General features: G+C 37.1%; 2 protein-coding genes across 2 annotated transcripts; both read left to right on the top strand.

Moving 5' to 3' along the window:
• Window positions 1-38,897: 38,897 nt before the first annotated feature.
• On the top strand, window positions 38,898-45,217 carry LOC111019529 (calcium-transporting ATPase 1, endoplasmic reticulum-type). The gene is made up of 9 exons (XM_022295922.2): window positions 38,898-39,054; window positions 39,504-40,972; window positions 41,525-41,597; window positions 41,687-41,808; window positions 42,220-42,504; window positions 42,640-43,023; window positions 43,396-43,505; window positions 44,066-44,294; window positions 44,399-45,217. Exons 2-9 carry the CDS (start codon window positions 39,563-39,565, stop codon window positions 44,981-44,983), a joined length of 3,198 nt encoding a protein of 1,065 aa, XP_022151614.1. The 5' UTR covers window positions 38,898-39,054; window positions 39,504-39,562; the 3' UTR covers window positions 44,984-45,217.
• A 13,712-nt stretch (window positions 45,218-58,929) lies between these two features.
• Window positions 58,930-59,991, top strand: LOC148212365 (uncharacterized). Its single transcript, XM_088122199.1, has one exon. The coding sequence runs from the start codon at window positions 58,930-58,932 to the stop codon at window positions 59,989-59,991; it is 1,062 nt and encodes a 353-aa protein (XP_087978325.1).
• Window positions 59,992-72,089: the final 12,098 nt, after the last annotated feature.

Below are 72,089 nucleotides of genomic sequence, written 5' to 3'. Positions count from 1 at the left end.
TTGTTTTTTAAAAACAAAAAACTAGAAATAGTTTCCAAACATGTTTTGGTTTTTTGTTTTTTAAAAACAAAAAAATAGAAATAGTTTCCAAACATGTATTGGTTTTTTGTTTTTTAAAAACAAAAAACAAAAAATGGTTATCAAAGATATTTGGTTTTTGTTTTTTAAAAACAGAAAACCAAAAACTAAAAACAACAAAAATCAAAAACCAAAAACTAAAATGATTATCAAACGGGCTAAAATGACCCTTAAGTACTCAAGATTGAATGAAATACTAGTTCTATATGCCAAAAACTTTCAAATCCCAACTACCTATCTAGAGCATAAGCTAATTCTCTCTACTTATTAAGAAACTAATATCCCTATTTAATTATTCTATTGACGGAAATATCAATGCCAACATAAATTTGGGAAGAATTTTGAAAATTGTTTGAATTTTGAAATTAAACTTTATTTGTTGCTTAAATAGACTATAATTGACCATTTTTAATTATCATATCTAAATATATACGTAATATTTATACGTAATATTTATATTGAAATGTCGATGTCAACAAAAAAAAATATATAGAAAATTTATGGAAATAGATGGAAATGGTTCAAATTGGTTATTAGGAATTTGGTTGTAACTTAATTAGATTATTTATATTTATTCTATCTAAATATTTTATTATGAAATATATATACATATATGAAAAAAAAAAGAAAAAAAATAGAATGCATAGAGTTTTAATTAAAATATATAAATAAATAATTTATGACTTGTGTTTTTATTGTGTGCAAGTGTGTGGTTGTGACTATCTATGAGATAGGTTGAAATAGAGAATGTCAACCTCATCCTAACTCTTCGTTAAAACATGTATCAGGGTATAGCGACAAAACCGAAAAATCGAACTGAAATCGAGTGAATTTTCGGTTTGGCAATTTAGCGGTTCAGTTCAGTTAAACAGAAAAACAGAATCGAAAAAATCAGTTCGATTTCGGTTTTCATGAGCAAAACTGCCTAAGAAACCGAATCGAATATATTATTTTATTGTGTGTGTGTCAAAATCGAAAAACCGAACTGAAACTGAGCCGAATTTTTGATTTAGCGGTTTAGCAGTTCGATTTTCAGGAGCAAAACCGCCTAAGAAACCGAACTGAACCATTTTATTGTGTGCACGCACTAAAAAAATAACCTGCAGGTGCAGGCCGCGGCAGCCATGGTTTAAAATATCGATCGATGAAAGATAAATCCTGCGGAGCAATTCTAAAGCCAAGAGAAACTGAGTAACCGTCGTAGCTGCAAGGAGTGAGTGCGGATTTGGATTTCTCGATTGTTTTGGTTCTTGAGGTGATAGAGGGTAAGGTAATTGAAATTCTTCCATGGTAGTTGAAGGGAAGGCAGTAATAGAGAGTGTGATCGAGGAAGAAGACAAAGTGGAAAGAAGAAGGAAGATGGGAAACTGAAAGGAAATTGGAAGAAACTCCATAGATTTGGATTTGGATGTTGTTTATGCAAAGGTCTGTACAACGATACTTCACGAACCAAGCTCGAACCCGGTCTCCGGTCTCAACCTGAACACTAGAGTGGACCTGTACAAGAGGGTAAACAGTCTGACGTTCAAGTCAGTATAGGTCGGATTCCATATTTTGTTGGAGGTGAGATTCCATACCTGAGCGTGAAATGAGACCCTCTATTTATAGGTGGGGGATCCGACAGCACTCACGACCGGTGGTTACATGTTCTTTCCCATATCGAACCTGTCGGGTTCCGAGTAGGTCGGTCCTCCCTCACATTAGACTTCGGCATATACACAGCCTTTTCCCCATGGGTGAACCTGACCTCCTTGGCAGGTTCGAGGTGGAGCTGGGAAATTTTAATTCTTAAACACCAATAAGCGTCCTCCACGTGTCTTAGCTAGTTTTACCCCGGAAGAGATGTTATGTTCAGTTGTTAATGGAAGCAGAGAAAATGGTGATAGCGTGACTGCTGTAATCCACCAAGTTAGAATTGTATGCCACGTGACCTATCTTCATAAATAATATTGAGATTTTATATTTCTTATCTTCCATTTTTACAAATACTTTGAATTTATCCTTCATTTCAATTTTGTCGTTATGTGAGGTGAGAATTCAATTTTTCAAATAAGGATAAAAATATATTTTTACTTATGTTTAAAATTAAATCAAACATAAATACAGATTATGAATGTTAAAAGAGTTATTTAGCTTTAGAATGGGAGATTAAATTTTCTATTGGAAATAAAATAATGGGGTGTCAATTTTTTTTTTCAAATTATGTTGCCATGATTCTCTCAAATCTCATCTATTTCCTATCATTCTCTCTTCCATATAACTAAAAACTACTCTCAAATAATTCAATTCCAATTTCAAGCTTGAATTTTAATTTAGTATTTTATTTGATAATATTTCTTTTATTTTATAGTAGTTTTAATTTTTCTAAATTAAGAAAAGTAAGCAAATAAATTGTAAATCAAATCTATATCAAATAAATATATAAAAAAAATCTATATCAAATAAAACTTTCACAAGGCAAGACAAATATAAATATTAATTGAACTTATTTAATAGTATAAAATTCATAAAAGTAAGGGGCAACTTGAGCTATGGCAAAAAAAGTTAAGGAAAATAAGTAAAATAGCAACAAAATTTGAGTTTTTCAACTATAGCATTGTTTTTGCAAAAAAACGGAGACACACGTTCTAAATTACAAGTATACCCTGCAGGCCCGAACCAACAATAAATTACTTCGATTGACTTCTGATACACTAATGATTGACAGATATACTCCTGATACATATGTGATATATGTTTGATATACATATGGTATGAAATTGATTTACTTCTGATGTAACTATGATATCTACTATTATAGGTGACATAGTATTGATTGACTTCTAATATACTATTGATTTACTTATGATATAACTATAATTGACAGACATACTCCTGATATATATGTGATATATGTTTGATATACATATGATATGAAATTGATTTATTTCTGATATAACTATGGTATCTACTACTATAGGTGATATAGAACTTATTGACTTCTGATATATTATTGATTATTTCTGATATATTATTGATTACTTCTGATATAACTATGATTGACAGATATACTCTATATATATGTAATATATGTTTGATATACATATGATGTGAAATTGATTTACTTCTGATTTAACTATGATATCTACCAATTATTTCGAACATATTACCTCTAATATATGTTTTCTGATATACTACTAATAAATGAAATAATTTTTTTCAGATAAAAGCAATGGTACAAACACGAAAAATGAAATCAAAAAATATCGTCGAAAATATTGATGTCGTTCGTCCCAAAAGACAACATAAACCAACGCCAAAAGTGTTGTCTATGGAAAAACGAAAAGTTTCAAAGATATTATCTCCGAAGACACGACAATCAACAAGAACGAAGATTGATGTCCCAAGCTTTTACCTAAAGATTATACAAAAATGAAACTTACGTTTTTCTAGACTGTTGGAACTTATGCTTCTTCATTTATAGAATTTTCAGAATGATATTATTAGTCTACTTTTGGTTTATGCTACTGGTTCGTTTTGATGTTGAAACCTTTAAGTTTTTTGTTGAAGGACTTTGTTATTGATTTGATGTTGATGTTGATGTTGATACCCAAGAATGATGTTTAAACCTTTTAAGAATGACATTGTTGCTGATTTCGTTTTGATCTTTAAAACTTTAAATAAAACTTAATTTTACTATTGATACATGTACGATGTATACTTGATATATCACTGATATATTATTGATATGCAGAAAAACCCTAAGTTTCTATTTACCTCTAATTTCTAATTGATTTCTCATTCACAGTAATTTCGAAAATCACCAGTGACGTTCACATTCACGTTCCTTTCAAGTTTTCTTTCTCATTTTCAATAAGTATCAAATTTTTTTCTGATTTTCCATGCATGCCAATACCTACTAATTTCTAATTGATCAAAAAAAAATATAAGACAAAGGGTTAAAGCAAGTAAAATAGTGATTTAATATTATAAAACTGATAGAACTGATTGACTTCTGATATACTAATGTTGTTAGATATACTCCTGATATATATGTGATATATGTTTGATATATAATAACGAAACGATAACTGAAAAGGGTAATTTGGAAATACTGAAAATTTTAAAATCAGGATTTTCAAAAAAATGCTATATCTGAAAATATCAAAAAGGCATGCTATTTTGTTAAATATAGAAAACTTATATGCTACCCATTACAAATCCCCTAAAAGTAATTAATAAATAAGTGTTAATATGCATTTAGTTTAAGTTGATTGATTTCTCTCCTCAAAATTATAATATTATACCCTAAAGAAAATACAATATTTAAATATATATAAATATTATGTCCATATTTTATTAGTAACATATAATATTTATCAAATAATTTCCATTAATTTTCATAATTTTGTTTCGACATTTTCACCGCGAGGACATTTCCAAAATATATTAATTGTATATTTAGATTTGATAGGTAAAAGTGATAAATTATAGCTTAATTAAGATTCAATGGAAGTTTTATTTATTGATTCAAAAAATTTGCATCAATATCCACAAATTTCGTGCTTTTTTCTGAAAATCCATCAACATCGACATGTCGTAAAATCTGGACCTCGACATTTCCATTGACATCGACATTTCGAACCTTGGTGGCAGCCGACTTGTGGCTGACTGGGCTGGTAGTGCACATTGCCAAATTCAGTGCTTTAGTGCATGCCAGCCCCACATCCCATTTTTTTAACCTTTTTAAAATTTAAATAATATTTCAAATTGATTTCTTTGTATTTGTTTCTTCCTTTTTTATATTAATAATATTTTATTTAAATTTTATATTTTTACAAAATGAAAATGTGAACCACTAAAACTAAGGTTTGAACTTTGAAACTCTTTCCTCTCCCATTCTCTTCCACTCTTCATCTTCCATTATTTATCTTCCTCTCTTCCTCCTTCATTCTTTTCCAAACTTTTCTTTCTCCATTCCATTTTCATCGCTTGGCACCATCCACCCATGCCACTGCTTCGTCTGACTGTCGATGCTACTATCTCTACTCTTTCGACATTGGTCAGAGCACTTCAACATCAAGTAAGGTAAAATCAATCTCGTGTGATTCTGACTTTAAGTAATAATTATATTACTACTAATCTTTAATCTCACATATTTATCATAACAAATTTATTTTTATTTATAGGCACCATGAGCGATTCAACCACAACTAGAAAGAATACGGATATTGAGAAATCTGATATGCCCCCCCCACCGTCACCGCCACCAGCACCGTTCCAAACTCCTACTACTGACTGTAATACAGTTTCAGCGGCAAGGAAGATGAAACATACGTCTATGGTATGGGATCATTTTACTAAATTCTCTTATTCTAAATATAGTGATGATGATCCACATGCTAGATGTAATTATTGTGGTATGGTATATGCATGTCACACTAGGAGAAATGGGACAAGGAAAATGAAAGTGCAAATTAACTACTATTGCAAAAAAAAGAAAAAGAAAAATCCTTATCAAAGTAAGAAAAATAGGGTAGATGCAACTCAAACCAAATTGGTATTTAAGAATAAAGATACTTCAAGTTCAAGGGAGCATTCCAATTCAAAGCTTATTTGTGAGATGTTCACTATTGAGAATGCTCGAAGACTAATTGCTGAGATGATTATAATTGATGAATTGTCTTTTAAATTTGTGGAGAGTGAAGGATTTAGGAGGTTTGTGCAAGGGACTTTGTACTTGGTAGAACCAAATTTTGTTCTTCCTTCTTGAACTACCATTGCTAGGGATATTTTTAGGTATGTATGCTAGTATGAAACGAAGTTTGAAGGACACTTTTGTGGAACAAGGATATAAGTCGGGACACTTTTGTGGAACAAGGATATAAGTCTCACTTACGACCGATACTTAGAAATCAATTTAGAATATTAATTATATGATTCTGACTGCACACTTCACTGATAATAATTGGAAGTTGCATAAAAGAATTATTAATTTTTCTCAAATTGAGAATCATGAAGGGGAGACTATATGAAGGGAAGTTGAGAAATGTTTGAAACAATGGGAGATTGAAAAGGTTTTGACATTGACAATTAATAACGCTTCACCAAATGATACTATCATTGCATATCTAGTTAAACGTTTAATCATGGGTTGGTGTTGAAGGGTGACTTCTTACATGTAAGGTGTTGTTCAGATATTTTGAATTTGATTGAATGTGATGGAATAAAAAGTGTATTGAAGAGGAGAACATAACTAGTAAGAGTTTGTTATGTTTCTATGTTCCAACTCAATGGAACTCTACATATTTGATGCTTGATGCAACAGAAAAGTTTGAAAAGACATTTGAGAGGTTAGAATACTATGACACAGCATACACGAGTGAGGATAAACTGGCTAAAAAGGATTGGGAGGTTGCTCGAATATTTATCAAATTCTTATATGTATTTTATGAAGTGACTTGTAGGCTTTCAGGGTCTCTTTATGTTACTTCCAATATTGTCTTCCATGAGATTAGTATTGTTCAAAATTACATAAAACAGTATTCACGTGAGAGTGGAAATGAAAATGCACTTCTTCGTGAAATGGCAGCAAAAATTCAAAGGAAATACGATAATTATTGGGGAAGTAGTGAAAAATCAAATAACTTATTGTATGTTGCTTTTGTTTTAGGCCCTAGTTATAAGATGAAATCTTTGGTTTACTGTTTGAATCAATTAGTAGAGGGTCATGTGGCAAGTGTCATAGTGTAGAAGGTGGAAGATGTTTTGAGAGGATTATTTAATGAATATAGCTTGTCTGCTTCATGCAGCAGTTCATCATCTTTTTTGTTTGCTTCAAGGAGTAGTTCGTCATGTTTGTCTACTTTAGATCTTTTTTGTTGTATTGATGATATGGATGATGACACACAAACTGCAGATACAGAGGTGGATATTTATTTATTGAATGCTCATGTAAAATGTGAGGAGAATTTTAATATCTCCGATTGGTGGAAGGGCAATTCTTCTAGATACAAGATTTTTAGTAAAATTGCATGAGATATTTTAGCAAGTCCAATGTTGGATGCTATTCATCCCTTAATCACACGTCATCAATATATAAAATCACTACAAGCTTGAGCAAATATCGAACTCGGCACACGACAAGCTCAGTAGGGGCTGTTACTTAGAATTGTTGAGGTAACCAATTTCCCTGATCGTGTGTAATACTTTCTATAATTAGGGGGGAAGAGAAATCGTCAATTTGAATTTGAAAGGAAACCGCCCCCACACAAAGGTAACGGTCAGTTTGAAATCTATTATAAGGATCCCAAATAAGAGAAATGGGGATATGCAAATTTTATTATTAAGATTCAACATTTTTTACTATTTTACTTAAACTGACAAAAGCTTTGGAGTGCTAACTCCCCTTTTGCAGGTATCTTATCATCTTGGGGTACTCTCAAAGATCCATTGTGATTATCGATATCAATCGCTAAGAACAATTGGCTCGGTCTGTGGGAAACATAAAGTTTCTATTTATTTAAATTTTGAAAAAAGAACCCGGTGAAGTCCAACCAGGCAATGGCGGATGATAATATGTCTCAACGATCCGTCACAAGCAGTAGAACTCGGGCTTTAGTTCGTACACCAACCCGAGGGTAGGAAAGACCACTTTTGATGCGCGACGGAGGATTAGGGAGAAATACTCAACGACCAAGTACCTCGAATAGTGTCAAGCGAATGGGCAGGAGTTGATTGACTTACGAACGGAGTTGAACGAGGTTCGTTCCGAACTCAGAGGTGTCGCCCATTTGCGTGCTGAGATCGCTGAACTAACAGCGGCCCTACGCTGAAATCAAATCCCATAAGAGATTCCTAAACCATCGATCAGGGTCCAAGAGAGAGATATAGGTGAAGATGTGTCTGTAGATTCACCGATTCCACGAGATCCAATACGAGGAAAGGCACCGATGCAATCAGGAGAAGATAGTACAAGGAATTTACGATCGCGAGTCCTAGTGCGTGAACGACTAAATTTAGGATCCCGAAGGACTGCAACCCTTGATCCTCGGGATGGCATTTGTGTCCATGTCACCACAGAGGTACCAGATTTGCGACAAACCATGTCAGGACAGAATAGAGGTCGACAAACAGGGCAACAGACCCCTCTGACACCGAACCTAGGATCAACTCCTACAACGACAAGAGTACAGTCGAATGTCCGTGAACAAGGGCAAACGACCACACAAGCGATTACGTCTACCCACCAAGAAACAATAGACGTACTTGAGGTCCCAAACCCAATGGAGCTGGAAGTGATAAGCAAACTTCAGAATGATTTTTAAGCCCTCCGACTGAGTTGCAATCCGGACGATACAACTTGAGTGGAGTTCAGCGAAAGAGAGGATCCACCTTTCACCGTGCCAATCATGGCGTATCCTCTACCACCAAAGATGAAGAAACCGGATATGAAGCCTTATGACAATTTCGCCAACCCAATTGACCATATAGAATTGTATGAGGGATTGATGGAACTTAGTGCCATGGGGGACAAAATGAAATGTCGGGCTTTCTCGGTGACTTTAAAAGGTCGAGCAAGATCTTGGTATCGGCAGCTAAAATCGAAATCCATAGCCTTATGGATACAATTGAGGAAAGTCTTTATTAATCAGTTCTCGGCTCAGCATGACCGGAAGAAGTCGGATACCCATCTGTTGACCATCTTCCAAGAGGAAGGTGAGTCGCTACATGAGTTTGTAGGAAGGTTTGTGACGGAAAAGATAAAAGTTTTGGATTGTTCGAATGATGTGGCCAGAATGACATTCATGTCCATCATAAACACTCCCAACTTAATTCAGTCCTACGCATTACAACCGAAGCGTACTTATACTGAAGCCATTCAACGAGCTCGGAAGTATATGCATGCTGAAGATGTGCTTAAATATAAACAGCTCCAGCACCAGACCACAACTTCAAAGCATGTACGAGCTCGGGGCCAAAGTTCCCAGTCTAAAAAGAGCCATTCGGGTAGGGATGACCGAAGGAAGGCGAATTTTGATAGCCGACCACGACAAGAGTGTACCATACCAGTATATGATCGATGACTTCTCAAGTTCGACCATTACACGCCACTTAACGTGTTGTTATTAGAGATCTTGACAAATATAGAGAATAGTGACATGCACAAAATGCTAGAGAGGACGGAAAAATGAAACTCAGTCCTGAGAAGAGGAATCAGAATAAATATTGTCGATTTCATAGAGACCATGGCCATGATACCTCGTAGTGTTTTTATCTTAGGGACCAGATTGAGAACTTGATTCAAAGGGGCAATTTTAAAAAGTACGTGGAAAAAAAACGCATGTTCATCTCAAGGAAAGAGGAAATATGACCGTACCGACAGAGATGACAAAGATCAATCACCCCTCGCCTAAAAAGAGGGCAGCTGAAGGGAAAAGACAAACGATCATAAATACCATTTTTGGTGGTCCAAGTGGAGGTCATTCAGGCAATAAAAGGAAGGGTTTAATTCGCGAAGCCCAACACAAGGTAAATACCTCTTACACCATGCCCACCGTTGCACTGACATTCTATACGGAGGATTTAGAAAGAATTCATTTACCGCACAACGACGCTTTGGTCATTGCATCGGTGATTGATAATGTAAATGTAAAAAGAGTACTAATTCATTTACCCAACTCCTTTAGTGGGTTTCTCATGGGAGTCAGTTGCAGCCGAAGGTTGTATCAATTTGCCAGTTCTCATCGGAGAGGGAAAAGATGAAGTTCGAAAAATTATCGAGTTCGTCGTAATTGACGGTACTTCGGCTTATAACGCAATACTTGGGAGACCTTATATCCACGATCTCCAAGTTGTGCCATCAACCTACCATCAAATGATGAAGTACCCCACCGCTGAAGGGATAGAGGTGGTCAAAAGAGAACAAAAAGCTTTGTGGCAATGTTATGCTACTGTATTAAAAGGAGTCCGAACTTATGCTGTGTTCAAGAAGGATCTCCAATTCCGAACTTAACAAATGATGGAGCTCTTCCAGATGAACGGGTTAAGGCAACCAAAAGTTGGGGCACTTCCAAAGAAGAATTAGAGCAAGTACGACTGGGATCAGCTGAAAAGAAAGTCAGCATCCGGGTGGGGATGTCAGCCGCACTACGAAGCGAAATTATTAGTTTTTTGCAAGAAAATTCAAACGTATTTGCTTGGTTCCATGATGATATGCCAGAGATTGATCCTAGTGTTATTGTTCCCAAGCTAAACATAGACCCGGATTATAAGTCGGTTAAGTAGAAATGTCGACTTGTGGACGCTGCTTGAAGCATTGTAATTTCTGAGGAAGTTGATAAACTCCTCAAAGCAAATTTTATAAAAGAAGTTTATTATCGCGCGTGGCTCTCTAATGTAGTGATGGTAAAAAAAGCTAACGTAAAGTGGCGGATGTTTGTTGATTTTACCAATTTAAACAAGGCATGCCCGAAAGATAGTTTTCCTTTACCAAGAATTGATCAATTGGTTGATGCAACTACAGGCCGTGAACTATTAACCTTTATGGATGCTTATTCAGGCTACAACCAAATAAAGATGCATGTACCTGATCAAGAGCATAAAGCATTCATAACCAATCAAGGGCTTTATTGCTATAAGGTCATACCCTTCAGTCTAAAGAATGAAAGAGCAACTTATCAGTGCCTGGTGAGTATGTTGTTTAATAAACAAATAGGACAGAACATGGAAGTTTATATGGACGAGATGTTAGTAAAAGTGTGACATCCGAACAACACCTAGCCGACCCGGCAGAATCATTCGGCGTGTTAAGACATTATCAAATGAAACTAAACCCAACCAAATCTGTTTTTAGGATATCATCAGGAAAATTCCTAGGATTAATGGTTAATCGAAGAGAAATCATCGAAGCAAATCTAGATAAAATTAAAGTAGTGTTAGAAATGGAATCACAAAAAAAAATATGAAACAACTTCAATGATTGAACAGTTGAATAGCTACTTTGAATCGGTTCGTTTCATGGTCTACAGATAATTGTCTGCCATTATTTAAAATACTGAGAACTAGAGGCAAATTCGAATGGACAGAAGAGTGTGAGCAGGCATTCTTTCAGTTGAAACCATACTTGGGCACTGCGTCATTACTCTCAAAACCAGACGATCAGTTGTACTTGTATCTCGTTGTATTGGATACAGCGGTTAGCTTAGTTTTAATTCGAAATAGTGAAGGATGACAGAACCCAGTATCTTATACTAGCAAGTCGATGACTAATGCGGAAACGAGATATCCGAGTATTGAAAGACAATATTGGCCCTGGTTATGTCAGCTCGACGGTTACGACCTTATTTCCAAGCTCACAAGATTTTAATGCTTACTAATTTCCCTTTGAGATAAGTCTTCCAAAAGCCATAAACTTCTGGTAGATTAATAAAGTAGGCGTTACAGCTAGTATGATATCAGTTTCAAGCCCCGAACATCATTAAAGGGTCATGTAGTGGCCAATTTTGTGGTGGTATTAACACCTAGTGAAACAACAGTCGATTTGAAGAGGCAGTGGACCTTGTACGTCGATGGGTCCACTAATGAAAAAGGGTGCGGAGCTGGAATCCTTCTGCAATCTCCTGAAGGAACGTGGTTTGAGTACGCTTTAAGGTTCAACTTCAAAACGTCCAATAACAAAGCTGAGTATGAAGCTTTATTGGTCGGGTGTCGTATTGCCCAGAGTATGGGTGTCGCTTGCTTATTGATTCTTATTGATTCACAACGTATAGTAAATCATATTACTGAAGAATTGCAAGCTAAAGACAGCAAAATGGCCAAGTATTTAGAGAAAGCGCGTGTTAATTTGGATAAATTTAAAGATTTTGTGATTAGACAAATTCTCAGGTCAGAGAACTCGAATGCAGATGCCTTGACTAAATTAGCTTCACCATACGAGACCGAGTTCCCCGTACCGTCTCCAAAGAGGTATTAGGAACACCATCAATAAATGAGTCAAATCATTACGACGTCAAAGTTCGAGCACGTTGTTGGAAGGATCCAATCGTAGATTTTTTTCAAGGAATTTAGCCTGAAGAACCTCAAGCGATGCGAAAACTAAAGAGACAAGCTGCACATCATTTATTGATAAATGGAGTGTTATACAAGATAGCATTTTCGTTGCCTTTATTAAAATGTCTGACTCTAGAAGAAGCGAAATTCACGAAGGAATATGTAACGCCCCGCGTTCTTAGGTTAGTTTTATTTTAAGATTTAAATCGAGCATTTGGATTTTTCCCCTAAGTGGATAATTTAAATTCTTGGATTTTGTATTTTGGAATTATAATGTTGGGTAAATTAGAATTTAGTTTAATTTCGTTGGATTAAGATAATTTAAGTTCTCGATCAGTGCAGGAGATTTTTGTTTAAATCTTAAATCCATGGTTTCGGGACTCTTAATTTCTACTTATTGGATTATTATTCTTGGCTTTAGAGTTTAAGTTAACTATTTTATTTCGAGTTGTTGTGGGTTTATTTGATTTCTAAAGTGAAATTTTAGGCTTGTTGTTTTGGGCTTTTGTGTTATTTATTTGGGCCTCATTTAAGATTTGGGGATTGGGCTATAAGTTTAAAAACAAATTAAAGAAAAAGGAATTAAATCAAATTAAAAGAAAAAGAAAACCCTAAATCTATTTTGTTTTTTTTTCTTTTTTTTCTTTCTTCTTCTTCCTCCTCCCCTTGTTGAGCTGCCACACCCCCCCCCCCCCCGGATTTTCTTCTCCGGCGACCACACCTCAAGGCGGCAATTGTAGCGGCGACAACAGACCCGTGCGACCAGCAGCGGCGCGACCTCTCGGTGGCAGCGCACCCTTCCAACAGCAGCGACAGTAGACCCACGCGATCCATTACGTCGACCCAACCCACCACGGCGGCGACGATTGGCGACCGAGATCTGGCAGATCAGGCGATCTTCCTTCCCCCGGCGTGTTCTTCCCTTCTAGCAATGGTGGCTCGCATTTCTGGTGTCCCACGACATCGCTCCTCCCTCCACAGTATAAGATCTAAGCATGGTTCCCTTTGACGATGCATTTGAACAGTGGCAGCGAAGGATTTTAGCTTTGAGGCGGCGGTTCTGGCCGTCCTGTATCGATTTTTTTGCTTCTCTGGTGACCCTCGACCGTGGGTATTCTGACGACCACGAACAGCTCGAGTTTTGTGGCATTTTCTTCTTTCCGGCGATATCTGACCCTTACCCACACCCAATGAAAGCTTGATTTGTGTTACCCACCCCATCCCGGCATCGGACCAGCAAGTCTGAAGCTTTTCAAACTCAGTTTTGCAGTGTCGGAGTCCTTCGACATCGACCCACTCTTAACCCAAGTGGATTCGGTGTGAGTTAGTAAGTAATGTCTCGCTTGAATCCACTTTTGGATTTGATTTAAGTGTTCTTAGTTAGTTCCTAACTCAAGCTTGGTTGCCTTTGATTTAAGGAATCCTTCGGCGAGCTTAGTAGTGTGTGAGGGCCTTGTTGTAAGTAGTTCTTACTTGGGGGATGTTTGTTGTATGAATATGTATGAATTGTTTGGTGCTTTCGGTGTGTTTATTATTTATTAATATGTAAATTAATTGTGTCTTTGTGAATATTGGCTAATGATTATAAGTAGTTGAATGAAATCATGTTGGTTCTGGTTGTTTATAATTGATTTGCTTTGCGTTGTTGGATTTGATGCTTAGTGGGATTTCTGAAAGCATTAGGGATTATGAATGGTTTTATCGTTGTATGGTTGTGTTCATAAAAGCATACTGAAATAATTTGGGAGAAATCTGTTGTGTTGCGCATGCATGTGGACCTTTCATTTCATTTTTAGCTTATTGTTTTTTGTTCTGGAAGCATACTGGTTTTATTGTCAGTTGAGTGCTGGTTTTATTGTGAGTTGAGTGCTGCATGGGTCATGGCCTAGAAAGTATGTAGTAAGACTCTGATGAAAGTTTGGTCCTTAATGAAGTGAATGGGTTAGGTTGTGTTTTGATTACTATGGAATTTTTAGAGTGTTGGATGCGTATATAGATATATGTCGGTTACGTCTCTTTTGTGAATTATCTACGCTTTGTGTATTACGTATGTTCCATTGTTGTGAGATAATTTCTGCATGGGTCATGGCCTAGAAAGTGTGTAGTAGAATTCTGGTGAGAGTTCCGGGATGTAATAAAGTAAATGGAGAACTTGTTGGCTTTTTGGCCTTAATCTCAAATTAATTAATTTTAATTAATTAATTAATTAATGTTTTGATGATAACAAACTTAATTTTATTTATTGACATTTTTTGTATTTTAAAGTGTCCACAGTGTAGAGCTCGTTTCAACGATTCCAACGACTGTTAGATCATCCAAATCGGAGCTCAAACGGAGAAGTTACGATCGTAACAAATTGGAATGAAAAATACCCGAGAAAATGACGTGGACAGTTCGATTCTTTTTAAAGTATATATATATATATATATATATATATATATATATATATTGAAAAAGAAAAGAAAAAGATTAAAAATAAAAATAAAATAAAAAGTCAAAAGTTACCGTTGGTATCTTTGTTAAAAAAAATAATAAAAAAAAAGGTCATTTCACATTAAATGCTGTCAGTTTAAAAAAAAATTTTGAAAAGTTACCATTTTCTCACATATATATATTATTATTATTATTATTATTATTATTATTATTATTATTATTATTATTATTATATAATTAAAATAACTTGTCACATCACTTTTTATATATTTTTTTTTATTTTATTATCATTATTATATATATATTATTCTTAATTTATTTTTTTTAAAATTATGTCAACCCTTCATTCTTAATGATTAAGATCTAATGGTTTAAAATTAAACTTGATTTTTTTTACCATTTTCTTCCCTCTATTTAAACTAAACTTCTCATTCAAAATTATACAATAATTCTCTTATTCTCGATCCTCCATAACTTCAAAATTTTTATTTTGCTAATCTCTTCAAGTTCTCAATTTTTCTTTCCATCTTATTTGTGAGAGAAATTTTATTGTTGTGAGGATTGAAATTTTTGTGAGCTCAAATTTGTATATTTACTCTATTTGAGAGTTTGTAAGTGTGTGTTTCAAAATCTTCAACTCATTGTAACGGTGTGATCCTCACCGTGGAGAGGATCGTCTTTGCTCTTGTGAAGAGCAGTGTACCGGTTTGACTCCTACTGTGGAAAGAGTCAGAATTTCAATTTACAACCCAAGAGGTGCTTGGGAAGTGGAGTAGGACAGTTGTGCCGAACCACTATAAAAATTTCTGGTGTCAAATTTCTCTAACCCTCTCTCTTATTTATTTTTACAATTAATCTTAGAATTTGATTGTTTGCTTTAAATTTCTCTTGTTTGCCTTAGAATGTATTTTATCTTACTTAGTTGAAATTGCATATCTCAAAAAGTGTATTATTTTTGTTTAAATTGGGCTCATTTATTAAAAAGTTTATATTTTGTTAATTAAACCCTATTCACCCCCCTCTAGGGTTGCCATACCGATCCAACAATTGGTATCATAGCGAGGTTGCTCTTCTTTGATAAACTTAATTGTTTTTTAGCTATGGCAACTTTAGGTTTCATCCCTTTTACCGATAGTCAATCTATTACTAAGCCTCCTTTCTTTAATGGTAATAATTATAGTTATTGGAAAAATAGAATGAAATTTTTCTTGCTTTCTATTGACTATGATTTGTGGGATGTTGTTGAAGAAGGATTTAAAATTCCAACAAAAGATGTTGATGGTGTTAGAGTTGTAAAGCCTAAAGAAGAATGGTCTATAATTGAAAAGAAATCATGTTCTTTAAATGCTAAAGCTATTAATTGCTTGTTTTGTGCTTTGAATGAAGTTGAGTATAATAGGGTGTCGATTTATAAAACCACTAAGGATATATGGGATAAATTAGAAATTACTCATGAAGAAACTAGTCAAGTAAAAGAAACAAATGTTGACATGTTAGTTCATCAATATGAAATGTTTAAAATTGATGAAAATGAAGCTATTTCCGATATGTTTATTAGATTTACTAACATTGTCAATGCTTTAGAAGGACTTGGAAAAGAATATTCAAATCTTGAGAAGGTAAAGAAGCTCTTATGGTCCTTGCTTAAATAATGGGAGCCTAAAGTCACCGCCATTCAAGAGGCAAAGGATTCAAGACTCTCTCCATGGACGAACTCATTGTTTCGTTGATGACGCATGAGATAAAGATCAAGAAAAACATGGAGGATGAGAAGAAAAAAAGAGAAGAGCATAGCATTAAAGGCCATCACCTTGGAAGTTGACTCCGAAGGTGAGAATGCTCTTGATGAAGATGATGTGGCCTATCTCTCACGTAAGTATAAAAATTTCATCAAGAGAAAGAAACAATTCAAGAAGAATTTCTCCAACCAAAAAGAGTCAAAAAGTGAAAAGAGCAAAAAGGATGAGGTAATTTGTTATGAATGCAAAAAACCGGGTTATATTAGAACCGATTGTCCTCTTCTTAAATCATCCAAGAAATCCAAGAAGAAAGCAATGAAGGCTACTTGGGATGATAGTGATGAAAGTGGAAGTGAAAGTGAGAATGAAGAAGTGGCCAACTTTTGCTTCATGGCTCATAGTGACAAGGAGGATGAACAAGATGATGAGGTTTGTTTGAAAGCTTCCAAGAAAAGTAAGTGGTACTTGGATAGTGGTTGCTCAAGGCACATGACGGGAAACCAATCCAAATTTGTCACTTTCTCCAAAAAGGATGGAGGTTTTGTAACCTTTGGTGATAACAAGAAAGGTAAAATAATAGGTAAGGGTAGTATAAGTAATGAATCTTCTATTGTGATTGAAGATGTACTTTTGGTTGATGGTTTAAAGCATGACTTACTTAGTATTAGTCAATTGTGTGATAAAGGATTTAGAGTTGTGTTTGATAAAAAGAATTGCATCATTGAAAATGCTAGTGATAGAAAAGTTTTATTTGTTGAAAATAGAGATGAAAATGTGTATACTATTGATTTGAATGATTTTCCTATTAGTGATAAATGTTTATCGGTCTTGCATGATGATTCTTGGTTATGGCATAGAAGACTAGGACATGCTAGCATGCACTTAATTTCAAATATTTCCAAGAATTCTTTGGTTAGAGGTCTTCCCAAGTTTAAATTTAAAAAAGATAAAGTTTGTGATGCTTGTCAAATGGGTAAGCAAACCAAGTCTTCTTTCAAATCTAAAAATATGATCTCTACTACAAGACCCCTACAACTATTACACATGGACTTATTTGGCCCTTCTAGAATTGCTAGTTTTGGAGGGAACTATTATGCCTTTGTGATAGTTGATGATTTTTCAAGATTTACTTGGGTTTTGATGCTAAAACATAAGGATGATGCTTTGAAAAGTTTTTCTAGTTTTGCCAAAAGAGTTCAAAATGAAAAAGGATTTTTGATTTCTAAAATTAGGAGTGATCATAGAGGAGAATTTGATAGTAATGCTTTTGAAAATTTTTGTGAAGAAAATGGATTTTCTCATAACTTCTCCGCTCCAAGAACTCCTCAGCAAAACGGTGTGGTTGAAAGGAAAAATCGTACTTTGCAAGAATTTGCTAGGTCAATGTTACATGAGTATGGTTTACCTTCTTATTTTTGGGCGGAGGCCGTTAACACCGCTTGTTATGTTTTAAATAGAGTTTTAATTAGACCTTCTTTAGATAAAACTCCTTATGAACTTTGGCATAACAAAATTCCGAATATTGGGTACTTCAAAGTTTTTTGTTGCAAATGTTTCATTTTGAATAACAAAGAAAAGCTTGGAAAATTTGATTCTAAGACGGATGTTGGTATTTTCCTTGGTTATTCCTCTACTAGTAAAGCTTATAGAGTTTTCAATAAAAGAACTTTGATAGTTGAGGAATCTATGCATGTGGTATTTGATGAATCTTGCAATGTTGTTTCTAATGATTCTTTTTGTAGTGATTCTTTAGAAAGAAATTTTGGAGATTTACTTGTTAGTGACAAAAGCAAAGAGATTGCTTCAAGTAAGCAAGAAGTTAGCATCAACGAAAATAAGGTGGACGGTTTTTCTTCCATGCCTAAGGAGTGGAAGTATGCTCCATCACATCCTAAGGATTTAATTCTTGGTGATCCCGAACAAGGTGTGAAAACTCGTTCTTCCCTTAATATGTTTAATAACATTGCTTTTGTTTCTCAAATTGAACCAAAAAATTGTAAAGATGCCGAAAGTGATGAATTTTGGATTTTAGCTATGCAAGAAGAATTAAATCAATTTGAAAGAAACAAAGTTTAGGAATTAGTCCCTAGGCCTTCTAATGCTTCTATAATTGGGACTAAATGGGTCTTCAGAAATAAAATGGATGAAAATGGAAATATCATTAGAAATAAAGCTAGACTTGTAGCTCAAGGTTATTGTCAAGAAGAAGGAATAGATTATGAGGAAACTTTTGCACCCGTTGCTAGATTAGAAGCCATTAGAATGTTACTTGCTTTTGCTTCTTATAAGAATTTTATTTTATACCAAATGGATGTGAAAAGTGCTTTTTTAAATGGTTATATTATGAAAGAAGTTTATGTGGAACAACCTCCGGGATTTGAAAGTTTTGATTTTCCAAATCATGTTTTTAAGTTTAAAAAGGCTCTTTATGGTTTAAAACAAGCTCCAAGAGCTTGGTATGACAGACTTAGTAATTTTCTTATTGAGAATGGTTTTAAAATGGGTAAAATTGACACTACTCTCTTTATTAAGTCTAAAGAAAATGATATGCTTCTAGTGCAAATATATGTGGATGATATTATTTTTGGTTCTACTAATCCTTCTATGTGTGAGGAATTTTCTAAATGCATGCATAATGAGTTTGAAATGAGTATGATGGGAGAACTTAGCTTCTTCCTTGGACTCCAAATCAAACAACTCAAGGATGGTATCTTCATAAGTCAAGAGAAATACACAAGGGATTTGCTCAAAAGGTTCAAATTCAATGAAGGTAAAATTGCCAAAACTCCTATGAGCATATCCACTAAGCTTGACAAGGATGAGAAAGGTAAATGTGTGGATGTAAAGACTTATCGAGGTATGATTGGCTCTTTACTTTATTTAACCGCTAGTAGACCCGATATTATGTTTAGTGTATGTGTTTGTGCTAGATTTCAATCTTGTCCTAAAGAATCTCATGTGCATGCCGTTAAAAGAATTTTTAAATATTTGCTTGGAACTATTGATTTAGGCTTGTGGTATCCTAGAAATGTTGAATTTAATTTGGTAGGATATTCCGATGCGGATTTTGTGGGTAGTTTACTTGACCGAAAGAGTACTAGTGGGACTTGCCAATTTCTTGGTAGTTCCTTAGTTTCTTGGTTTAGTAAAAAGCAAAATTTGGTTGCTTTATCAACTACCGAAGCAGAATATATTGCGGTTGCTAGTTGTTGTGCTCAAATTCTTTGGATGAAACAAACTCTTTGTGATTTTGGATTAAAGTTTGAAAATGTGCCTATATTTTGTGATAATACAAGTGCCATAAATTTGACTAAAATCCTATACATCATTCTAGGACTAAGCATATTGATATTAGGCATCACTTTATAAGAGAGCATATGCAAAACGGCCATATTACTCTTGAATCTGTAAGCTCAAATAATCAATTAGCGGATATTTTTACCAAGCCTTTAAATGAAGAATGCTTTTGCAAAATTAGGCTTGAGCTTGGTATTATTCGTTGTGATGCATCTTGATTTTGTATTTGTTATTTTTTTTAAATGCATATTGATAGGGAGAGCATTTATGCAAAATTCTGTTCATATTTTTTGGGGGAGCTTTTTATGTTATTAATTTTTTTTTTTTTCTGTTCTTTTTGATGATTCCAAAGGGGGAGAAGTTTAAGAAAAATTTGTTCTAAAAATGTCCATGATTTATTCGTTTATTAATCCATGGATGTATCAATTGAGGGGGAGAAATTAATCTTTGAATGTTTTTTAAGTAAGTATGATATTTTGGATTTACTATGATGTCTATGTATTTTTCATTGGAAGTTTGTCATCATCAAAAAGGGGGAGATTGTTGGCTTTTTGGCCTTAATCTCAAATTAATTAATTAATGTTTTGATGATAACAAACTTAATTTTATTTATTGACATTTTTTGTATTTTAAAGTGTCCACAGTGTAGAGCTCGTTACAACGATTCCAACGACTGTTAGATCATCCAAATCGGAGCTCAAACGGAGAAGTTACGATCGAAACAAATTGGAATGAAAAATACCCGAGAAGATGACGTGGACAGTTCGTAAGCTGACAAGTGACAAGCTTCTTTTTAAAGTATATATATATATATTGAAAAAGAAAAGAAAAAGATTAAAAATAAAAAATAAAATAAAAAGTCAAAAGTTACCGTTGGTAACTTTGTTAAAAAAAAAAGGTCATTTCACATTAAATGTTGTCAGTTTAAAAAAAATTTTGAAAAGTTACCGTTTTCTCACATATATATATATATATATATTATTATTATATATATATATAATTAAAATAACTTGTCACATCACTTTTTATATATATATTTTTTTTATTTTATTATCATTATTATATATATATTATTCTTAATTTATTTTTTTCAAAATTATCTCAACCCTTCATTCTTAATGATTAAGATCTAATGGTTTAAAATTAAACTTGATTTTTTTTACCATTTTCTTCCATCTATTTAAACTAAACTTCTCATTCAAAATTATACAATAATTCTCTTATTCTCAATCCTCCATAACTTCAAAATTTTCATTTTGCTAATCTCTCCAAGTTCTCAATTTTTCTTTCCATCTTATTTGTGAGAGAAATTTTATTGTTGTGAGGATTGAAATTTTTGTGAGCTCAAATTTGTATATTTACTCTATTTGAGAGTTTGTAAGTGTGTGTTTCAAAATCTTCAACTCATTGTAACGGTGTGATCCTCACCGTGGAGAGGATCGTCTTTGCTCTTGTGAAGAGCAGTGTACCGGTTTGACTCCTACCGTGGAAAGAGTCAGAATTTCAATTTACAACCCAAGAGGTGCTTGGGAAGTGGAGTAGGACAGTTGTGCCGAACCACTATAAAAATTCCTGGTGTCAAATTTCTCTAACCCTCTCTCTTATTTATTTTTACAATTAATCTTAGAATTTGATTGTTTGCTTTAAATTTCTCTTGTTTGCCTTAGAATGTATTTTATCTTACTTAGTTGAAATTGCATATCTCAAAAAGTGTATTATTTTTGTTTAAATTGGGCTCATTTATTAAAAAGTTTATATTTTGTTAATTAAACCTTATTCACCCCCTCTAGGGTTGCCATACCAATCCAACAGAACTAACAGGGCCAAAAAAACTAGCACGTCACTAGTTGGGTATCGAGGCATCAGGTGCAAAGGTCGGGGATCGATACCCCAACTTGGTAGAGATGAGTGTCGAGGCTCCGGGTACAAAGGGTTGGGGGTCGGCACGGTGATTCTATTTTGGTTAATTAGTATTGGGTCTTGATGTGGTGGCGGTCAAGGACCAATACGTTGAGTAGTCGTCGATACCTTGGGGATAAATGTCAAGGGTCGATGCACAGTTCAAGGCTTTGAGGATAAATGGCAAGGTCGAACGCTAAGCTTCTGTAGATGAGTGTCAGGCTTTGGGGATAAATGGCAAGGGCCGATATGATTCGAGGAGTTAGACTTGGAGGACTAATATAATGTGATGCACAGTTTGAAGCCTTGGGGATAAATGGCAAGGTCGAAGGCCAAGCCTCTGTAGATGAGTGTCGGGCCTTGGGGATAAATGATAAGGGCCGATACGATTCGAAGAGTTAGACTTGGAGGACTAACTTAATATGATGCACAGTTCAAGGCTTTGGGGATAAATGACAAGGTCGAACGCCAAGCCTCTGTAGATGAATGTCGGGCCTTGGGGATAAATGGCAAGGGCCGATACGATTCAAGGAGTTAGACTTGGAGAACTAGCATAGTGTGATAGGTTAGGAGTTGCTTGGAGGCCAACGACCAATACGATAAGTAGTAGTTGAGGCCTTGGGGATAAATGTCAAGGTCCAACATCAAGCACCGTAGAGAAGTGTCTATGACTTGGCTACGCGAGGTCAGGGGTCGATACGACTCGAATGAGTTAGTTTTGGAGGAATCAAGAAAGTGAACGAGTGAGTTAAGATGGGAGGATGAGTTTGACATGTATGGTTCAGGTTTAGTTAAACTTATGCATAAACTGCTTATTTTAGTATGCTCCTTTTCATTTAAGGCTCGAAATTAATGATAAGAATGATGTGTTGATTATTTGATAAACATGATGTGTTGATTCTTTGATAAGCATGTTGTTTGTGCGTGACCTTTGGGTATGGGCTTCTTACTGAGTACCGTGGTTGTACTCATCCTTCTCTTTTTTTTCCCTTCAGTTTCGCAGGTATCGAGCTAACTCTTGGAATGGTGATGGCGAGGAGGAGACTCGACTAGAGAGACCATTTAACGTTGTGTTGTTAAGTTTCAATTTGGACAGGATAGTTATAGTTGTTTATTTGTAACTTTAGTCTATTATTAGATTAATAAATTGGATTGTTAAGTTCCATATTTAAAGGGTTTTCAGGGCCAGTTCGCTATTCTATTAGGAACGTTAAATTTGGTTTAGCTACTTGAACTGTGGTCATGTAACCTATTGAGGATATTTGTCAGGATGATGCATTTGTTCAAGCTGAACTTGAGTTAGCCTTTGCTTTGCTGCTTTTCGAGAAAGTTAGTTTTGTGTAGCAGATAGTTTATGATTAGTGAAGATTTCAGTGAAAAGATTCTATAAGGTTGGATTGTTATTAAATTATTAAATGAGAAGAATTTGAGTTCTGTGAGAACATTAGTGTGGTTTGGTTTGTTTAGTGCAAGCTTTTGTAAGTGTTATTAATCAGAGTAGCACAGTGGAAGCATGGTGAGAATTTGTCATAGTTTGTATTTCTAGTGGTTTCATTCTCTAGTACGAGTGGGACTTTCAAGTGGCTTTTAGTAACGGTCCCCGTTGGGATGTTGAAAATCCTGGGGCGTTACAGAATATGTGGAAGTCATACTGATAAGAAAATAATAGCTAATTGGATCTAAGAACCCTTATGATTATGCAAACCCCTAGATCACAAATGCTAAAACCCCAAATCAAGATGATGTCAACCCAAGGAAGAAGTTAGAACGAATTTACCTTGATGATCAATATCAAGAGTAGAGAAAACTAGAACGAATTTATCTTTATGATCAATATCAAGAGTAGAAAAAACTTGTTTCTAAACTCAAGATTCGAACCACTCCACAAGATAGTTTGATCAAGGCTACTTGAATGATCCTAGCATGCAAATCTAACAATAAAGAATTGAAAAGAAAAAACAAGCTCTAAGCTTTTGTATCAAAATAGCAGTTTTCATTCAATCATCAAAATCCGTATTTCCAAGGTAACAAGCTAGGCTATTTATAGCCTCCAAAACAACCCTAAAAGTAATCTAAAGGCATTTGAAAGGTTGTAACTCCCAATTACATGATGGACGTAACACCCACTAGCTAAAATGTAACTTAAAACATATTAATGAAATGTTTAAAACTGAAAACATAACAAAAAATAGGTTTAAATCTGAGAATTGAAGTCTTTGTCACCCTTCAAAGTCTGTGTAACCTCCCAATTGTAAATGAAGCTTCACTTGAAGTAGTGTGAAGTGTAGTTCCATTAATTGATGGATGACTTGTAATAGATAAAGCTTGAGATGCCCTTAAGTTCATTTAATACAACTCGAGTTCCTTGAATCCAACTTGGCTTTATTGAGCAACTTGAGTTAAACTTTGACTTCCATTAATGCAACTTGAGTTAGCCATAAATGAAACTAGAGTGCACTTAATGCAACTCCAATTTGTTGTCACCTTGGACATAGAATTCTCCAACATCTTCCTTTATATCCTTGAGCACTAAGACGCTTTGGTTCATATCACATACTGGGGCTCAAACCTTGATGGCCAAAACAATTTGGCAAGGATACTATTGGCCAAGTGTAGGTAAAGATACAAAAGACTTTGTACGGAAGTGAGACAAATGTCAGCAACATGTAGACATAATTCGGCAGCCGTCAGAGAATTTAATGCCGATCTCGAGTCCGTGGCCATTTGCCTAGTGGAGAATTGATTTGATCGAGCCACTTCCCATCGGGAAAGATCAAACCAGATTTGCCATCGTTGTGGTTGATTATTTCACTAAATGGACAGAAGTTGAACCACTAGCAACGATCACGGAGGTCAAAGTAAGAAACTTTGTATGGCGAAACATAATTTGTCGATTCGAAATACCTTATGTGGTAATAACTGATAATGAAAAACAATTTGACGATACAAGATTTAATGAGTTTTGCGTGAAGCTTGGAATCAAGCACATAACTTCATTGTCTGCCCATCCTCAAGCCAATGGACAAGTTGAAGCTGTCAACAAAATATTGAAACGTGGCTTCAAAATGAGGTTGGAAGAACTAAAGGGGAGATGGGCTGAAGAGTTACATGTGGTTCTTTGGTCCTATCGGACTACACCGAAGAGTTCAACGAGTCAAACGTCATACGCTTTGACCTTCGGATCGGAGGCAGTGATTCCAGTGGAAATAGGTCTGCCTTCGGAACGAACTGAGCGACTCTTCGACGAACAATGAAATTCTGAATCACTGTGCTTGAACTTAGACCTACTGGAAGAACAAAGAAATATTTCACAACTACAAGTTGCTGAATACCAAAATTGCATGGCAAAATACTATAATACGAGGGTAAAGCAGCGACAATTCAAAACGGGAGATTTAGTGCTGAAAAACTGGTGCTTTAGAGCATAATTTGGATGGTCCCTACAAATCAAATATGTAGTCCGAACTGGGACATATCGATTGATTGATTTAAATGGAAAGCAACTTCCACATCTTTGGAATGTCAAATATTTGAAATTTTATTATCAGTAGGTCATGTAATTTGTTCTTTACACTTCCAGTTTCTCGAGCAAATTAGGAGCCGGCAATCATTAATATATATTAACATCAGTTTCTTGTAATTTTTTTTTGTGCGTTTGTGTTCTTGCAATGCTTTATTAATAATTACAGTTCAATCATGTAAGTAAAAAGAAATAGGAACAAGTTATATGCAAAAGCAGTGAGGGGCGATCCATTAATATCCCATAAAATACCCAACTATGTATCGGTGTTTACATAGCCAGTAACAAAATTAAAAAGGGGATATTTTGTCAACAAAAGAAATAGGCATGTCAGCCTACATCATCACTAAATTGCGGCCTCGCCCTTGCCGCTTTTCCATCGTCAGTCGCCTTCCAAGAAAAGATATTTTCTTCTCCCTTGCCCGTTTTTCTTCTTCCATTGTTTGTTTTTCTTCCTCCCAGACTCCCTTTTCCTCCTTCAGTGATTTGCAGTTGAACTCAAACTTCAGGGATTTAATCGTCGACTCTTGTAGCTCGTTTTCGAGATTAGCCACTTTCATCTCGAGCCTGGTAATTTTCTTCTCTGCCTCTCTCAATTCATAGCACGAAGGAGGTGCAACATAGCAACATTGGAGACTGGGAGAAAGCTCTTCCTTTATCGGAGAAAGCACAAGGGAGTACGGAGAAGCAGGGAAGGGAGATGAGGAATAAGAGGAAGAATCTCCTCCCGACTGGTTGGAGGAAATTTCCATGAATACAACAGGGGGCCCATTCATCTCTTCAAACATGTTTTACAAGGAGAAGGAGCCATAAAACAAAAGATGAAATAAGAGAAAAAAAGTTTAAGTGAAGAAAATCAAAGAGAAGCTGCGAGATTAAATAGGGGAAGTTCGAATATCAAGCGATGGTTAAGATTTTGTAAAATATATATATATCATAAATGTGGAAGTAATCGAGGCGACGCTTGACATTTGATTGGGGATGGCTGTGCATGCATTCAATGAAGATTACTATGAAGCAGAAAATCGGATTTTGTATTAAATGTTCAAAATAAAGGACGCCACATTATAGAATATGCATTTGAAAACACGCATCATTCCTCTACAAATAAAAGACAGAAGTCAGGTTATAAGGATGAACTACACCAGATCGGGTCCTTTGTCTTCCATATTAACACACAACTCGATCTCCCGAACAGGGGGAAACACAATCTTCGGATTCGTCAACACCGAATTGATTACTTTGGTAGCCTCAACTCAAGTTTGCAGCATGACTCCAGAATCTTCCCTCACGCAAGCTTCGTTCGTAGGAGGGTTAGACCCCTTATTTACTTAGGCAAGTTTCGAAGGATGATCAGCCGACCTCGACATTGTATGCTCCCAATCTTTGTCAAACATGTTGATCAGTTGGTCAACTTTAACTTCAGAGTGTAAGTCTTTAACCATTGAACTTCATAGTTGAAACCATCACACTTCATATCTTTTTCGAGTTCATTGAAGTCTGGAAAAATAGAGATAGTATCGTAAAGTAAGTAGAAGTTCCTGAGTTGACTTTCTGCACTGGCAAGTCTGAACTCTGCATCTGCTAATTTGGTCACAAATTTAGCGACAACCTTCTCGGAATCCAAGAATTTGGATTCAATCTCAGCCAAACTTGATTCGGTCTGGACCAATTTAGTTTTGACCTCGGCAAGTTCAGACTCAATCAAAGATCTTTTTTCAAATTCATTTTTCAAGTTGGTTTCTGATGAAGATCTCAACTCGGCGAGATCGAGTTTCAATTGTTCGTCTACTCGATTTATCTCTGCAGTTTCAGACTTCACCTTTGCAATTTTAGATTTGGCCTCGGAGAGTTCAGACATCAAACAACGGTTCTCTTCGTCCCGTCGGGTTTGCTAAGCTTTGTATTCATTATTTTCCGAGATACTCTTTTCAACCGCAGCCATGACATTGGTGGTTTCGCGCCTTAAAGTCCGAAATTCTTCTTTGTCCTTAACCAATGCCTTCTGTTCCTTTTTTAATTCATTCAAAAGGGAATTATACTCGGCCAATTGGGCAGAATAGGCGTCGGCTCTACTACTAGCTTTAGCAAGTTTAATTTCATTCTTCTCTCTAGCCGTGTCCCACTGAGAGAGCTCAATGTCAATTGAAGCAATTCCTCGGCACGAAAGAGCTAAAGCCTGGGTGAAAATAATATGATTGGGTGAATAAAAAAAATGGGGAATCAACACGTATAAGACAAAAAATCTAAGTAAAGTAAACAAGTACCTTGGTAATGTTAGTAAGAATTCTTTTAAAGAGTTCACTGGCTGATGAAAGATTGGAATCCCGAGCATGCTTCGCTAAGTCATTGGTGAAGAGCAGGAAGATTTTTTCCGCAAGAGAAAAGACTTCCTTTCCCCCTAAGTTTGATAGAAAATGAGGAACCGTGAAGTCAAACTCAATCGGAGATCCAGAGACTTTGAAGGAAGTTTCCATTGTACCTGATGGTCCAGTGACATTAACCAAAGGGGTGCGAGATTGAACTTCCTCAAGTTCTTGGATGGAAATCCCATGACCCTCACCTAAAACATCATCGCTTAAAGCGTCAAATTCAAAATTCAGTTCCTGCGGGGATGAGAGATTGATTGTTGGGGCGATAGGAGGAACAGGCCCCCCCATTACGTTCAGTTGGAAGGCCAGCTGAATGAGATCCTTTGGAAGATAAGATGACGAGGTTGTCATCACCGGGAGCCCGTTTTTACCTTAGTAGCTGAACTTCCCTTTCTATGTTATGTAAAGACTCATCGACAATAAGAGTCGGAGCACTAGTACAGGCAATAAGGGCTTATATCTCTATTGGGTTTAGGGGAGATCGGCAGTGGAGGTCAGCCACATTTTTGCTGGACTGGTTTAGACGGAGCAATCTCCTCGTTCGACCGACACTCCTCTTGCTCACCTGCTGGTTGAAAAGAGCTTATGGGCTCCACTTCTGTATCCGTAAGAGCTTTTGTTCCCTTTCCAAGGGGAGTGTCTGTGGTGACTGCTACTGAATCTCGAAGGTCGTGGGCTCATTTACTCTGCGTTTTAAGTCATAAATGTTAAAAAGTTAACCTCGATAAACAGAGATCGAAAAGTAGAGTGGGATTTAACCTTCAGTGAGTTCAAGAGCGAGTCTATAACTTCTCAAATTTTTATTGGATACCAGGCCGGGGCAGTAACGGTCATTGGCGGATAAAATAACACGCCTGGACAAAACCGCCCTGGTTTCTTTAGTCAATTCTGGCGGCGGGTCAATAAGAACTGAAAAGGTAAATTCAGAGCAGCATTCAGTCAATTCAATTAGAAGGCATATGGAGAAAAATGAATAAGATAAAAGAGATTACTTAGTCTACCAAACTCCATAGGAACTTCACAATAAGGAGCTCCTTCAGTGGTAGTCATCACCAGTTACCAGAAACATAAAACCACTTTTGCTTCAAGTTCTTAATGGAAGATGGGTCGTTGATGATGAAGGTAAAGTTTTTCTCTATTACAAGGCCATTCACCAATTTGGCGAGTTCAAGAAAACAACTCAAATAGAAGCGGCCTGCAGCCCTAGATGATTTCTTAATGGTGTGAACAGCCAACATCTGTTCAACAGTGAGGATGCAACTCTTATCACTACAGAAGTGCCACTAGAGATACCAAAATCCCATCAGGGTACCCCAACCATTTAGGGTCAGTTTTGTAGGGGCTAGGTTGGTGGCATTAAGAAAAAGTTGAGCAAACGGGTGCAAATGAAGCCTAACCCCGTATTCAAACATCTGTGGGTAAAAACTAACACAGATTATTGGGGGTTTATCAATTGTTTCACCTTCTACAGGAACTCTCAATTCGACATCCTTTGGGATCAAGTAGTTGTACCTAATAATTCCCAATAACTCCTCAGGGCAGTTGGAGTGAAGTAATCCGATTCATCACTGCTACTTTATGGGGATTTACCCCATTTGCGGTGACGAGATTTTCTACTCTTAGGTGGCAAACTTTTGCGGGGAAGACATTGAGAAGAAGATGGTCTATTTGATTCAGGATTAAATGACTTATCTCTAGCCATATATTGACCGTGTGCAATAACAAAAACAAAATGAGGAAGAAATCCTAAATCAAGTTTCGAAGTAAAATTACCTACTTGGAGAAACGGCGAAGCCAATCGACTCCATGGATTCGAAACGTTAGTCGATTGAACCCCTTGCCCTAGGTGTGTGAAACAAGAAAATGGAGATTAAAAGATAAGCGCATGCATGAGAGAATTAAATATTCCATGGTAAAAAGCACCAGCACGGAGGAGTGGGGGGGTCGATTTAAAACTTGATACAAATGAGCTCCAATTCGGAACCAAACATTACTCTGAAAACGTTGAATTAACCTCAAAGCTTCCCGGAGTAGGGGGCTATTGTTGGATGCTATTCATCCCTTAATAACACATCATCAATATATAACATCGCTATAAGCTCGAGCAAATATCGAACTCGGCAAACGACAAGCTCGGTAGGGGCAGTTACTTAGAATCATTGAGGTAACCAATTTCCCTGATCGTGCGTACTACTTCCTATAATTGGGGGAAGAGAAACCGCCCATTTGAATTTAAAAGAAAACTGCCCATTTATAACAATAGTTGTTGGGAAAATCAAAAAACTAGAATCAATGAGAGATAGAATCTATGAGAGATAATAGGAGTTGAAGTATTTTGTTTTTAAAAATAATAAATAAATAGAAAATGTATAAGTGTCAAAATCAAACCTGCAAAATAGTTAGAAAAATGTAAATGGACATTTTTAATTATCAATGATCATTCGGCCATTTTTTAAAACTGGGTGACAAATAAGGACACCTACTGTAAATTCTCTTAGTTTTTTGTTAATGTGCTCATGATATGTTATGGGCTTTGATGACTATTGGGTCTTTTGGCATTGGAGATAATAATTAAAATATGGATAATTTAGGTGGGTAGCTAAATTTTGGACCCATTTTAAAAAATGTTAATTAGTTTTTAATTTTGCAATAATTTAGGTGTAACGTCGTTGACTAACAGATTGCTATTTCATAGGATGACCAAACAACTCATTTTCAATCCTGAGTGAGTTATGGACTCCTACCCATGAGGGCTCGTCCTTTGATCGATATGGGTGAGAGTGGCCCGAGTTGCCGACTCAATATTCCTACCATTTTGGGGACGAGACCGAGTGGGGAGCTGGGAACATAACTTCACAAGATGGAATTCGCTTCTCCCCGACTTTAGGGGAGTAGATGAGTGTTCTCTTAAATGCTGACTCCGGGACTTGAACAAGGGGCCTCACCCTCTCATTGGCCTGAGAGGGACTTCCGGTTATTGGTCGGACCATAACCGGATTGTTCATTAGAGGAGCAGTGGTATTTAAGGAGTAAAATGTAACTCAGGGGTAAAACGATAATTTGACCCAACTTGAGTTACGAGCACTCGTGAAGGATTGACTTGTCATTAATGGTCGTATATCCATGGACACGAAAACATTCTACAATGAGAAGAGTGCAACTGCGGGTCTTTAGTGGAGTGACCCGTAGTTAACGAAAGTTGATTAACTCGGTCAATGAGTTTAACCGATTAATCTCGCATCGTTTGAGCTTCTGATCTGTAGGTCCATTAGGTCCCCTTGCTAGCTCATAATGGGTAAAACTAGGATCAAGTTTTTGGAAGAATTTGAACTGTTCAAATTAATATACATATTAATATATAGCTAATTCTAAATTGAACTATATATTACGAGAGAAATTATTTGAATGATATTCAAATAAAATTAATATGAATATGATCCATATTAAAACTATAGGTTAAAAAATTAATGCACATAAGGTGTACATTAAATCTATAGGTTATACAAGAGAGAATATGGTTTAATTTAATATGAGATATTTAATTAAATATTAAATAATTAATTGTTAATTATTTAATATTACATTTAATTAATTAATTATTAATTAATATTAATTAATTATTAATTTGATTAATAATTATTTAATATATTAATTATATTAATATTAATTGATTATTAACTCCCTACATTTTTGCAGGGGAGTGAGGAGTTAAGTGACGTAGAGTTACTCCCCACGTCATTGTGTTTTTGATTAATTGCTGAAATGTTCTGCAAAATCGAAAAACACAGATGGAATACCCAAGGATTTTCTCTCAAGAAAACCTCTCTCTCTCAAATTCTCCCTAAGATTCCAAACGGTGCTCCCACAAGCATAATCTCGAGACCCAAGAGGATAGCAAGGAAGATTCGGTGGTGGTGTTCGGGTGGAAATCGTTGAAGAAAAGTTCTTCAAATGTAAGTTTCCCTTATATTTTCTTCTTTGCACTTTTATTTTGTTTTCTCAAAACATCATGAACGAAGATCCGCTTCTGCTCTGGATTCACATCTCATCAGGGAAGAAGGTGGGTACTCCTAAACCCTAACTCTTTTAGTTAAGTCAAAGGTAAGATGTAAATTTTCAAATTTACCTGGTACTAATCACATTTACCCTCTTATTTTGGAATTTTAGATTTTAGATGGATAAATTTCAAAATCTACCTCAACACATTTTTAACAATGTTTTCTTAAATATACTTTAAGTTGATTATCAATTTTAAATTATGTATAAGTTAATTATTTTAATTTCATTCATTCTTTGATTAGATATAGTTGATTTTCTTTAAGGTCGTTGTTTTTGCTATTTGTTAAAAATCATAACTCCCTAAAATTATCCATATATATCTAATTGGTTACAAGAGTATATTTGTCTAGAAATTTTTTAAGTATTAAAAAAAAAGTTACTTAGTCATTATTGCAATATTTGATAGATTTGACAATTTTTTAAAAGGCGTTATTAAATTTAGCTATTCGTGCAGTTTACACATTAAAATTTTGGGACAACAAGAGAAATGGCAAAATAAAAAAAAATAGTGTATTTTGAAAAATAGCCAAAAGTATCTAACATTATGATAGTGACTAACTTTTAATTAGGATTTAATTTTTAATTTTATTTAGGACAAATATAGCCCTGAAATCAAATGACCAAAAGTATCATGCAATTCTACAATTTTGTTTATGACAGGTATATCCTTGAAAGAATATCTTCATTTTAGGAAATCTCTAACCAACTTATACTACCTAAAAATGTGGATAATAGTTTTAGGAAATGAACCATATATACATAATCAATATTTTAAAAAAATAACTTGAAGGTAATTTTGATTTTATTCTTTAAAATCTTAAATTCATACGAAAAATACAATACCTAAAAGTTGGAGAAGATTTAATTCCAATGAAGTTTGAGACTTTTTGAAATATAGATGGAGTAAGTATACTAGGAGACTAAATAATCATAACATGTCTTCTATTGTGCATCTAGCATGGATATATGCTCCCCATTATAGAGTTTTTGTCGAGTTTGTAATCGTGCATCTACATGTCTTGAGTGACAATCACACTTTTGCTTCCTTTGTATATGAAACTATCTACAAGGTCTGTGTCCACAACTATACAGCAGACTCTAGGACATGTACACAACATATGTCATTTGGACTATGTATATGGAATTATCTCTACAAATCTTCTCCTTCTGAGGAACGCGTCTGCTAGTGCATCTAGAACAAGTATATCCTCCTCATTATAGTCTCTCTTCTGCTTCTTCATTTTTATTTTTTTTTTGAAGAAAACATATGTTTGTGCATCTAAAATGAGTGTGTGCTCCTGTGCGTTTGGATGAACACTTGAGTGACATTGACACTTTCACTTCCTTTATATGTGGAGCTATCTACAGAGTCTATATGCACAAAGTCGCTGACCATGTAATTCAACAAAAGTGATAGGACTCATATTGCTAAAATGTCCTCTGAAATTTACATTTCCACGACCAAAAACATCCATAGCAGTAGGAAAAAGATCAGAAGTAGATTTGATTTTGCAATACACTCTTTGTCTTCTACATGGTGGGAAACATTTGTTATTTATCGGTGTTACGTGGTCGGAAGGACTGATCCATGCCCAACGGTATCCTTCCTCTGCTTTTTCTCACTCACTGCCATCATATTCACCCTCAGCGTCACTACCTTCATCGCCATCATTGTCTCGCTAATCTTTTATTGCATGGTACCTCAGGCACGAAAACTTCTGGGGGGTCCCCGTAATACCATGGATACTCTGGGCATCAATCTTGTTTTCCATATGGAAATTCCAAAAATGAGTTCCTACATCAATGAGGATGCCACAAATAAGGTCGCTCAAATGAGTTAAATCCTAATTGGCAAGTAGAGATTGGTTTAATTTTAAAACATAATCTAAATTAGTTTGAATTTTATTTCTCATTTATGTAGGATATAGATACTTTAGGAATTTAGTTTTAAGTTTGAAATAGAATTTGTGGTTCCTGAAATGTGAGCGAGGTAAAATTGTCAAATGAGATGGTGACTGTCTTCGTGAACACACAACAGATATGGGTGTGATAAAAATGAAAAATTAGCCGTTGCATAATTTCCACAAAATATATGTTGGTCATTTTTTAAAATTATAGAACTTGTGGCCATTTTCATTGGCCGCCGTGGATTTGGCTATTACCCAGGATATCCCTGAAATTTTAGTTTCAAATTTTGTTAATATTTCAATGAAAGGTTGAAATAAACACGAAAATTCGAGAATCTCAACAATATTGGAGGAAAATAATACGTGGTGATTATAATAATCCTTAAAAATAGTTTTACAACAAAAAAATATATTTTCCAAACCATCTTAATAAATTTTCAATAATGTCATATCACACTTAATATAAAAAAATATATAAAAATAAAACTTGTAAAATAATACTAATTACATTAAAAGAATTAGCCAACAAAAAGGAAAAAGATAAAGTCAAGTCAACAAGAATGAGACTTTTAAAAAGAAAATTTGTGAACTTATTTTTGGTACACATTTAAGAGTTGATTGTGACATTATAAGATAATGTATTTTATTTTAAGTTTTCTTAACCAAAAAAAAATAACGAAAAAGAAAAAAGAAAGGCAAACTCAAAGCTTAGAAAAGTATGTGAAAAGATGCCATTCTAATTCTTCATTCAATTCCTTCTTTCCTCTTACTTGTCTTGTACCCCCCCATGACTTCTGCACAATCTTTGGCCATTTCGACTTTCCCTGCAAGCCAAATATTTCTTCTCCAACATCTAATTTAAGTTAATAAAATATAGAATTTAAGGCTAAATATACATCATGTTCCCTAATTTGTTAGGTTTTTCTTTTTCTTTTTTAATTTGATCCTCGTAAAAATTTTCAATTTTACCTTCAATATAACACTAATATGTCAATAAATTATTATTTTATTAACATATTTAAATACGTTGATACATCACATGACCTGTCAAATGGAAAAAATGATTCTTTTTTTAATTTTGCTTGTGGACATGTTGTATTTTATGTGTTAAATAATATCTGAAACGGTATGTTCACGTGTCCAAAATGTTAATAAAACAATAATTTAATGATTTATCGATTTATTTTTTTTAACAGATTTTAACAAATTGTTTGGGAAAGAACTAAATGAGAATTTTAAGGTCAAATTGATAATTTTAAAAGATTGATGACCAAATTGAAAATTGACTAAAAGATAAATCAGGATCATCTTGTATATTTAGCCTAGATTTAAATTCTATTTTAATCTTTAAATTTTTTATCATATAGAATCTTATAACTATTAGGATAGGAAATTTTTCACCCGCGTTAGAACGTATTGTCTATTTTGAATATAAGTTTTGCATATATTTCTTTTAATCTTCTGCTCCGAAAGGATATTACTAGTAAAAATCCTATTTTACTTATATAATTGTGATATTTTATAATTCCAACAAGTGAGACTATATGTGTGTTCATATATAATAAACTAGCAAAATTTACAAACGTTTTGATTTTCTTTATAAATATAACATTTTAGCTTAGATAAAATTCATTAAATAAAATTTATTTAGATCATTAAATAATTTAATAAAACAGAATAAGTGAATTTTTTGCATGGTATTTTTTTGGTTAAATAAATACATATGACTGCGAAGATCTCTAATTTTTTAATATCATTTTTTTAATTTTTGGTACACATAATTTAGATTACAAATCCATGTGATATTGCAAAACATCTTTACTAATGCTTCACAAAAAGATAGACCAAAAGAAATTTATGTATAAAAAATAATATTTGAAAACTATAAAGATCAAAATCAAATAAATTTGAAAGTGAAAAGAATCTTTTTATTTTTGAAATTATGAAAAAATAGCTGGAAAGTATATTAAAAAGTTGGGTATAAAATTTGAAAATTTTGAAGTTGGCCTACATTATATAATTAGATTGTTGAATGAGGTACACTCCAATCAAGTTAATTTTGAAATCAACAAGCAAAGCTTAATATTGTATAATTATTTTGCGGAATTGATATATTTGTAACACACCATTGACTGAATTTGACGTACTTTCAAATTTAAATACTTTTTAAAAAGTAATTTTGTTATTTAATTTTTATAAAAGTGGTTTTAATTAAAATTATTATGTGTTTGTTACATTCGTGATTCTAAAGTAATTCTTGGTCTGTTACTTCAAAATCACTCGTTTACATAATCATCTTTAAAGTGATTTTGCTAAAAATAATAATAATAATAATAATAATTCTAGACTAATTTAATTATTTCAAAAAGTAATTTTTCTTTGCTACTAAACACTCTAGATTTAAATAAGAGTATGCTTGATGATAATTTTAGAAGGAGTGATTCTAGCAAAAGAGATCTAAAATTTTTTCATATCACGCACAAATGTATTATTTATTATTTTAAAAAAATTAGTATAAATATTGAAAATCTACGTAAAATAATAGGAGAACTTTTCAAATACTTGTTCATTATGGTCTCCAAATCACACCCATAGACACCTCGACTTGAATAGTCGCATTCATTAGCATCAACTGATTCATGCGACCTAAGAAATTTAAAAGACAAAGTACAAATTTATAAAAGAATAATGTAAGGTCGAAATAGGAAAGCAAATATTCTCTTCCATTACTCCATTTATATATTATAGATATGAAGATTCACCTCATTATGTGGATGCTTATGTATATTATAGATTTGCAACAAACTTAATAAAAGATTCTATTAAAGGGGACTTTGTGTGAAAGGTTGTGTTGAAGTGATCATCTACAGTCTCAATTACACTTATATGCGTCACTTCTTTCACTTAAAAGTGATTTAAAATCTTTTTGTAAAAAAAATTGATTTTAAATGATTAATGTTCGATTTCAAAAATCACAAATTAAGAGCATATTTGAAAGACTATTTAACACTATTTAATAAGTAAATATGACAAAAAAACATGATATATAGTTGAATAGTCAATCTCAAGGCTAACTTTAGCATAGTTTTAAAGGTTGTGAGTTCCATCCCCATCAGCAAATGTAGAAATAACTTTTTGGTGAAAGTAAAGTATCTTAGAAAGACAATTTGAAATTTAAAACAATAACCATTTTAAAAACTAATTTATTATTATTATCCTTTTTTTTATCAAAAATCACTTAGAGGGCCATCCCCACGTAATTGACAAAGAATTTGGGAGTGATGGTAAAATGGGTGATTTTCAAAAAACATATTTAACTATAATTGATTTTTCAAAATTGAATATATGATACCTTAAAAATTAATTTAAAGTGATTTTAAACTTTTCTAAAATCAATTTTTAAATTTGTTAAACATAAAGGGGCCGTTTAGTTGGGGGTCTAGTCGGCGGGAATGCACAGGGGTAAGGAAAGCCCTTGTTTGTTTGAAGACTAGTTTATTACATTATTTATTCTCATGGAACAAGGGCTTTCTTTGCCCTCGCATTTTCATGATGTCATGAATTTTGTGTTAGGTTTTTATCTCTCTCATTTTTAATAAATTATTTTCTAACATGTATTTATTTATTTTATTTTATTAACATAAACTAATTAAAATTAGTTAAAATATTTAAATTATATTTATAATTAATAAAAACAACATTAAAAATTTATATAAATTAATTATTCTATTGTAATAAATTTATTAAAGTATATTCTTAATTTTTTTAAAAAAATGTAATAAATTGATGCAATCATAGAATCAAAATAATTAATTTTGTTAAACAAGTTTCTTTTATGACAATTATTAAGATGGATGGTTAAATAAAATCAACAAATAAATTTAGATATATTGTTTATAAGATATTTACTTATAAGTGAAGCCTAAATTAAAACATAATTGCTTAAAATAATTTTAATATTTTAACTTAATAAATATATATATTAATTAATGTAAATTAATTTTGATTAATTCTAAAGCTTTATACACATATATCATTTTGCTAAATATGTATATATTGGATTTTAGATAAATAACCTTTACTATTAATTGTTCAATTGATCATTGTGCTAAATTGTCAACATAGCTAAATCATCAATTTAAAATTTAGAATGCTAATATAAAATAATTTATAACTGAAAATTATAAATTTATATAATTTATTTTTAATTAAATTTGATTAGTTATTAATCAATATTTACAATGACATAAAAGACATATTTCTAAAGTAATCACAGAAAATAAACATATATATAATTTATTTTCAGATATCTCAATCTCAGGCATCTTAATCTCAAGATATATACAACAAAACACAGTTATCTTTGATTACCACAGTTATCTTTGATTACCAGACAACTTAATCCACGCTATCTTTTTGAAACCTTCAATCAAACGACTCCAAAGGGAATTGATTTTGAGAATGACAAATGATATCAGTTCCCAAACACACGTTAAAGTAGTTTTGGATTTTTCCTGAATCATTGCCAAACATGTCTATTTAAGAATGCAAGTAATCTTGACATTAGTGGAGTGATTCTAGTCATGACAAAATAATTCCCAAACACGCCTTTAAAACAATTTTGACCTCCAAAATCAATTAAGAAGTTAATCCACACACTTATTTTATAAAAAAATAATTGTTATTACTCTTACATGCCAAAATCATTTTCAAATATGCCTTAAAACAATTTTGACCTCAAAATATAATAAAATAATTGTTATTAATCTTAAAAAAGTTTATTTTTTTTTGAAAAAAGAAATAAAACAAACCCTAAACATCCGTGGTAGCTAAATAACAAAGCCAATCTAGAAAATTAGTTTTCTAAGTTCTGGTTCCCAAATGTTATTAATATTAATAACATATTTACCTAACCATATGAGGATATAAGGTCTCACTAACGTGGTTAAAATTCACGCCCTACATTTATTAAATGGGATGGATTTGAGTTTTTTTAATTAAAAATAATGAATCTTAAAATTTTAAAATGCTAGATCTTGTGTCACGATGATTTTGTCATAGAATAAAAAAACCGTTTTCAAATAATACTTTAATAATAAAAACTCAAAATTTCCACAGGGAAAAAATCTAATTATTTTTAGGATTAAGAAATAGAATTATGGTATTTTATTTTAAATAACAAATTTCGAAATGGGTCTCATCTCATCATCCAGGTTAAATTCAAACGAAACAACAAATTGATGACGCAAAGTTCTCCAACGAACCGAAGGGCTCGATGTAAATATAGCCAAAGTAGAAGGGTATTTCAGCAAAGTTCCTTTTCCAAATCCCAAGTTTGGTATTCCGCAGAAACGACTGCGAAGCTTCGTGGCTTCTCTTATTTTAACAAGATAATGCGAATTCCACGTGGGCCCCACTTTCCTTTACCATACACCTTCACCACCCACCACTCGTCTCGCCACGAGATGCCACCACGTGGCGGAATCTCATAGGATGCTGATCGGCGGTCCGTGGTACCGGATGCAGCAGATCATGCGGTTGAATCGCTCCTTTATTTAACCTATAATCAATTCAATGGTTCCTTGTTGTCCAGTCCGTCGTCACTGGAAGCGTCACATTGGTTTGATTCTCCGCTCTCTCTCTCTCTCTCTCATTTTCAGTCGACTCCAGTTTAGAGAGAGAATCGAAGCCCTCCGGCGTGAAGGATCCACGAATTCCTGGTACCTATGTTATGTGATTATGCGAGAAATGTTTGTGTTGGGTTTTGATATTTGATTTTTTGATTTTGTTTTTTTGTTTTGTCTCTTCGATTCCATGTTTTGATCCTGTTTTCGTGTCGAGGAAGTTTGGAGAGGAGATTATATTGTAGTTTCTTACGGATCTGAGGAATAACGGCTTTAACTTTGTTTGAATTGGAATGATTTGTTTATCTCTTCTGTTGAGCTTGAGTAGGATGTATGAAGTGAGTGGTTTTTCTTTCTTTCTTTTAAATTTTTGTGTTTGTGTATGTTCGTGTTGATTATCGTCGCCTTTCCTGAATTATTACTGGATTAAACTGAGAGTCAGGTGTCTGATTTTTGTATTTTTGCAACTGATTTCTCATTTAGTTCGTTTTTGGTTGTTATTCGTTAGATTGACTGACTTGTTCTCGTCTTCCCCTAATATGCAGGCAAAATTGATTTTTTATTCAGTTTTCTTATCCGTCTGAACTGTTTGCCGTAAATCTAAATGGGTAGAGGCGGGCAAGACTATGGGAAGAAGGAAATTTTTTCTGCTACCTCCTCGAATAAAGAAACGTTCCCTGCATGGGCAAAGGATGTTCGAGAATGCGCAGAGAAGTATCAAGTGAACCCTGATCTAGGATTATCTTCTGATGATGTTGAAAAACAGAGAAAGATCTATGGTTTCAATGAGTTGGAGAAGCATGAAGGTACTTCAATCTTGAAACTGATTTTGGAACAATTTAATGACACACTAGTTAGGATTCTATTAGCTGCAGCAGTTGTATCTTTTGTTCTTGCGTGGTATGATGGCGAGGAAGGAGGTGAGATGGAGATCACCGCATTTGTGGAGCCTCTAGTTATTTTCTTGATATTGATTGTCAATGCCATTGTTGGCATTTGGCAAGAGAACAATGCTGAGAAAGCATTGGAAGCCCTTAAAGAAATTCAGTCTGAACAGGCTTCAGTAATACGAAACGGTAAACGAGCTTCAATTCTTGCAAAGGATCTTGTTCCAGGTGACATAGTAGAACTTAGAGTTGGGGATAAAGTGCCTGCTGACTTGCGAGTAATGCGTTTAATCAGCTCGACTTTTCGGGTCGAGCAGGGATCCTTGACAGGTGAGAGTGAAGCAGTGAGCAAGACTGCTAAGGCTGTGCCAGAAGATACAGATATACAAGGGAAGAAGTGCATGGTTTTTGCTGGGACAACCGTTGTCAATGGAAATTGTATTTGCCTTGTTACCCAGATAGGGATGAACACTGAACTAGGAAAGGTGCATTCTCAGATACAAGAAGCTTCTCAGAGTGAAGATGATACACCATTGAAGAAAAAGTTGAATGAGTTTGGAGAGCTTTTAACAGCAATAATTGGAGTGATTTGTGCTCTAGTTTGGCTTATTAATGTCAAATATTTCCTCACTTGGGAGTATGTTGATGGGTGGCCAGCAAATTTCAAGTTCTCATTTGAGAAATGTACATATTACTTTGAGATCGCTGTGGCGTTGGCTGTAGCTGCAATTCCAGAAGGTTTGCCTGCAGTCATAACTACATGCTTGGCACTTGGCACTCGGAAGATGGCTCAAAAGAATGCCCTTGTTCGGAAGCTGCCCAGTGTTGAAACTCTTGGTTGTACAACTGTGATATGTTCTGATAAGACGGGTACTCTAACAACTAATCAGATGGCTGTAGCGAAAATTTTGGCACTTGGTTCTCGTGTTGGTGTTCTGCGAGCGTTTGATGTGGAAGGGACTACGTATGATCCTTCAGATGGAAAAATAATTGGATGGCTTGGAGGTCAACTGGATGACAATCTGCAAACGTTGGCAAAGATTGCTGCTGTCTGTAATGATGCAGGTGTTGAAAAATCTGGCCATCATTTTGTTGCAAATGGAATGCCTACTGAAGCAGCATTGAAGGTGTGACCAAATAATCTCATGATATCTTTTTTAATGCAATGATTTTACATCCCATCCCTCAGTCAGTTGTCTCTCTTAATTCTTACAGCAGTCCTGTTAATCAAAGACCAGCTCCTGGATGTTATTTAGGATTTTCTTACAGTATTCTATAGGATGCTATCTAAGAGTAACTAGGCTTGCATGACCTTGAAAGCTTAAAAGTTTTTACTTCTAGAACTGAATAAACTGCCTGATTGGACAAATGGACTAAACTCATGACCAGAGACAAAATCTGAAATAACTTTGAAGGTTTAAGTTTTCTGCAAGTAACCACTGACAGATTTCTTTTCATATAAATAGTAAAGGGGAGGTTGTTGTGTAGTGCACGGAATGCTTAACATTTATGATCATGCTTCTGTAAGTTGTTTTATTGATATGCCTGTTGATTTAAGTAAGGAGGAACACCATTGAGATACTTAGTAATGATGCATGAAGGCACGGGCTGATGCTAACAAATAACTGTTGCAGATTCTATGTAGCTTTTGTACTGATGCATTTTATCTGCATCTTCAGGTTCTTGTGGAAAAGATGGGCCTTCCTGATGGACTTAACTCGAGTTCAGCTTCCTTTAATGGGGATGTCCTGCGTAAGTACTTGAATGTTATCATTGTCTAGTTTTCTTTCTTATGCATCTCCATACTGACGTGTTTTTTACATGATAATATGATTAACTAGAATGCTGCCAAGTTTGGAATAACATGGAGCAGCGTATTGCAACTCTAGAGTTTGACCGAGACCGTAAATCCATGGGAGTTATTACAAATTCTAGCTCCGGAAAGAAGTCATTACTCGTGAAGGTATATTCTGATCATCTCATCATTTATGTCCTAGTTGGTAATGAATTTTATTTTTAGTGTTACATTTCTATATGATTTTGATGATTTTTAATTTTTAATTTTTCTTTTCTATGTTAATGTGCTGTTTCCACCTATACATTACTTTACTTTTCACTGGATCATTTTAAAAACTTTTCATATAGTAGCTCATCAGAGAAAACATTGGCATGGTTAAGTAACGCTCGGTAACCCTCTGATTTTAGTCTCTCACCTTTGTGTTTTTGGTAGTTGATCTCTGTATTGTTAAGTTATTGTGTGTAATTGTTTCTTTCTTATTACTTTCTTCACTGCCTTCATTTTATCCCCCCATCTTTCTTCTTTTTGTGGCATGTTAATTGTCATTGGTTAAGATGCCTGCTTTGACTGTGGCAGGGTGCTGTTGAAAATCTGTTGGAACGGAGTTCGTTTATTCAACTGCTTGACGGCACTATTGTAAATTTGGACTCAGACTCAAAGAGATACCTCTTAGATAGTTTGCATGAGATGTCATCAAGTGCATTAAGGTGTTTAGGTTTTGCATACAAGGAAGACCTCCCAGAATTTTCCAATTATAATAATGGCGACGAAGAACATCCAGCACATCAGCTTTTACTTGACCCATCCAAATACGCTTCAATTGAAAGTAATCTTATTTTTGTTGGCTTTGTTGGGTTAAGGGTGAGTGACTCAGCGTATTCTTCATCTTCTTATTTACTTATTTTAAAGTTCTGTAATTGTAAGCAAAATGATGATTTTATTTTCCTATTTTTTCTATAAATTGACTTGAGTTCACATCACCATTTATTTTTATAGGATCCTCCTCGAAAAGAGGTTCATCAAGCAATTAAAGACTGTAAAGCTGCTGGTATTCGTGTCATGGTTATCACAGGGGACAACAAGAATACAGCTGAAGCTATATGTCGTGAAATAGGTGTATTTGGACGACATGAAGCCATAAATTTCAAAAGTTTAACTGGAAAAGAATTCATGGAAATGAATCGGGAGAGTCAAAAACTTCATTTAAGACAAGATGGAGGAATTCTTTTCTCTAGGGCTGAACCGAGACATAAACAAGAGATAGTGAGATTGCTTAAAGAAGATGGTGAAGTTGTTGCAATGACTGGAGATGGAGTCAATGATGCACCTGCCTTGAAGTTGGCTGATATCGGGATTGCGATGGGCATTGCTGGGACGGAGGTATTTACTTCGATGTTCTCTTTCCGCTAAACAGAATTTGAAGTTATTCATACTTTTTTCCATTTAGGATTTTTCAAAAGCAGAGGCATATACAAATTGACCTCAGTTTATGCTTTTCGTGGTAACGGAGTAAACTATCAAGTAATTTATTTTCTCAATCAGTTTTGAGAGTTCGTTACATCCCATGATCCATGTTTTTAATTTTAGATCACCACTGGAGTAAACTATCAAGTAATTTATTTTCTCAATCAGTTTTGAGAGTTCGTTACATCCCATGATCCATGTTTTTAATTTTAGATCACCACTGGTTATATCTAAATCGGTTTCCGTTTGTTTTTTAACATTCAGCACATATTGAATTTATTTTTCCAGGTTGCAAAGGAAGCCTCCGACATGGTTCTTGCGGATGACAATTTTAGTACAATAGTTGCAGCAGTTGGTGAAGGCAGATCCATTTACAACAATATGAAGGCTTTTATCAGGTTTTTTTTTTTTCACTTGGGCAATCGTTCATCCATTTTCGTTTTACTATATTATAGTATGCAATTAGTTGTTGGTCATTGGTGTTATTGCCATCCAATATCTTGAGCTATACATGTTATCAATTAGAGCCGCATTATTTTGTTAAATAGTTTCAAGTTACTTCCGCATTTAGCCCATTTGACTGTAGTATTTTTTCATACGATTTATGACGTGTTTGGGAGTGATTTGGGTTACCGTTTTCTAAAATCACTTGTGTATTAAAAGTAAAATAATGTTGGAATATTTTGATGCCAAAATCACTTTACGTGCACTAATGTTTTACAATGATATACTAATGATTTTAGAAAATAGTAAAAGTGATTTGGGTTGCCGTTTTCTAAAATCCCTTCTGTATTGAAAAGTAAAATATCACTCTTTACTAAATGATGTTGGAATATTTTGATGCCAAAATTACTTTAGGTGCACTAATGTTTTAAAATGATAGCAAAAGTGATTTTGGTCCCTTCCAAACATGCCCTTAATGTTTACGAACGGTTTCAAATGCCAAAAATGGTTGTAGGTACATGATATCCTCAAATATCGGTGAGGTCGCCTCGATATTTTTGACAGCAGCACTGGGTATTCCCGAAGGGATGATCCCTGTTCAACTTCTCTGGGTTAATCTTGTTACAGATGGACCACCAGCGACTGCATTGGGATTTAATCCACCCGATACGGATATAATGAAGAAACCGCCAAGAAAAAGTGACGACTCGTTGATCACGGCTTGGATTTTGTTCCGCTATTTGGTACTCACATCTGCTTCCTTTTAACTAACCACCGTTTTTTCATGTGGCCCATAGCTTCTTCACTAATGAAACTTCTAAATTCTTAACAACTTGATGATGTACAGGTGATTGGACTTTACGTAGGGATAGCAACTGTAGGAGTATTCATTATTTGGTATACACATGCTTCATTCTTGGGCATCGACCTGTCTGGGGATGGCCACAGTCTAGTCTCTTATTCTCAACTCGCCAACTGGGGCCAGTGCCCGTCTTGGGACGGGTTTTCCGTGTCGCCCTTCACGGCTGGGGTTCAAGTCTTTAACTTCGATACAGATCCTTGTGAGTACTTCCATTCTGGCAAGATCAAGGCTTCGACCCTCTCACTCTCTGTCCTGGTGGCCATTGAGATGTTCAATTCCCTCAATGCCCTCTCTGAGGATGGAAGCTTGTTGACGATGCCCCCTTGGGTCAACCCGTGGCTCCTTCTCGCCATGTCTGTTTCATTCGGCTTGCATTTCTTGATTCTGTATGTGCCATTCCTCGCTCAAATATTCGGCATTGTCCCGCTTTCCTTGAACGAATGGCTCTTGGTTCTGGCTGTCTCATTGCCCGTGATCATAATTGACGAGATTCTGAAATTCGTGGGAAGGCTTACAAGCGTGTCAAGGACATCTCGCCCGAGCCGATCATCAAAGCACAAATCAGAGTAAAACATCGGAGACATCAGAGACAGGATTTATGAATTCATTAATGACAGAAGAGTGGAAACTAAGTTCATATATTTCTGAAAATTTTAATGACAGTATTCGCCGCAGAAATGGCTGGGTCTTGTTTTACGACTCTCATTTCTTTTAACTCATTTTCCGTCAACAAAACAATATTTTTGAGGCTGTAGACGCTGAATATATTACTGTTGAACAGTAAACTTAGATCATTTTCGTTCACTCTCTAGTTGGTGAAATTCAAGAGAATTTAATTCTTTTATTAGTTGCATCCGCCCTTTGGCATTTATATTGTCAACTTGAGAATTTTAAATTACTTTTGATTACAACTATGGAGGTGCTTGGGGATCGAAGTTAATTTTTATTTTTATTTTTATTTTTGGACATGTCTTAGTTAAAGCTTTTTGTTTCTTGTATCCATGATGTGCTGCAGCTCATGAACTTTATACACTCCCATACTTCGATGTTCTAAAAACAAAAATTGTAATTTTAAATTTGATTAGCCTTTTTTTTGAAGTATTTTGCTGCTTTTTGATGTTTTGTGTTTTCTTAAATTTATGGTTCATATATAATAATTAATGCCTTTTATCTTTAAATTAATAGAAAGAACGGAATAAACAAAAATACTTTCCACGTTTGTTTTGTGGGATGTAGGATGCTTGGATATCTTAGGATGCCCTCATGGACATCTTATGACTTTTGGATGCCTTTTAAAATAGGGGTAATTTTCTGACTTTTGGATGCCTTTTAAAATAGGGGTAGTTTTCAAGATTTCTTGTCACGGGCATCTAATCGTTACATTTTTGCATTTCATTTAATTTTAATACTTTAAAGCAATTTTATTATTAATAATATTTATTATGAATTAATTTGTTCTACAAAATAACATTAAAAAAAATAAAATACTAAATTAATTAAAATAAATCAATTATATTAAATGAATGTATATATTATATAAATATTCGTAAGAGTATTTTTTGAACATTCTATAAATTTAACAGAACAACTACTGCAAAACAAACTTGGCACCTACATCTTGTGGTCGTCTCTAAGTGGTGGAACCAAGAAACCACATCTTGTGGTCGTCTCTAAGTAGTGGAACAATTTTAAAAGTTTTATTTTTGAAATAAGTTTCAACCAATGCATTATACATTTAATATGTTTTAAAAGAACATTATTTTACCAATGGGTTTGAAAATACACATTATTTTAAAAAAATCCAAATATTTCTGGATATCTTTATAAATTTTTCTACAAAACAAACGTGACTATCTGGAGATGTCGAACATAAACCAAACGGTTAGAGGCCGTTTGTTTGGAGGGTTTACGAGTGGGAATGGACGTGGGTAAGTTTTGTTACACAGATTTTAAAACTTTACTTGGGAATAGCTTCTTCACTTACCATGGACAATGATTTTCTTTATCCTCTCATTTTCGTGGGTTTGTCCATGAGTTTTGTTTCATACCTCTCTCCTTGTTTTTTTTCAACCAGTTGTTTTCTTTTCAATGTTATTTAATTTAATTTATTTAAATATTTAAATTAAATTTATAATTAATAAAACAACATTAAATTTTTAATAATATACTAAATTAATTAATCTATTGTGATAAATTAATTTATTGAAGTATATACTTCCCTGTTTAAAAAAAAAACGTAATAAATTGATGCAATTAAATAGAAGAAAATGATTAATTTTTTAAACACATTTCTTTTATGATAATTATTAAGATTGATTATTAAATAAAATCAACAACATAAATTTAGATATATTATTTATAATATATTTACTCATTAGTAAAGCTTAAATTAGAACATAATTGCTTAAAATGATTAATATTTTAACTTAATAAAAATAAAACTAATGTAAATTAATTATTGGAAGTTAATTTTGATTAATTTTAAAGTTTTATACACGGTTATCATTTTGCGAAATATGTATATATTGAATTTTAGTTAAATAAAATTTACTATTAATTATTTAATTGATCATTGTGCTAAATTGTCAATTTACAATTTAGAATGCTAATATAAAATAATTAATTAAAAAATAATTTAATTTGTATTATTTAATTTTTAATTAAATTTGATTAGTTATTAATCAATGTTTACAGTTATGCATATTTATAAAGTAATCAGATAAACTAAACATATATATAATTTATTCTCAGACATATTAATTCTAGACATATATACAACCAAATACAGTCATCTTTGATTTTTAGACATCTTAATCCCAAGCTACTTATTGAAACCTTCAACTAAACGGTCCCTAAAGTTATGTTTACTTCATAGGAATGAGAATTATTCTTTTCAAATGGTAGGATCTACTTTAATATATTCCTTGAAGCTCCAAGCCACCCAAGCTATCCCTTGGGGACAAATGATGGTTGTTATAATAAAACGTATTTTAGTTGATGTAATTTTATTTTAATTATTAATTATTTATTAATATTAAAATTGTTATAAAAGAAAAATATTTATTATCAATAATATAGTAATAAAATAAAATATACTATTATTATTGTACTTAAAAAAAGGATTAGCAGAATAATGTATTTGTAATTAGCTAGAAAAAGAAAGGGGTATACTAGTTGTTGATGGCGAGTTCTGGAGAGGTCCACGTGTTCCTAGGAACAAGGTGTCGACGAGGAACAAATGAGCTTGCAACTACAAATCTCGACACCTGTGCAGTGTCTCCTTAAGAAACTCTGATGATCAAGTTAGCAAATGGAGTAGAAAGTAGGAATAAACACCTTATTAATTCAGTAAAAGATTTTTCACTTACTTGGTAGTGGTGGGGGTCATTCCCTTTTATAGGCGCTCGCGACCGATGGGAAGGATGACAGTTTGAGGCGTAGGGGCACTTCTTGCTATATAGAATTCTGACGGGTAGGGGCGGACATCTCTGACGCTTGGTGGTGGTAATACCACTGTCAGTCTGTCCCCCTATGTGGCACACAATCTGTGGCACGCCTCCCGTACTATCCTCGTAGTGGCACACCCATACAAGTCCTTAGTGTACATTTCCAATTGCTCGCGGACCCTTGTCCAGCTATCCCGCCTTAGGACTCGACATGCCACCTGCTCGGAATTCCCTCAACAGTTAGCCCTCTTCCGGATTTGGTTGGCCTTAACCGAGCGCGCCAGATCCAGAAGCATTGATGTAGGTGGATGCATGCATAAGTCAAATTTGGGTGTGGGCTAGGGTAATCTTTTTTCAAATCTTCGATGGGACCCTACGTGTTGGATTAGAAGTGTCGTGGGAGCCGTTCGCTCATATCACCGCATTGATGAGGGGACACGTGCTCCCCATCGTCTCGCGGGCCATTGCGTCCTCCTGGCACCCATTGGAGTGGTGGCCTGCGACGGTTACGATTTTTCGTGGGTATTGTGATTTGGAGCGACTCTTGAGAAGATTTAAAACTCTGTTCTATCACCTAGGGGCTTCTATTTTCTACCTTTGTTCGCTCATTCCCATTTTTTTTTCCAAATACTCCTTTTCTGTCCATTAGAGGTTTTCTATGGTTGGTTCAGGGAGAAACAACCCTTCTTCCATTGAGGGCCATTCATATGTGGCTCATTTTTCATCAACCGGATCCCTGACTACGTACTCATGCGGCTTCCCACGAAAGATGAGAAGATCGATTCCTCTCTTACTGACTGGGTCAGCTGCTATCCTTAGGTTCGTCTGGAGGAGGTGATACCTCATGGTGATAGAGAGGCTTTCTCTTGTCCCCACTGTGAGGGTGTTCTCATTCTCCACGATCCCCCCTCACTTGTACGACTGAGCTTGAGGGAGACAGTGAGGGTGCGTCGATTTCCACTTGAAGGGGTTCTATCGTGGAGGTTGAGGAGGCAGAATGAGGAGCCACTCATGAGGTTGTAGCGAAGCTGCTCATTTGAGCGCATCATCTCTTCAGACTTAGGGATCAGAGATAAACTCATTTGACTTCTGCTTCAACCTCCTCTCTAATGCTTTTGACCTTGATCCCCAAAGGTACATATGGGGGAGATCAGGGGTCGGTTGGCATGTTAGGAGACTTTTCAGCCACGAGCAGGTTCACGGGGTGTTCCACTTCTTAGAAGAGGTTTACGATAAAGCCTTTGAGGCAGTCGCAGTAAGTTTTCCCATGTTTTTCCTTTGTCTAGCATCGTGGTATTTCTTTCCTTAATGTTCCCTATTTTCGCTATTTGACTCTTTCTATCCCATATCAGCAGGCTGGACGTTTTCACTCTTTGTTGTTGGCCTTTTTATATGAGTTGATGGCCCAGAAAAAGTGAGTTCAGAGACATCGAGTCGAGTTGGTGGGGTTACACGCTTAGATGGCAGCTGCAAGTCAATCTATCGTCACTCATGAGGAGGCGGTGAGGCTGCTAATGGAGCGCTCGTCGGCGCAGGTAGATGCCGCGAAGGCGAAAGAGAGAGTAACCACTTTATGGATCGACTTGGACCACACTCAGTGGTGGGTAGCATTCGTCGAAACCCAAGTCGTAAGGCTTAAGCAGGAGTTGAGGGTAGCTAAGGCCAAGGCCGAGTCTAATGCTAAGAGAGCAGACGAATTGGAGCTAAGGTAGCCCAGGCTGAGGGAGGGCATGCCTTGGTAGAGTTTGAGGTTGCCAAGGTTCGGGAGGAAGAAGGCATAGCGATTGATGCCCTTGGCTGCGAGTCTGCTCGGTTAGCTAATGTTGAGGCTGCTATGGGAGTGTTGAACGTCGATCACTCAACCGCACCACCTTGATTTCCCTTGTTTACAAGGGTAAAAAGGAACTAGTTAGGTGCTGTTTTCTATCGTTTTACACTTAGAAACCGTGTTTTAAGCTTATTTTAGTGTCCAAAACCTTTCATTTGGAGTTATCTTAGGTTGTACATGCATATAGGACATTTTTACATACTTTAGAGTTGATGTCTAACGGAAATTACAATTTTGTGCAGAAAAAGTCCAAGCAAGGCGTGTGACGCCTTGCCTAATTTCGAGAATGCCCTTAATGTAAAACACAAGTTTTGGTGTGTTTTGAAGCTTCCCCCAGCCCTTCCACGTGTTTTCCACGCATTGATGATGACTAGTTTAACAACAAACCAACTAAAAGATATTTTAAAGGGATGCCTCTCCATGAAAGTCTCAACCTTCTTGAAGCTCCCTATAAATACAGCATCTCCCTCTCTTCATTCATCATCCTCAAGTAATCATTTTCAACTTTAGACACTTTACTCTCATCTTATTTACGCTTTCCCTTTAAGTTTTTAGTTGTTGTTTTAAACATTGATTATTTCATGTTCATCCTTTATTTTCCACCTTGTTATTCTTCATTTGTAAGTTTAATCTTATTCAATTAAAATTCTAGCAAATTCATTGATATTCATCTCTCTCTCTCTACAAAGTTGTAATTACACAATCTTATGGAATCGATCGAGTATTGCTCCCCAATCTTGAAAGAGAACGGGTTAGGGTCGTTCGGGTTACAACTCACCCATTTTCAGCTTGTTTTAATTATATTCATCCATTAATCATGTCGCTTATTTACATCAACGTTCAATTATATTTTTCCTCTAAAGTTATGAGCTAAATTTATTTCCCCAAGCCTGATTATGGATAATTAGCTAAAGTTTTTAAAATCCAAGAAGGCAAAAGGTTGTTTTATAAAGTTAAAACTTGATTTGGCCAATTAATGTTTCAACCAAGCATCAATGCTCAAAGGGTTGATACATTTTCACAACTTTAATGATTTAACTTTGGAGAGAAATACTTTAGACATAAAGATTTTTTCGGGTAGCCTAGACATAGGACCTCGACTTAAGGTTACGGTTGATTTTTATTAAATTAAGTTCAATTTTCTGATAGATATATTAGGGATGAACTTATACATCAAAATCACTTAGACATAAGAAGATGGCAAAGCAAAATCGATGGAAAATATTGAGAAGCGCCTGACGCCTAGTTGGAAAAAATTGTCGTATTTTTAGCTAATTCGAAGTAACTGGAATGAGTTCATTTAGTCTTAAAATACCAAAACCAACATTATCCTTGATATTTGTTACCCCACGTTTAATTGCAAAGTCACCGATCAACATCATTTTCTTTAAAAAAAGGCTTCATTTGTCTTTGAGGATCGATACTTTGAATACTCATTCCATTTTACTACTTGTGACGGGTGTACACTTGCACTCTTTCATTTATTTTAAATTCAAAATCCCAAACACACTTGATCGACTATAGGTTGTTGAGCACTCCCTTGGCCAGCTATGAGTAGACTTCCTTGGCCAGCTATGAGCAGACTTCCTGTTGGCTAATGAGCATTTGAAAGACCCAGACTTTCTAGGGTCTCAATTTTGTGGCTTGCTTTCCATTCCAGATTTTGAGAGGGCGTTCAACAAGAGGGCATCGATTTCGTGTTCAGTTGACTGCGGGGCAGATATCCTGATATTGACTTCTAAATGATCAACAAAGCCTTTAAGCGCATCTGGACCACGAGGCCTACTTATGCTTTTGAGGAACACTTCTAGCGCCTTATTTCTTATGGTGTGTCTTACCATGACGCTTTGGACCAAACTACTGCCCAGTACTTCACTCTTCCTTAATTTCGAATGTAATTCCCTCCTTGTTTTTTGTAGTGGGGCTCGCCCTTTGTTTTGTAATGAATATGTATTCACACACTCTCTTTACATTGAAAGTTTGTTTTTCGTACCTCACTATTTGATTAATGGCTCTGATCCCTTCTTAATCCTCAGTGGCTCGTCCATCATGTGTGTGATGGAGGAGTCGACTGAAGAATGTTAGTCGGGCTTTGGACATCGGCCTTTTGTACTTTCATATAAAATAGTTTGTTTTCCAACTGTAGTTGAATTTTTCGACGGGGAGCCCTAGTTGGGTCCTCGCCTCGGAATTAGGGATTTGGAAATTTGAATTCCCAACGTAAAATTTCTTCGTGGGATCTCTCAGTGGGCCCTTTACTCGGCATGAGGACCTTGGGATTTTGGATTACCAAAGGCAAAGTTGAATTTCTGAGTGGGACTCCTGGTCCGGTCTTTGGGACGTGGATTTTTTTTTTGATTTCCAAAGGCAGAATTTTTGAGTGGAAGCATTGGGTGGGTCCTCTACTAGAAATTGAGGCTTGGAATTTTTGGTTTTCAAAGGTTGAATTTTCGAGTGGGAGCCTTGCATGTGTCCTCTACTCGAAATTGAGGCATTGGAATTCTTGATTTCCAAAGGTAGAATTTCTAAAAGTCAAATGGCAGTGGTCGTACTGTAGAAGGTATTTATTGCCATTTCTGAAACGCATGGGTTAGAATTTTGGACTGGAGGATTTGACTCTTCAATTCTCCCAGGTCTTTTTTGTCGTTAAGCCGCGTGCACCCCGAGATAGGTCCTTTTACAGTACAGGGCGTCCTTTCACTTACCTTGAGGCCTAATCTCCATCGTAGGATGATAATTTGATCTGACGGCAGGGGTGCGCCACCCCTCCAATTAAATGTGGAGGTGGTTTCTTGTGTTCTTCAAACCTTGAGCGATGTCAGGAGATTCAAGGAACGATTCTATTCAAGTTGACATACCTTTTGAGGATGATCCATCTACCAAGGATCGTCCTACGGAGGGAGAGGGGTCTAAGGAGAACCCTTTTGAAGAGGAATCCTTGGAGGACGAGCCCCTCAAGGAAGTCAACTATACTAGATCAACGCTGAAGACTTTGCCGTGACTCTCCATCTATTCTAGGAGCAGATCGTCAAGTTGCGCACTGAACTCTCAATCTCGGAAGAGGGTTGTTGGGTGGTGGAGGAGGCGGGCCCGTTAGTACGTGGCCTGTGTGGAGAAGGTGGAAGCCATCTACGATGACCTTCAAGAGCGTCTTGAACATCTTGAGAGGATGTGTGCTCCCTATGAGCTGGACGTTTAGGTCCTTAGGATCTCACTTCTTCCTCCTGTAACTGGCGTTTTTGGCGTTTCCACCTTTTTACAACGGGGGAGTCTATAGGTCCTTCATTGAAATGAATAAAAGAAACTTCCTTTTTGCTTTTTGCACTTTATTGCGTTTGCTTGTCTTGTTTACTCTTGCATTCACTTTTTTATTACCGTGGCAAGCATGTGCTCTAACGAATGGGTCCCACTAGTTCAGGGGCATGTCGCTGGACCGAAGTGCCCCTTTTTCGTCTTTTACATATCCAAGGTGCTCTCCAGGCCGCTAAACCGAAGTGCCCCCCAGTTCAGGGGTAGTCCTACTATAAAAAGGGGAAGTTTCACTCAGTGTCTTCTGCTTTTTGTTCATCCCTTCTTTTTGGTGTACAAAATCTCTTGTTCCATGACGCCTTCTTCATCATCCTCCATGCTCTATTCAAGGGAAGTTGTGTCAGGTTAGCTCGACTGGGGCAGAAGGTCCGATGCTTGAAGCAGAGGCTATCCACCACGTTGCGTCGCTTGAAGGATTCGGAAAGAGTCAGAGTGTAACGCCCCAGAATTCTCAACATTTCCAAACGGGGACCGTTACTAAGACTACCTAAAATTTTCACTTAAACAAGAGAATTATCTTCACAACAAGACTAAACAATAAAACTACCATGCTTCTTCTGCGCTACTCTGATTCAATACTCACGAGAGCTTGAACAATCAAAACAACAACACTAAAGATTTAAGAGAAACTCAAATCCTTTACACATAATCCATTTAATTACCAACTTCACAGTATCCAAACTCCTCAAGGAAACCTTTACTAATCATAAACCATCCACTAAATGAAAATTAACATCTCGAATGGCAACGAAGCAAAAGCTAACTCAAGTTCGATCAACTTAAACAAATGTATTCATAGGTATCCTAAGAAGATTACAGTCCTGGAGTTCAAGAAGCTAACAAAATTAATGTTCTAAAAAGAATAATGAATTGACCACCTTAAAACATCCTTTAAACCATAAAACTAAACAAAACCAACCACTAACAACTCAACTACAAGATGAAATAACTGCAACTATCCTAACTAAAAGAATTAAATACACGCAGCATAGCTAATGGTCTTTCCGATCAAGCCTCCTCCTCGCCACCACCATTCCAAAGAGTAACACTGTTACCTACAAAGTCTAGTGAGAAAAATAAGGGGTGAGTACACCCACGGTACCCAGTAAGCATTACATACTTGAAGGGTCACACACAAACAACATGCTATGCAAAGAATCCACACATCATGCTTATCAATAACTTCAAGCTTTAAGTAAAAAGAAACATATTAAAAGAAGCAGTTTATGCATAAGTTTAACTAAACATGCACCATGCATGTCAAACTCATCCTTACATCTAAACTCACTAGTTCTCTTTCCTAGTTCCTCCAAAACTTACTCCTTCAAGTCGAATCGACCCCTGACCTCGCATAGCCAAGGCATCCACACTTCTCCACGGTGCTCGACGTTGGACCTTGACATTTATCCCCAAGGCCTCAACTACTACCAAACGTAATGGTCCTTAGCCTCCAAGCAACTCCTAACCTATCACACTATGTTGGTCCTCCAAGTCTAACTCCTCGAATCGTATCGGCCCTTGCCATTTATCCCCAAGGCCCGACACTCATCTACAGAGGCTTGGCGTTCGACCTTGCCATTTATCCTCAAGGCTTCAAACTGTGCATCGACCCTTCACATTTATCCCCAAGGTATCGACGACTACTCAACGTTTTGGTCCTTGACCGCCACCACATCAAGACCCAATACTAATTCAACAAAATAGAATCACCGAGCCGACCCCCGACCCTTTGTACCCGGAGCCTCGACACTCATCTCTACCAAGTTGGGGTATCGATCCCCGACCTTTGCACCTGGAGCCTCGATACCCAACTAGTGACGTGCCAGTCTTTTTGGCCCTGTTAGTTCTCCATTTACTGTATTACATCCCGAAACTCTCACCAGAGTCCTACTACATACTTTCTAGGCCATGACCCATGCAGCACTCAACTCACAATAAAACCAGCATGCTTCCAGAACCAAAAACAGTAAGCTAAAAATGAGATGACAGGTCTACATGCATGCGCAACACAACAGATTTCTCCCATATTATTTCAGTATGCTTTTATGAACACAACCATACAATGATAAAACCATTCATAATCCATAATGCTTACAGAAATCTCACTAAGCATCAAATCCAACAACGCAAAGCAAATCAATTATAAACAACCAGAACCAACATGATTTCATTCAACTAGTTATAAACATTAGCCAATATTCACTAAGACACAATCAACTTACATATTAATAAATAATAAACATACCGAAAGCACCAAACAATTCATACATATTCATACAACAAACATCCCCCAAGTAAGAACTACTTACCACTCTCAATGTTCCTAATTCTTCGGTTGATTCGGCACCTAGGCATTCAAATAAAAAAAAAGCATGTCAAGAAGACAATTTCAGTCATAAAAATCAGTTATAAGGAGGGTTCGAAAGGTCCGTTACCACAAAAACGATTTCGTTTGAGTGTGGGTAACTCATATCTAACTCGAGCAAGGGTGGGTAACGTAGATCGGGTTTCAAACGGGTGTGGGTAAGTGCCAAACACCACGAAACTGCTGCTGTCCACGTTTTGCAGCAGAGGAACGCATCGAAACAACTTCCAACGACTTCGTTTTGCTATCCGTTACTACAAAACGACTTCGCTTAGGTGTGGGTAACTCTTATCTAACTCGAGCAAGGGTGGGTAACGTAAATCGGGCTTCGAACGGGTGTGGATAAGGACCAAACACCATGAAACTGCTGCTATCCACGTTTTGCAGCAGAGGAACGCATCGAAACAACTTCCAACGACTTCGTTTTGCTATCCGTTACTACAAAACGACTTCGTTTAGGTGTGGGTAACTCTTATCTAACTCGAGCAAGGATGGGTAATGTAAATCGGGCTTCGAACGGGTGTGGTTAAGCACCAAACACCACGAAACTGCTGCTGTCCACGTTTTGCAGCAGAGGAACGCGCCGAAACGACTTCCAACGACTTTGTTTTGCTGTCCGCTACCACAAAACGACTTCACTTATATGTGGGTAGCTTAGATCTAGTTCGGATAGGTGTGGGTAAGGGTCGAATATCGTCGGAATGAAGAAAAACTGTAACGCCCCGCGTTACTCAGGTTAGCTTGCCTCGAGTTCCGGGAAATTTTTATAACAAAATAGATTTTATTTATTTATTTATTTCATTTTATTTTATTTGACTCATCAGTTATCTTTATTTAATTTAAGTGTGGCATCTCGGTTATTGTGTATTGCTACAGAATTAGTGGTGAGTTAGTCGCGTGTAGTTATTTATTAAATTATGGTTTAGTATGGATTCCGTTATGTGACACTTGTTTTAGGCCATTGGGCCAATTACGAAATTATATTATTGACTTGTTTTAACAAGGAGGGGTTGGGTAAGTGGGCCTTAAACAAAAGGAAAAGAACCCAAGCCCAATGGAGTTAAAAGTTTAAAACAAATAACCCTAGCCCTTGTTCTTTTTCCTCTTCTTCTTCCTCCATTTCCCTCTCTTGTTGAAGCCGCCGGCCACCCCCCACTCAGATTCTTCTTCTCCAGCGAGCAGCTCCGTTCAGGCGACGCGACGAACAGCGGCGGCATCGGAGCAGCAGGTGCGGCGTCGGGACAGCAGCATGAGGCAGCGTCGGGCAGCAGCAGGCGGCGGCGCGTGGTCTCGGGCAGCTGCAGGTGCGGCGGCGGTGCGTGTTGGCTGTTCGCGGTGTTTTCCCTCGATCCGACAAACTCCAACGACTCGAATAGCTTAGATCCGGGAAGCCCGGTAATTTTCTGTGACCCACCTTTGTTCAAAGTTAGATTTGGATTACCCACACCTAAACGAAATCGATTTTGAATACCCACACCTAAGCGAAATTGTTTTGTAGTAACGGACATCAAATCGAAGCCGTTGGAGGTCGTTTTGGGCGTTTTTCGCTGTTGTAAAAAAACGTGGACAGTAGTGTTTTGGGTGGTGTCCGGCGATTATCTTCATCCGTTCGGAGCTCAATTTACGCTACCCACCCCTTTGCAAGCTAGATTTAATTTACCCACACCTACACGAAGTCGTTTTGCGGTAATGAGACCCTTTGAACCTTCTTAGAGTTGTTTTCGAAGGCTGAACAGTATATTTATATTGCTGTATTTTTCCGTTTTTTGTGCTTAGGTGTGAGTTCGACGCAAACTTAAAGACGTGGTTGGGTAAGTAGCACCAGGGGGCGAGTGCGTGCGTTATTTAGCGTTAACGGAATGGTTTTGATGCTGATTTTTAGTTAAAATAATTTAATTGTGCATGTAGGGATTGTTAGTTTTGATTTGTGAACTTCTAGTGATTTTGTTGCCGTCTTTCTATTATTGAACACTTATGAGGAAACATGCTTTCTATTCTTATTATTGGAGGTGACTAGTAGATTCTGAATTGTTGTGGTTAAAAGTAACTGGCTCATGACGTTTTACAAACATGTTGTAAATGAAATGCTCGCGTTGTTAAACTGATAATTAATTTATATTGTTTTAGTTGTTAGCTGTTGGGTGGTGACTTGTTTATTACAAAGAAAAGCATGCTTGTGAACTGTGCAGTGAATTGGAATGTAGGAAATATACTTGTAGGTGGTCTTGGGAGGGCTAGTGGGAGTGGTGAAGGGTGAAGGGTGAAGGGACGGGTTGGCAGTCCGTTAAACTATGGGTGGTCTGAACTGAAAATGCATATAAATCGCTTGGAGGTTCAAAGCCTTGAGTAGTTGCCTTGGGAATAAATGACAAGGCCGAACGTCAAATTTCTGTAAATGAGTATTGGGGTCTTAGGGATACATGTCAAGGACCAATACGCTGGGAAGTCATCGGTACCTTGGGGATAAACGGCAAGGACCGGTGCACAGTTCAGGCCTTGGGAATAAATGGCAAGGCCGAACATCAAGTTTCTGTAGAGGAGTATTGAGGCCTTGGGGATAAATGTCAAGGGCCAATGCGACTCGAGGAGTTAGGCTTGAAGGACTAAAGTAGAGTGGTGCTTGCGAAGTAGTGGTGCTAGGCATTGGGAATAAATGGCAAGGTCGAACATCAAGTACTGTAAAAGGAGGGGGGGCGGTATCTTGGGAATAAATGTCAAGAGCCGTCATGCCTCGAGAAGTTAAATGGGGAGTATCACAGGGGGTTGTAGAGGGAGGTTTAGTACTGTGGGACAAGGGCTAGTGAATCATATGGTTGTAGTCTTGGTAGTTCCGACGCATGGTTGTTGTATGTAAATGTCAAGTTATTGTTTTTTATCTCTCGCTGTCTATTTAATTGTCTTGCCATCGTTTTATTTTATATGCCGTGACTGTGAGCATGATTTTTGTGTTAGTTAGGAAGGGTTACTTACGGAGTACCTTATGTACTCACCCCCCTTTTTATCCTTATTTGTTTTCAGGTGTGAACAAGGCCGACCGTGGTGATGACGTGGAGGGGGCTTGACCGAGGAGGGATCACTAGTCGAGTTAGTGAGGATAGAGGGAAGGGTCGTTTGATACGAGTAGCGTTGGGATTTATTTTATTGCTAGGTGTGGACCCGAGGAGCGATTTTGTTTTCTTTAGAACTATTTTTTTATGGATGTTATAGTTGGTATTAGAGCCGAAACATTCCTGTAGACTGAGTTAGTAGCTAGCATACTTAGGAGTAGTGATCTCGGTCGACCTCCTTGTCATCACTAGGTACGCTTCATGCTTGTCCTTGAGAACTTATACATTCCCCATGATTTACTTGTGCGCTGAATTTTTTTTTTCTTTCATCAGTTTTTGTTGCCGCTCTGTTTCGCTAGGCATAGAGTGTTCACTAAGCGTACCAAATAGAATGTAGTGGACCTTTTACTATTATGGGAGTTTCGACTGCCACATTCCTGTTAGTCTATGCGTGGAGTATCGTGCTAACGTCTTGCTAAAATTTTGTGCCGTTCATCCAGACAACGCCTCCCCGTCGTAGTATGAGATTGCTAGCTGACGTCGACCCCGCTCCCGGAGGTGAGAACGGAGCGGATCCACCGCCCCCTCCTGCTGGGAATCAGGCAGGAGTAGTCCCTCCATTTCCTCCAGCAGCAGCTCAAGAGCAGGCAGATCCTCCAGTTCCCCCAGCAGTTTCTCAGGTGAACCCCCAATTGGCGTTGCTTGTGGAGGCATTGCAAGCAGTGATCAATAACGCAACAAGGGTGGGCGGAGTCCAAGCTCAGCCACCCCAACATCTTCATACTCCCCAGAGCGAGGCTCACTTCATCAAGGATTTCAAGCGTTACGGACCCCCAACCTTTGACGGTGAGAGTGAAAGAGCGACCGCAGCGGAAGAGTGGATCAGAGAGTTGGAAGCCCTTTACGCATATCTTGGTTGCGAGGACCAATTCAAGGTGAAGGGTGCGGTTTTTATGTTGAGGGGCGAGGCCCTGAACTGGTGGGACTCAATAGCAGTGGCAGAGGATCATGCAAATGTACCAATTCCGTGGGCGAGATTCAAGGACTTGTTGTACGACTACTACTATCCGGAAACTGTGAAAGACATGAAGGAGGCGGAATTCCTTCATCTAGTCCAAGGAACCTTATCGGTGGCACAGTATGAAAGGAAGTTCGCGGAACTCTCCCGTTTCGCTCTAGAGTTGATTCCCACTGAGGCATTGAAGATCAAGAGGTTTGTTAAAGGCTTGCGCAAGGGAATCAGAGGCCCGGTGGATCTTCAGCGACCCACCACTTATGCTGAAGCGGTTAGGGGCGCCTTGATTATGGATAAGGATGTCTCTAACAAGGCCTCACCCCTGCCAGAGGTCGGATTATCTTCAGGTGTGAAAAGGAAGTTCCCTCCGACTTATGCCGACCCGGTATTGAGAGCACTCCAGCGCCAGGCTCAGCACCAGGGCATGCTGCCAGTATGCCCCACCTGCCAGAAAAGACATACGGGGCGGTGCTGGACGGGAAGTAAGGGTTGTTTCCGGTGCGGAAGAGAGGGGCATTTTGCAAGGGAATGTCCCATGTCGGCCGCAAATACACAGAGGTTAGGCTAGAGGATTTCCCCATCAGTTTCGACGCAGGGAAATAACCAAAGGGCTCGTGTCTTCGCACTTACTCGCAAGGAAGCAGCGGATGCCGAAACCATGGTCACAGGTATTTCTTCTCACTTTTTGGGTGTTGTGTGTGAGTCTATGTCCTTATCTTTGCGTTGTGATCCAGGTACCGTCTTAGTCCATGATGTGCCTGCGTATGTATTGTTTGATTCGGGGTCGAGCTACACTTTCATCTCTTCTGCGTTTGTTCGTCAGGCAACCCTCGAATTAGAGCCGTTAGGGTTTTTGTTGTCGGTTTCTACACCATCAGGGTCAGTTTTGATTGCTAGTCAAAAGGTGAGGGCAGGTGAGTTATCTTTTGATAATCAGACCCTAAGGGCAAGATTGATCCAGCTGGACATGCAAGATTTTGACGTTATTTTGGGCATGGATTGGCTAGCTACCAACCAAGCCAACATTAATTGCTCGAGAAGAGAAGTCTCCTTCCAACTACCTTCGGGTCGGAACTTTACATTTAAAGGAGTTACGGGTAGAGTCACAAGGACAGTATCGGCGTTGAAGGCAAAAAGCCTGTTACAGAATGAAGCTTGGGGATATTCGACCAACGTCGTCGACATTAGTAAGACTCCACCTAGTATCGACTCCGTTCACGTGGTCAGAGAGTTCCCAGACGTGTTCCCCGATGACCTTCCGGGGCTACCCCCTATTCGTGAACTGGATTTTTGCATCGACTTACCACCCGGGACAACCCCCATTTCAAAGGCACCGTACCGCATGGCTGCAGCAGAACTTAAGGAGCTTAAGGCTCAGCTGGAAGAGCTCTTAGACAAAGGCTTCATTCGCCCGAGCGTGTCTCCTTGGGGTGCTCCCGTGCTGTTTGTGAAAAAGAAAGATGGATCTATGCGACTTTGTGTTGATTACCGGGAATTGAACAAGGTGACAATAAAAAATAGGTACCCCCTTCCTCGCATCGATGACCTCTTTGATCAACTAAAAGGAGAAAAGGTGTTCTCAAAGATAGACCTACGATCGGGGTACCACCAGTTGAGAATTAAAGACGCCGACATACCTAGGACAGCCTTCAGGACCAGGTGTGGGCATTTTGAGTTTACCGTTATGTCTTTCGGACTCACTAATGCCCCTGCGGCATTTATGGACCTCATGAATCGAGTTTTTAAGGAATTTTTGGACCTGTTTGTGATCGTGTTTATCGACGATATTTTAATTTACTCCAAGACGGAAGAGCAGCACGAAGGACATATGCAGCAGGTTCTTACCGCTTTGAGGAAGAACAGCCTGTAAGCGAAGTTCTCGAAATGTGAGTTTTGGCTGGTTAAGGTGGCTTTCCTTGGCCACATAGTTACCAGGGAGGGTATTGCCGTGGACCCGGCCAAGGTGGAGGCGGTCAGTGGTTGGCCAAGGCCTCGCATAGTGACCGAAATCCGCAGTTTTCTTGGCCTAGCCGGCTATTATAGAAGGTTCGTCCAGGATTTCTCTTGGGTGGCGGCGCTGTTGACTCAGTTAACCCGCAAGAATGCCACGTTCACTTGGAGCGATGAATGTGAGAAAAGCTTCCAAGAACTAAAGGAGCGTTTGGTCACGGCCCCAGTGTTAACGGTACCGGATGGGGCGGGAAGTTTAGTGGTGTACAGTGACGCTTCACGAAGGGGTTTAGGTTGCGTTCTGATGCAGCATGGGAAAGTCATTGCCTATGCCTCACGACAGTTAAAGGTACACGAGCTTAATTATCCCACCCATGATTTGGAGCTAGCTGCGGTAGTGTTCGCCTTGAAGATATGGAGACACTACCTATATGGGGAAAAGATTCAAATCTTCACTGATCACCAAAGTTTGAAATATTTCTTCACTCAGAAAGAACTTAACCTAAGGCAGCGGAGGTGGTTAGAACTGGTAAAAGACTACGACTGCGAGATCAATTACCATCCGGGTAAGGCAAACGTGGTGGCCGATGCACTCAGTAGAAGAGCAGCAAGCATAGCTCCTCTGGTAGTACCTCCTGGACCAGTGTTAGATGAGTTGGACCGTTCTGAGGTGGAGTTAGCGGTAGAAGATGTCTCAGCAGTGCTAGCTCAACTCTCAGTCGAACCCACCCTAAGATAGCGAATCATCGCTGCACAAAGGGGAGATTCTAGCCTGAACAAGGGTTTTGTTATGCTGGGCCAAGGAGATTTTTCCCTTTCGGAAGATAAGGCCCTGCTCTATCAGGGGAGACTGTGCGTGCCAAGAGATTTTCCTTTAAGGAGGGATTTACTAACCGAGGCTCATAATACCCCATTCTCGGTGCATCCTGGGAGTACCAAGATGTATAGAGATCTTAAGAGACACTATTGGTGGCACAATATGAAGCGTGAGATTGCTCAGTTTGTTAGTAGCTGTTTGACGTGCCAACAAGTGAAAGCCTCCAGACAGAGGCCCGCCGGGTTGTTGCAACCTTTAAGTATACCGGTGTGGAAGTGGGATGACGTAGCCATGGACTTCATTACAGGGTTGCCGAGGACGGCTAAAGGTTTCACAGTGATTTGGGTGATTGTGGATCGCTTAACAAAGTCTGCGCATTTCATACCAGGCAAAGCCACGTATTCAGTAGAAAGGTGGGCGGAACTTTATCTGCATGAAATAGTTAGACTCCATGGCATACCAGTGACCATAGTGTCAGATCGGGACTCCCGTTTCACGTCAATGTTTTGGCGGAGTTTGCATAAAGCACTGGGGACACGACTCGATTTCAGTACGGCGTTCCACCCCCAGACCGAGCATCTGAACCAGGTTCTGGAAGATATGTTGAGGGCTTGCACATTGGATTTCGGTGGTTCTTGGGACAAACACCTGTACTTAGCAGAGTTTGCATACAACAACAGTTATCAGGCGACCATTGACATGGCCCCATATGAAGCGTTATATGGGAGAAAGTGTAGGTCGCCGGTGCATTGGGATGAGGTTGGTGAGAGAGTCCTGTTGGGACCAGAATTGGTACAAGAAACTAATGGCGCCATCCAAAAGATTAGAGCAAGAATGCAGACGGCCCAAAGCAGACAGAAGAGTTACGCTGGTGTTAGGCGAAGAGCATTGGAGTTTGATGTCGGTGACCACATTTTTCTTCGTGTGGCACCGGTGAAGGGAGTCCTACGTTTTGGTAAGAAGGGAAAACTCAGTCCAAGATTTATTGGTCCTTTTGAGATCTTGGAGCGCATCGGCCCGGTCGCTTACCGGTTGGCCTTGCCACCGTCGTTGAGTGTAGTGCATAACGTGTTCCACGTGTCCATGTTGAGGAAATACGTCCATGACCCTTCCCACGTCTTGGATTACGAACCACTGCAGGTAGATGAAACATTGTGCTATAGGGAAGTACCCATTGGGATCATAGTGAGAGAGACCAAAGTGCTACGGAACCGGGTGATTGACTTGGTGAAGGTCTTGTGGAGGAACCACCAAATAGAAGAGGCTACTTGGGAGAGAGAAGACGAAATCAGGGCCTAATATCCTGAATTGTTCGAGCAACGAACTTTCGAGGACGAAAGTTTTTGAAGGGGGGAAGTCTGTAACGCCCCGCGTCACTCAGGTTAGCTTGCCTCGAGTTCCGGGAAATTTTTATAACAAAATAGATTTATTTATTTATTTCATTTTATTTTATTTGATTCATCAGTTATCTTTATTTAATTTAAGTGTGGCATCTCGGTTATTGTGTATTGCTACAGAATTAGTGGTGAGTTAGTCGCGTGTAGTTATTTATTAAATTATGGTTTAGTACGGATTCCGTTATGTGACACTTGTTTTGGGCCATTGGGCCAGTTACGAAATTATATTATTGGCTTGTTTTAACAAGGATGGGTTGGGTAAGTGGGCCTTAAACAAAAGGAAAAGAACCCGAGTCCAAAGGAGTTAAAAGTTTAAAACAAATAACCCTAGCCCTCGTTCTTTTTCCTCTTCTTCTTCCACCCTTTCCCTCTCTTGTGGAAGCCGCCGGCCACCCCCCACTTGGATTCTTCTTCTCCGGCGAGCAGCTCCGTTCAGGCGACGCGACGAACAGCGGCGGCATCGGAGCAGCAGGTGCGGCGTCGGGACAGTAGCACGACAGCAGCAGCGTCGGGCTCGGGCAGTAGCAGGCGGCGTCGGCCAGCAGCAGGCGGCGGCGCGTGGTCTCGGACAGCAGCACGTGCGGCGGCGGCGGGTGTTGGCTGTTCGCGGTGTTTTCCCTCGATCCGACAAACTCCAACGACTCGAATAGCTTAGATCCGGGAAGCCCGGTAATTTTCTTTGACCCACCTTTGTTCAAAGTTAGATTTGGATTAACCACACCTAAACGAAATCGATTTTGAATACCCACACCTAAGCGAAATTGTTTTGTAGTAACGGACATCAAATCGAAGCCGTTGGAGGTCGTTTTGGGCGTTTTTCGCTGCTGTAAAAAAACGTGGATAACAGTGTTTTGGGTGGTGTCCGGCGATTATCTTCATCCGTTCGAAGCCCGATTTACGCTACCCACCCCTTTGCAAGCTAGATCTAATTTACCCACACCTACACGAAGTCGTTTTGCGGTAATGAGACCCTTTGAACCTTCTTAGAGTTGTTTTCGAAGGCTAAACAGTATATTTATATTGCTGTATTTTTCCGTTTTTTGTGCTTAGGTGTGAGTTCGATGCAAACTTAAAGACGTGGTTGGGTAAGTAGTGTCACGGTCGTACATTAATGTACGACCGTGACAAGTAGCACCAGGGGGCGAGTGCGTGCATTATTTAGCGTTAACGGAATGGTTTTGATGCTGATTTTTAGTTAAAATAATTTAATTGTGCATGTAGGGATTGTTAGTTTTGATTTGTGAACTTCTAGTGATTTTGTTGCCGTCTTTCTATTATTGAACACTTATGAGGAAACATGCTTTCTATTCTTATTATTGGAGGTGACTAGCAGATTCTGAATTGTTGTGGTTAAAAGTAACTGGCTCATGACGTTTTACAAACATGTTGTAAATGAAATGCTCGCGTTGTTAAACTGATAATTAGTTTATATTGTTTTAGTTGTTAGCTGTTGAGTGGTGACTTGTTTATTACAAAGAAAAGCATGCTTGTGAACTGTGCAGTGAATTGGAATGTGGGAAATATACTTGTAGGTGGTCTTGGGAGGCTAGTGGGAGTGGTGAAGGGTGAAGGGTGAAGGGACGGGTTTTCCGTCCTTTAAACTATGGGTGGTCTGAACTGAAAATGCATATAAATCGCTTGGAGGTTCAAAGCCTTGAGTAGTTGCCTTAGGAATAAATGACAAGGCCGAACGTCAAATTTCTGTAAATGAGTATTGGGGTCTTGGGGATAAATGTCAATGACCAATACGCTCGGAAGTCATCGGTACCTTGGGGATAAACGGTAAGGACCGGTGCACAGTTCAGGCCTTGGGAATAAATGGCAAGGTCGAACATCAAGTACTATAAAAGGAGGGGGGGCGGTATCTTGGGAATAAATGTCAAGAGCCGTCATGCCTCGAGAAGTTAAACGGGGAGTATCAGAGGGGGGTGTAGAGGGAGGTTTAGTACTGTGGGACAAGGGCTAGTGAATCATATGGTTGTAGTCTTGGTAGTTCCGACGCATGGTTGTTGTATGTAAATGTCAAGTTATTGTTTTTTATCTCTCGCTGTCTATTTAATTGTCTTGCCCTCGTTTTATTTTATATGCCGTGACTGTGAGCATGATTTTTGTGTTAGTTAGGAAGTGCTACTTACGGAGTACCTTATGTACTCACCCCCATTTTTATCCTTATTTGTTTTCAGGTGTGAACGGGGCCGACCGTGGTGATAACGTGGAGGGGGCTTGACCGAGGAGGAATCACTAGTCGAGTTAGTGAGGATAGAGGGAAGGGTCGTTTGATACGAGTAGCGTTGGGATTTATTTTATTGCTAGGTGTGGACCCGAGGAGCGATTTTGTTTTCTTTAGAACTATTTTTTTATGGATGTTATTGTTAAACACGTCACTATTGTCGTTGGAGTTTAGGTGTACGATTGTTTTATTTATTTAAGAATTTTAGCCACTGAGGCGGACATGAGATGTCTTTTTTTTGAAATTGCCTACGGAGAGCGAAGTTTTGACAGTTTATAAAATTGATATTTTTGGTGGAATTATGGAGTCGAAGCTTTATTTTATTTAAATTATTTCGTAGGGAGTTGGTTATCTCGTGTTTAGAGTTAAGGCTAGATAGGTGGATTATTTACCATTACCTAGGATGGTTTATAACATCTTGGGGCGTTATAGAAACACTACCAAAAACACTGCTGTCGGTGACGCCGTCCGCTGCCATTGCCAGTGACGCCGATCGTCGCCGCTACCTCGCCGGAGAAAACAAAGAGGGGGGGGGGGGGGCAGCTGAAACAAATGGAGAAGAAAGAGATGTGGGGTAGCTTAGGGTTTCCTTTCCTTTATTTTTGTTTTAATTTACATTCTTTTTGTTTTAAAAACTAAAAGCCCAATCCCTTATTCTTAAAGGAGGCCCAACTAGATAACACAATGGCCCAAAACAATAAGCTCAATAATTATACTTTAGAAATCAAATAAAACCCACAACAACCAGAAATAAAATAGTTAACCGAAACTCTAAAACCTAAGAATAATAACCCACAGAAAAGTAGAATTTAGGAAAAAAAATCCTAAAACCCGTGAATTTAAGATTTAACTAAAAAATCTCCTATACAGGTCGAGAACTTAAATTATCTTAATCCAATAAAATTAAATTTAATTCTAATTTAGCCAAAAATTAGAATTTCAAAATTATAAAATCCAAGAATTAAAGTTATCAGCTTAGGGAAAAATCCAAAGACACTATTTATCTCTTAAAATAAACAAGTCAGAGAACGCGGGGCGTTACACAGAGTGAATATAAAAAATAAGTCTAGCAACTTAATGAAGCGCTTTCTGGAATTGATGGCTTCGCTCAAAGTCATGGGTTTCCACGTGTAGTAGTTGGAGAAGGGATCTGACATTTGGGATCCCTGAGTCCCCCTTTGCTTACTTCTGTCTTTCTCTTTCTTTTGTTATTGGCGTGTAGTGCCGTTCATTGTAATATTCTTCATTATCAATAAAGATAAGGGAGTTTATTTTGCGAAGGAAGTAAACATTGTATGTTTTATGTGTCCATTGTCCTCTCCTTTTTTTGGCGTGTGAGAATATGAATGTGGTTGCTCTGCATTTGACGGTGGGCCTTCCGTCGCCGAGCACCTGTTGCCTCTAGTGTTTTAGGGAAACATCACACATCGCATAGGAAGATAATACTCACGCGCCACACGATGGAGGATTTCCCGTTCCCACACCCGGTTCACGCGTGATCACTGATGCAGTTGGGCTTCTCCATTTTTCTTGGAGCATGTGTCTTTAATGTGTGGCCTTGGAAATGCTTCAATTTTGCTTGGCATGTGCAGTAATGACACTCTTTCTCTTTCTTTTGTGTGGCGCTTCGTCTTCAACCGTCTCAATCTTGCGGAATTTAAGACTGGTAGTTATGGCCATTACTGCTTCATTCTTTACATTCAATAGTGGGTGAAGGTGCGTCTTGTATATAGGCCTTCTTTATGCATCTGATAACCTTAGTTCTCCTTAAGATGCCCAAGAGAAAACGCTCCTCTAGTGCAGAATGTTCTTGCGACGCAGACAGGTTACCGCTTGGAGAAGATGAACTGACGTGAGTTTTATGCCCTAAACTCGTGGTTTGTAAATATAAAACAAATATTTGTTCAATATAGTTGTTATTGATGTTTGTTTTAGAATTGCATTAACCCAAATCCAATAAACTAGCATACGAGGTTATGTCATGTAACTGGATCAGCATATAATAGATATACAGTATATATTTAATATACAGTGTATATATTTGAAATACAGTATATATTCGATATACAGGTGGATAATGTTCCTGTAATAACCTAAAGAGTCTATAGTATATGGGTAAGGTTGGGTACCTTATCCAGGTAACACTATGGATACAACCCACTTTGTAATAGTTACAAATCACTTGATTCATGTCGTTCGTGTGGAGACATTCGAGTGGAGGTATCCTATACAATGAGTTTGTATAAGACCGGATGCGAAATAATTAATCTTTAACTCTAACACCGTTAGCTAATAGATTAATATTTCAATAGGATAACCATGTAACTCGATCTCAAACCTGAGTGAGTTATGGACTCCTGCCTGTTAGGGTTCGTCCTTTGATTTGTATGAGTGAGATTGGCCAGAGTCGCTGACTCAACTTTCCTACCATTTTGGGGACGAGACCGAGTAGGAAGCTGGGAACATAACTTCACAAGATGAAATTCACTCCTCTCTGACTTTAGAGGAGTAGATGAGTGTTCCCTTTAGTGCTGACTCCGGGACTTGAATTAGGGGCCCACCCTCTCACTGGCCCGAGAGGGGACTTCCGGTTATTGGTCAGACCATAACCATGTTGTTCATTAGAGGATCAACGGTACTGAAGGTACAAGATGTAACATAGGGATAAAACGATAATTTGACCCAGCACTGGTTACAAACACTCGTGAAGGATTGAATTGCCGTTAATGGTCAATATCCATGGACGCAAAATATTCTATAGTGTGAAGAGTGCAGCTGTGGGTCATCAGTTAACGAATGCTGGTTACTTTGATTAATAAGTTTAATAATTTAATCTCGTATCGTTGAAGCTTCTAATCTATAGGACCATTAGGTCCCGTTGCTAGCTCACAATGGGTAAAACAAGGATCAAAGTTTCTTGAAAGATTTTGAATTGTTCAATTTAAATGAGGGATTGTAGGTTAATTATATAAGATACAATTAACATAATGTATGTGAATGATATTCAAAATTAAACTTTATAATTGAGAGTTACATTTCAATAAGATTCAAACAATGATTAATATGAATTAGATTCATATTAAAACTATAGGTTAAAATTAATGTGTATGAGATTCACATTAAAAATATAAGTTATGAGGGAAAGATGCATTTGAATATGATTGAAATAAAGTATTAATTAAATACGTGATATTTAATTAAAGTTAATTTGATTAATTAATTAATTATTATTTAATTAAGTCAAGTCAAAATTTAACTTAATTAAGTAACCCACTTTTAGGGGTGAAAGAACCTGAACCAAACCACAAGACCGAACCAAACTGGTACATATCGATTCGATTCAGTTCGTTTATGACATAAATTAATTCGGGTCGGTTAAAATCGAAAACCGAAAACGAAAGCCCTAATTTACTTTTAAGTTTTTTAACTGTGCGCCGCCTCCCTTTCCCCTTTGACGCTCTCTCTCCCTCCACTTCCTCTTTGATCTCTCTCCCTCTACGCTCTCTCTTTCTCTTCTCTCTCACTCTTCTGCAAATATCGTGGCGGTGAAACAAACCCACGCTACTTAGATGAAATAAATCGACGACGGTGCGCAACAACCCAAAACCCTCTTCAACAATGGCGGCAGAGATACCACAAACCCACGATGGTAGCACATGACGACCCATAAATCCATGGCGGCGACTCCACCTCCCTCTAGTTTCTCTCGATAAATCTACGGTGACCCGTTGAGAAGGGATTTATTGTTTTTAATTTTTCATCTAATTTATGGGCTAGATGAATGATTTCACTCTCTCTAAATTTGACCAAATCAAAACAGATTCATCTCTTAAAATCTTCATCTTCCTCTTTCTCTCTCATGTTTAGCTTCTGTGAACGAGTAATTGTTTCTTTTCTTCTGAGGTTGAAGGCTGCAGAAAGAAAAACCCTAGACTTGGGATTAAAAAACCAAGAAAACGAAAACCTAGCCTTAAAAAAAAACTCGAAATACGAACCGACCCGAACGGAAATCGAATAGTCTCAGGGCAGGTTGGTTTTGCCTAGAAACCGACCCGAACCGACTAACTTTCACCTGTACCCACTTCCTTGCGTTTTGAAGAAATGGGTGAGTGGGGAGGTTACTTCTGTTGGGTGTTTTGCCCTAAACTCGTAGTTTGTATTTATGTAAAAACAAATTTATATTCAATAAAGTTTTATTCAATCAATTTGTTGTTGAATTCATAGCATTGCATTGTCTAAATCCAATAAACTAAACATCCAAGGTTATTATAATGTAACCGGGACTGTATATATACCGGGTACATATTTGATATACCCTCGATATACAAGTAGATAATGTCCCGGGAATAACCTAAAGGGTCTATAGTATATGGATAAGGCTCGGTACCTTATCCTGACAACAATATGGATACGACCCACTTTGTAAATGTTACAGACGACCCGATCCAGGTCGTTCGTGTGGAGACATGCGAATGGGGGTATCCTATACAATGAGTTTATACAAGATCGGACCACGAAATAGCCGATCTTTACATGTAACGCTGTTGACTAACAGATTGCTATTTCATAGGATGACCAGACAACTCATTCTCAATCTTGAGTGAGTTGTGGACTCCTGTCCATAAGGGCTCGTTCTTTGATCTGTATGGGTGAGAGTGGCCCGAGTTGCTGACTCAATATTTCAACCATTTTGGGGACGAGATCGAGTGAGGAGCTGGAAACATAACTTCACGAGATAGAATTCACTCCTCCCAGACTTTTGGGGAGTAGATGAGTGTTCTCTTAAATGCTGACTCTAGGACTTGAACAAGGGCCCCACCCTCTCACTGGCTCGAGTGGGACTTCCGGTTATTGGTCGGACCATAACCGGGTTGTTCATTAGAGGATCAATGGTACTTAAGGTAAAAGATGTAACATAGGGGTAAAACGGTAATTTGAACAATCTGTGGTTACGAACACTCATGAAGGATTGACTTGTCATTAATGGTTGATATCCATGGACACAGAAATATTCTATAGTGAGAAGAGTTCAGCTGCAGGTTTTTAGTGGAGTAACCAGTAGTTAATGTATGTTGATTAAGGTGGTTAATGAGTTTTATCGATTAATCTCGTAACGTTGGAGCTTCTGATCTATAGGTCCATTAGGTCCTCGTGCTAGCTCGTAAAGGGTAATTAAGAACATTAAGTCTTGGAAGGAATTTGAATTGTTCAAATTTAATTAAAGGGATTTTGAGTTAATTGTGTATGACACAATTTAATTTAATGTACGATGATACATTATAAAACTATTATATTATGAGAGAATAATATGAATTGGATTCATATTAAAACTATAGGCTAAAGTTTAATGTGAATTAGATTCATATTAAATAATATAGGTTAAAGTTTAATGTGAATTAGATTCATATTAAATACCCTAAGTTACGAGGGATACGTATATTTGAATATGATTCAAATATTAATTTAATTAAATGTGATTTAATTAAATTATATTTAATTAATTAATTAAATAAGATTTAATTAATTCTTAATTAAATTAAAATAGGCTTTAATTTAATTTATTTATTAAATTAAATATAATTAATTAAATAAATGAATAAACAATATATATATATATGTGTGTGTGCGCGCGCGCGCGCGCGCGTGTGTGTGTATGAGAGGTTACTCTCACTCTCTCTCTTCCCTCATGCCTTTAAAACACAGAGATTTCTCTATGTTTTGGTTCAAGGTTTTGGTGTTGAACTAAAACGCTCTCTTTCTCACAATTAAGGTTTCCCATTTTGCTTTCCTTCTAAAGAACCAAGATCCCACAATCTCGTTCTTATTCCCAGAGTAATAGTGAGGTAACTACATGGTAGTATCAAACACTTGGTTAGTGTGCACGAGAACATTCATTCGTGTCAAGCAAAAACCGAATTCGAGGAAGAAGATCTCGTCAACGGTCTACAAACGTAAGTTGTTTTCTTCCTCCTATTAGGCTTAACCTCATTTAAATAAGAACGATTTTGCTTTTTTTGATAACCGGTATCGTTTTGTTCCTAATCGGAGTTGAATCACAAGCGATAAATTGCTTCCGCTTGGGATTCGATCCCTTCAACTTCCTCCCCACTTTCTCCATCCCTATAAATGCATTTTGGGAGGTATGATGATTTTGGGGTTTTTTTGTTGAAAAACAACAATTCTCTCAAGTTAGTTATTATCTCTCTCAAATCCAAACTTCCCCCACTTTCAAAAGTCGGTTCACACAAACCGATCCTTGATGAGAGAATAGC

This window comes from Momordica charantia, assembly GCF_013281855.1.
Source record: "Momordica charantia cultivar OHB3-1 chromosome 3 unlocalized genomic scaffold, Mcharantia_2.0 BLBB01000003.1, whole genome shotgun sequence".
Classification (NCBI taxonomy): Eukaryota; Viridiplantae; Streptophyta; class Magnoliopsida; order Cucurbitales; family Cucurbitaceae; genus Momordica; species Momordica charantia.
Note: the sequence above shows the minus strand (reverse complement) of the source record. Positions and strands in the feature narration are given on the sequence as shown.

What these genes read in the sequence shown, in the direction of transcription:
- LOC111019529 (XM_022295922.2), top strand. Translation starts at nt 39,563, where the DNA reads ATGGGTAGAGGCGGGCAAGACTATGGGAAGAAGGAAATTTTTTCTGCT. An exon ending in AGAAGTCATTACTCGTGAAG is followed by an intron (nt 41,809 to 42,219) that starts GTATATTCTGAT and finishes TGACTGTGGCAG; the next exon opens with GGTGCTGTTGAAAATCTGTT. An exon ending in TTGGCTTTGTTGGGTTAAGG is followed by an intron (nt 42,505 to 42,639) that starts GTGAGTGACTCA and finishes TTATTTTTATAG; the next exon opens with GATCCTCCTCGAAAAGAGGT.
- LOC148212365 (XM_088122199.1), top strand. Translation starts at nt 58,930, where the DNA reads ATGAGATTGCTAGCTGACGTCGACCCCGCTCCCGGAGGTGAGAACGGA.